Source organism: Zalophus californianus, chromosome 5 (genome assembly GCF_009762305.2).
Source record: "Zalophus californianus isolate mZalCal1 chromosome 5, mZalCal1.pri.v2, whole genome shotgun sequence".
Classification (NCBI taxonomy): Eukaryota; Metazoa; Chordata; class Mammalia; order Carnivora; family Otariidae; genus Zalophus; species Zalophus californianus.
This window is the reverse complement of record NC_045599.1, coordinates 122492003-122564091: the sequence shown is the minus strand read 5'-3', so window position 1 is coordinate 122564091 and position 72089 is coordinate 122492003. Positions and strand designations below refer to the sequence as shown.

The following is a 72089-nucleotide window of genomic DNA, read 5'->3' as shown; positions in this document are numbered from 1 at the left end:
TCTCCTCAACCATATTCCCCTTTCCAAGGCTGTATAAAATCTAAATCATGATATGCATGTGTATGTGTGAAGCTAGCCTTGGTTGTCCAATCAATGTCCAATCTCTAGCATCTCAGATATAAGGCTACTCATTTGCTAACACAGTCTGGGACCATTACGTGGCCTTGATATTAAATTAAATATTAAAATCTTCATCCGAGACATTAAAGACTTTATTCATAGAGAGAAACTTGATATTCCACCACATCTGGCCACGGTCTGAAAGAGAAAAATCAGACTCAAAAGTTACCACACAAAGAACAAAAGACTTATCTCCAAAGGATGCCCTACAACCATCTTCAACACTGTCATCAGTAAAGATTCAACCATTGCCTGACATCTGAACATCTTTTAAGAATCACCTATATATATAGGGTAAGGGGATGGGTTAGCCTGGTGATGGGTATTAAAGAGGGCACGTTCTGCATGGGGCACTGGGTGTTATACGCAAACAATGAATCATGGAACACTACATCAAAAACTAATGATGTCATGTATTGGTGATTCACATAACATAATAAAAAAAAAAAAAAGAATCGCCTATATAGTCCTGGTCCCTAGGCTTTGTACCTGGTTACTTTCACTTTTACCTCATCATCACTATATCCAGTCCCTTAGAGTCCCTCAATACCAAGTTTGTTTTACCTGATTTTCCTTCAGCTGCTCTGTTAAGCTATCAGATTTCATTCACTGAGTTATTCTATTCATTCTGTCTGGTTAAACCTGGTGATGTATTCATTCTTTTTTCTGAGAATAAAACTAACTTCTTCCTCACAGCCTTGTGTTATGCCTCAGAAACTGAAGGACCTTGGCAACCCAACAATTTTTATGTGTACACACACAGCAAAAATCAGTATGAGTTAATGTAATTCCTCACCTCATAAGTGGGGAATAACCTCAAAGCATTGGTCATGGTGATGATTTACAGAAGTTAGAGATTTTTGTTTTGTTTTGTTTGAATTGCTTTGGCTTGTTTTTTTATCACAGTCTTTAAGATCTTTAACTTCTGCTGTTTGTCAACTATATAATTAATTTTAGTTTGCGTCAAGCTCTTAAGTTAATGTTAGAAAATCATTTCCATAAATGTAATTCATTATTTATCTAATAAATTAGACACTACATAATGAAGATTGCTCATCTCAATAACTGTATTCCACAAAAGGAAATTTTCTACTCAGATGCAATATTTTATCATCCCAATATTCCTGGAAGATAATTTAATATCTTTTTCAAGCCAAAGGACAAAAGACATTATAATGCCTGAGTTCAAGCAGATGAGCTGGTTGTTTTTGTAGTGGATTGTGCCCCCAGTGCAGTTAACAGTTTTAGTCATGGTGCACATTCACACACTGAATGCATTTCCACATCTCAACCTTGGTTTGGTTAGTACATGTGTGCTTGTGTTGTACAAGTTTCTCTTTTCCCCTCAGGAAGGCAAATTGAACTATGATTATTATCTGGTGGCAACTGCGATGAAGGCATAGGAGAATTAATCTGAGAATAATTACGTTAGGGAATTTATATTTAAATAGAGAAATAAATTCTCATTTCCTTTTTCTTCTAGAGCAATCTGGTAATTGTTCCATCTGCTTAAAATAGCCACCTATCCCAATATTATCAGTACAGAGGAGAAATTACTAATTTTACATTATAAATTGTACGCAATTCGAAGTAGCTATGCCTATAAGAAGTTATTTTAATTCTTTTATTGTCTCAATCCAAGCACTTAGAGAGCGCTACCCTTAAACCTCAGCCTGCTCTATCAGTTTCTGAATTACAAAGACTAGCTTATATCAATTAGTCGAGCAAATGACACCAAGCAAATTTATCTTAAATATGTTGAAAAAAATGTATTCACTAAGATTATTTTAAGAATAATTATTTTACTTTTAAAAAGGTAGAATTAAGATTTAACTGACATTCAGCTAGCATCCTATATAACAGCCTCTCCTAACTTCCCATTTAATACTTAGGATAAAATGGGGAAAATGCAGTCATGGTCAACTACGTATACAAGAAAGTGATATAGCCAGCAAAATATTCAATAAGTAGAGATGAACCATCCATATACTCCTTCTGTTGATAATCCCCAATTCTAGAAAGGTGTATCTTCACATATGGATAAGTAAAGTAATTTTGTTATCTAATCGTTTTTTGCTATAATATAGAAATACAATTGATACTTGTACATTGAACTTGTATTTTGAAACGTTGCTAAATTCACTTACCAGATCTATTAGTTTTTTGTGGATTGTTTGAGATTTTCTACATATATGATTATGTATGCTGTGAAGACAGTTTTACTACTTCTTTTCCAATTAATATCTTATTTTTCTTATGCAATTTCACTGACTAGGTCCTGCACAATAGTGTCAAATGGAAGTGATGAGAGTACATCTTTGCCTTGCTCTCCACTTTAGAGACAAAGCATTCAATATTTCAAAAATAGATGTCTTTATTAAATTAAAGAAATTCCCTTCTATTCCTAATTTGGAAAGCTTTTATTATGAATGAACATTGAATATCATGAGAAAATTTTTCTGTATCTATTGACATAATCACATGGGTTTGTTTTTTTAGTCTGTTACTATGGTAAATGACATTGATTGACTTCTTTTCAATATTAAATGAAACTTAACATTCCTGAAATAAACTTTAATTGGTCAAATGTTAAATCAATCTTGCGTTCCCAAGATAAACCTCACTAAGTAATGATATATTATGCTTTTCATATATTGTTGAACTTGACTTATTATTTATTTAATGATTTTTGTGTTTGTGTTCATGAGGGACATTGATCTGTAGTTTTCTTTTCTTGTAATGTCTTTGTCTGGTTTTTGTATTGGAATAATCTGGTCTTATGAAATAAATTGTGAAGGATCCCTCCTCCCACATATTTTGAAAGAGTTTATGTAGGATTAATTGTTTCTTCTTTAAGTATTTGGTAGATTTTACTAATAAAGCTACACAGACCTAGAGTAGGTTCTGTTGTGGTTTTTCAATTTATGAATTCAATTTTTGAAAAAGACATAGGTCTATTCATATATATATGAATATATATCAATATATAAAGTGAATATTATATATGTGAATATATATAATTTATGTATATGTGAATATATATTATGTATGTATATGTATGTATATATACGTATATTACCTATGTATGAATACATATGTGAATATATATAAACTATGCTAGGTTTGGCCACTTGAGTCAATAAATTTCTCCATTTCATCCAAGTGGTCAAATTTATTGGCATAAAGTTTATATTCATTTTCTATTACTACAAAACAAATTACCCAAAATTAGCATCTTAAAACAACACAGTTATTATCTCACAGATTCTGTGGGCAGGAGACCAAGTAAGCATTAATTGTATTGTCTGCTCCAGGTCTCACAAGGCTGAAATCGGTATTCACAGAGCAGCATTCCTTTTTGGATTTTGTGGTCACATGACTGTTGGCAGGGTTTAGTTCCTGAGTTCCTCATTTTCTTGCTGTCAGCCAGCATTCTCTCAGCTCTTGGAGGCCACGTGTTGTTCCTTGCCATGTGGCTCTCTCACAGGCCTTTTGAAACATGGCAGTTTACTTCTTCCAGGCCAGCAGGAGATTGTCTTCCTCTAGTTTGATGGCCAGAGTCTTAAATAATGTAATCATGGGAGTGATTCTCCCATCATATTCATAGGTCCCAGCCACCTATGAGGAGAGAGGTGCAGGTACCTCAGGGGATGGGAATCTTGGTGCCATCTTAGAATTTAACCTATCACAAAGTTGTTCCTAAATTCTCTTATTACCCTTTTAATTTCTGTATGCTCTGTAAATATGTCTCTTCTTTCATTTCTGATATTGGTAATTTGTGCTTTTCTTTTCCTTTTTTTTTTTTTTTTGGTCTTGATTGTTCTAGTTAGAAATTTATCAGTTGTTTAATCTCTTGGCTGCATCAATGTCAATGATGTTTGTTTATTGATTTGGACTCATGTTTATTATTTCCTTCTTTTAATGTATTTTGGGTTTCATTTGCCCTTCTCTTTCTAGCTCCTTAAGACTGGCTTTGGTAATTTGTTTTAGATCTTTTCTTTTTTCTAAGTATTTAAAACTATTGTTTACCTCTAATTACTGCTTTAGTCACACTCTATACATTTTGATTAGCATGCTTTCATTTGAAGGTCAAAATATTTACTAATTTCTCTTGTGATTTCTTCTTTTACCCACAGGTTATTTCCTTTCCAAATATTTGAGCATTTTCAAAATATCATTCCACTATTCGTTTTTAATTTAATTCAATTTTGATCAAAGAACGTACCTTGTAGTCTTACAGAGTATTTTAAAATGTAGTAATTTTATACTGATTTGAAGGAGCACATGTACCCCTTTATAGCAGCATTATCTCCATATATAAGGAATACTATTTAGCCATCAAAAAGAATGAAATCTTGCCATTTGCAACAAGGTGGATGGAACTAGAGTGTATTATGCTAAGTGAAACAAGTCAGTCAGAGAAAGACAAATACCATATGATTTCACTCATATGTGGAATTTAGGAAACAAAACAGATGAACATAGGGAAAAGGGGAAAAAAGAGAGGGCGGCAGGCCATAAGAGACTCTTAACTATAGAGAACAAACTGTGGGCAGGGCATGGGCTAAATGGGTGATGGAAGGCACTTGTGATAAGCACTGGGTGTTATATGTAAGTGATGAATCATTAAATTCTACTTCTGAAACCAATATTACACTATATGGTAACTAACTAGAATTTAAATAAAAACTTAAAATACATATATATGTTAAAAAACTAATACTGTTTTGCTGAGAAATATCTAACCATGAAAAGTTGGGGATGCTTAAAGGAAAGATAATATGAAAAATTATTCTTATTGTTATATTTTTATTGTCTATTACACAATCCAAGTTCCTAGTAGTCTTGAGTATGGCAAGCCTGGAAAGCAGACTGCAGCCAATATAAACTCCATTAAAACATTGTGTTAACCAGAACCTAGTCCTGAGCACATAGCACCACTACCTGAAAAGATACTGGAGGGCAATGACAAATTCAGCTTATGTTGATTAACTATCTTGAGAAATATAATTTTTTCTAAACTTTGAATTATTCTGAAATTAGGTTTTATAATAATTGTATATGTATATGGATAGTATATTTGTGGGTACAGAAGAATTAAAGGTAGCTTTGCTGTTTTGCAAGTCAAATTTTTATGACAGTGTCACAAAGCAGAAACACTTTTTCCCCCTTTCCAACATTGGCTACATTTTTCCATTAAACTAAAAAACTAAATTTGATTTAAAAAAATGAAAAATAAATAAATAAAATGTAGTAATTTTAATCCTTTAAAATTACTTTAGACTCATTGTTTTCTAGCCCAGAATGTGGCCTAACATGATTGTTCCATGTGCACTTGAAAAGCATGAGGATTCTGCTGTTGTTGGGTAGGATGTTCTAAAAATGTCAGTTAGGACAAGTTGGTAGATAATTTTTGTTCAAGTCTTCTATATACTTTCTTAGTTTCTGATTACTTGATCTATTAATTACCAAGAGAGGAGTATTGAAATTGCAACACCTACAACTATTTATTTGGATTTATCTTTTTCTCCTTTTAGTGCTATCAGTTTTTGTTTCATGTTTTAAAGCTCTGTTAGATACATACACCTTTAGAATCATGATATCTTCCAATGAATTGACTCTTTATCATTATGGATCATCCCTCTTTATGTCTTATACTATTCCTTGTCCTGATGTTTTCAATTGCTTGGTATTAACACTACCATTCTAGGTTTCCTATAATTCATATTTGCAAAGTATTTCCTTTTTCATCATTTTGTCTTTGTACTTATCTGTGCCTTCATATTTATATTTCTTATAGACTATATATAGGTGGATCATGCTTTTCTCACCAACCTGACATTCTCTATTCATTGGATTATTTGGAACACTAAACGTTTGATGTAATTTGTTATCAGTACATTTGAGTTTGAATCTATCATCTTACTATTTGTTTTCTATTTTCCCATACTTTCCTTTTTTCCTGCCTTCTTGTAAATTTAGTTTTTGTTTTCTTTTCTTAGCTGTTTATTATGGATAACTCTTTGTTTTATACTTTTAGTGGATGTTGTAAGACGTTCCTGTCCAAGAGATATATAATGCAAGTCATGTATATAATTTAAATTATCTAGAAACCATAGAGAATTTGGAAAAGAGACAGGTAAAGTTAACACTAGCAATGTATTTTTAATTCAATACATCCAAAATATTATGTACCAACATGTAATTCATATTATCAATAATAAGATAAATTAGCATCAGATTTGTCCTGTTGTGATGCATGAAAAAGATGACATCATTCCTGTGATTTTCCACCAAAAATGAATAATTTGAATGTAATCACAGGAAGTATTCAAATAAAAGTTAGGGGCTAGTCCACAAAATAACAGGTCTGTACTCCTCAAAAATTCCATTGTCATAAAAGACAAAGAAAGGGTAAGAGGCTGTTCCAAGTCAGAAAAGACTAAGGAGACATTACATCTAGACACAGTGTGTGATCCTTGATTGGATCTGGGATCAGAAAAAATAAAATTTATCAGGAAAAATAAAATAAAAAGAACATGATAGGGATAACTGGTGAAATTTGATAATACACTGAAGATTAGATAATAGTATTGTATGAAAATTAAATTTAGTGAACTTTATTATTTTACTCTTTTTATGTAAGAAAATATCCTCATTTTTAAGAGATAAACACAGGACTATTTGGTAGATGTTCCTGATGTCTGTGGTTTATTCTTAAGTAATTCAACAACAGCAATAATAACTGATGTTAAATAGTAAGAGGCATTATTTTATATACAGAAAAAAATGATAAAACAAATGTGGCCACTGACCTCTACCTCTGAAACTAGTAATACATTATATGTCAACTAACTGAATTTAAATTAAAAAAAATTTTTTTAAATCCCTGAAAAAAAAATGTGGCAAAATAACAATATTAACAAATGGTGGCTATTTAAGAGTACTTCATAATATTTTTTTTTAAGATTTTTTTATTGGGGTGCCTGGGTGGCTCAGTCAGTTAAGCATCTGCCTTTGGCTCAGATCTTGTTCTCAGGGTCTTGGGATGGAGCCCCACATCAGGATCCTCACTCCGCAGGGAGTCTGTTTGTCCTTTTGCCCCTCCCCCCACCTGTACTCTCTCGCTCTCTTTCTTTTTCTCAAATTAATAAATAAAATCTTTTACAGAGAGAGAGAGAGTGCAGGGGGGTGGAGAAGCAGAGGGAGAGGAACAAGCAGACTCCACGATGAGCACAGAGCCCAATGTGGGGCTCAATCCCATGACCCTGAGATCATGACCTGAATCAGAATCAAGAGTTGGACACTTAACCACCTGAGCCACCCAGGTGCCCCTACTTCATACTATTCTTGAAAATTCCCTGTAAGTCTATGGGATGCCTGGGTGGCTCAGTCAGTTAAGCGTCTGCCTTCAGCTGGGTCATGAGCCCGGGGTGCTGGGATTGAGTCCCACATAGGGCTCCTTGCTCAGCGGGGAGCCTGCTTCTCCCTCTGCCTGCTGCTCCCCCTGTTTGTGTGCTCTCTTTCTGACAAATAAATTTAAAAAATTCCCTGTAAGTTTTTTCCAAATAAAAATTTTAAAATAGTAAATTTAGTAAGTTTACTGGCTACATGATCAATCAAGATACCCCAAATGCATTTCATTTCTACATATTAGCCACAACCATATATAATATTAAGTTTAAGACATGATGCCATTAGCAATAGCATTAAAATGTCAAATACATGGGAACGTATTTAAATAAAAATATACAAAATCTCTACATGGAAAATTATGAAACTACATAATACTAAAGAGAAAAATGAAAGAAAACCAAAATAAATAAGGGATATATAATTTCATGGGTTACAAAACTCAATTCTGGAAAAAAAAATGACAATTCTTCCTAAATTAATCAATACTTTCAACGCAATCCTAATAAATATCACAGCTATTTTTTGTTTGGTTGGGGTTTTTTTTAAATCCATGAGCTGATTCAACAAGTCATATGTTAGAGTAAAGGCTGAGAATGGCCATGGCATTTTGGAAGAACAATGCTGAAAGTCTTATTGAGCAGATATCAAGACCTGTGATAAGCTAGAATGAGTAAGTAATAAGTAACATAGTAAATATGACACTATTGTTTGGGTCCAAGTTAGAACAAAGTAACCAATGGAAGAGAAGAGTTCTAAAACAATTCTAAACTGAAAACAAATGTAAATGTATATTTATGAAAAATTAATAAAAATTTTTTTAAAAATGTAACAGTGTATTGAAGTGAGACCATTACAATAGTCTTATAAATAAATGTTGCTGTTATCAGTTGGGTAGGCACATGGCGAAAAATAAACTGTTTCCACTAACTCACATCATAGAGTTGCATGTAGATTACAGGTTTAAATGTGAACACTAAAACAAAACACTTGGCAGAGAAAAAGGTAGAACATTTTCATAACCTTGAGTCAGTAAAGATATGTTGAAATGCAAAAATCATAAAGATCCAGTAATTTCACTTCCAGGATGTTCTTCACAGTATTACATATAATTGCAAAAGAAATGGAATAATCTGAAATGTACTATATATAAGGGTATAATGAAACAAATTATGATAAGGTTTTGATAGAATATTAGACAACTATTAATAAGTCTTATAGAGAAACCACTGATATTTTATAATATCATAAATATTAAGCCAAAAGCAGAATACATAATAATAAAAATACTTATGTATTCATGTACTAATATTCACACATGAATTCATTCTTGTAATTATACAAAATACCAGATGGAAATGGATTAAGATATTAGCAATTTATTTCTTATAAAAGTGATATATTATTATTTTCTTTATCTTTTCCTGGGTTATCTACATTTCCTACAATGAGAATATTAATTTTGTAATGTGCAAAATAACTGTATTTTATATGATCAATGCTTCATCTGAAAAATACAGTTTTCAGATTTATCTTTAGGCTACACATGAGCTGATCTGCTTCCTTCTGACTTTAAGTAATCATAAGGATATGAAATCAGTACCTTGTAGATTTAGATAAGAGCTGAGCAAAATCAGAATGACTAGCCCTATCTAAGAGCATAAAAACGAAAAGATTTAGCAAGCCTTGTTTGTGGTACTATGGGATGAATCTCTAGGCAGATAATTATTTCTTTACACTTCATCTTCCAGAGCTACCTTAGGTCCTAGATAGCATTCCAGGATGGCTGTATGTTGGTCAATAGTAATTCGCAAGATGTGATTTGAAGCTTGCCAAGATATAACTGAACAAAATATCTACCCTATTCTTGTCTAAAATGTAACAGTTGGTCATTTGTTTCTGTAGGTTCCTCAAAGTCAAGGACCATTTTTAATAACCTCTGAATTCTCAACACTAGCACATATTTTGGTGAAATAAATGGATGAATGAAATACTAGCAAACCCTTAGTACTCATTGATTCTCTAAAATACAAATGCTTTTCTAAGGAATAACACTTTATTCCCTAATAACTAAGGATAAAAATGTATCAGATTAACTTCTTCTTCAGTGAAAGACCATGAAAATGGTGTTGGGAAAATTGGACAGGCACATGCAGAAGAATGAAACTGGACCATTTCCTTACACCACACACAAAAATAGACTCAAAATGGTTGAAAGACCTAAATGTGAGACAGGAGTCCATCCAAATCCTAAAGGAGAACACAGGCAGCAACCTCCTCAACCTCAGCCGCAGCAACTTCCTAGAAACATCGCCAAAGGCAAGGGAAACAAGGGCAAAAATGAACTATTGGGACTTCATCAAGATAAAAAGCTCTTGCACAGCAAAAGAAACAGTCCACAAAACCAAAAGACAACCGACAGAATGGGAAAAGATATTTGCAAATGACATGTCAGATAAAGGGCTAGTATCCAAAATCTATAAAGAAGTTATCAAACTCAACACCCAAAGAACAAGTAATCCAATCAAGAAATGGGCAGAAGACATGAACAGACATTTTTCCAAAGAAGACATGAACAGACATTTTTCCAAAGAAGACATCCAAATGGCCAACAGACACATGAAAAAGTGCTCAACATCGCTCGGCATCAGGGAAATCCAAATCAAAACCTCAATGAGATACCACCTCACACCAGTCAGAATGGCTAAAGTTAACAAGTCAGGAAATGACAGATGTTGGTGGGGATGCGGAGAAAGGAGAACCCTCCTACACCGTTGGTGGGAATGCAAGCTGGTGCAGCCACTCTGGAAAACAGTACGGAGGTTCCTCAAAAAGTTGAAAATAGAGCTACTATACGATCCAGCAATTGCACTACTGGGTATTTACCCCAAAGATACAAAGGTAGGGATCCGAAGGGGTACGTGCACCCCGATGTTTATAGCAGCAATGTCCACAATAGCCAAACTGTGGAAAGAGCCAGGATGTCCATCGACAGATGAACAGATAAAGAAGATGTATCATATGACCTCACTGATATGAGGAATTCTTAATCTCAGGAAACAAACTGAGGGTTGCTGGAGTGGGGGTGGGGTGGGAGGGATGGGGTGACTGGGTGATAGACATTCGGGAGGGTATGTGCTATGGTGAGCGCTGTGAATTGTGCAAGACTGTTGAATCACAGATCTGTACCTCTGAAACCAATAATGCAATATATGTTAAGAAAAAAAAGAAGAAGAAGAAGATAGCAGGAGGGGAAGAATGAAGGGGGGGTTAATCGGAGGGGGAGACAGACCATGAGAGACGATGGACTCTGAAAAACAAACTGAGGGTTCTAGAGGGGAGGGGTGTGGGGGGATGGGTTAGCCTGGTGACGGGTATTAAAGAGGGCATGTTCTGCGTGGAGCACTGGGTGTTATGCACAAACAATGAATCATGGAACACTACATCAAAAACTAATGATGTAATGTATGGTGATTAACATAACAATAAAAAATTTAAAGAAAAGGGATGCCTGGGTGGCTCAGTCGGTTAAGCGTCTGCCTTCGGCTCGGGTCATGATCCCAGGGTCCTGGGATCGAGTCCCACATCGGGCTCCTTGCTCAGCAGGGAGCCTGCTTCTCCTTCTGCTGCTTTTCCTGCTTGTGCTCTCTCTCGCTATGTCAAATAAATAAATACAATAAAATAAAAAATTTAAATAAAAAAAAAAGTCCATGAAAATGTCCACTATGATTACTCCAGATTCAAACCTGGTATCTACTCCAGAATCTTGATACATATTCCTCAGAAAGCCCCAGAAAGGATAAAAGGGCTTCTAGATTTAGGGAGTAGGAGGGAGGGCCAGGTCTATAAGACTATGGGATTTGATACTGACTTTATTTCAGCTAGAAATACGGGCAGTGTGCAGAAAACTAGAGAAAATCTACCACCTTAATAGGAATGGTCTTCTCACTCCAGATCCTCCATCATGACTGCCAAATGTTTCATGTGCTCCAAAGTCTGGGAGGTCACATTTTTACATCTGTGGTTAAGTTTTCATAACACCAAAACTAATTAACAAAACCACTGCACTGCTCATCCAATGAAAGCAAAGCATCAGTCAGCTATGGCTGACTATAATTTGGTAGTTCTCTATATTCACTTATTCACCCATATGCTTAAATAATTAACTGAGTACCTGCTATTAGCTAAATCCTTCAAAGGATCTAAATGTGTATAAGACATGATCTCTGCTTTTCAGTGTCTCCATGGTCCTCCCATAAAGAAGATCATTTCTTCTTCTCGCCCCCCTTTTCTCCTCCTCTTCTTCTTCTTCCTTCTTCTTCTTGTACTTGATATTAAATATTTATTGACTGCCCATGATTCAACTGTACTGTTCAAACATTTTATGTGTATGAACTTAGAGAGGAGCAATTGCCACCTCAAAATATGCCTCTTATATTGTTTATTTTAAGCCGGTTATTTATAAGAAACTGCAAACACAGGAAAAGTTCTAAAAACCTAGTCCAAGTCATCCTTTTGTAAGAAACATTTAGATTTATAATGGAAATCTCCATTTGTAAGGGTGTCTCCCTCTCAATACCAGAGAGAGGAAGATGACTCTAAATCTCTAGAACTGTTTCAATGGCAAGGGCACGGACTTAACTGTGCATAACAATCTTACCCTTATTTACTCTGCTTTGCCAGGCAACCTCCCTCCCATAACTGACTCACTATTACCCAACATCTTTTTTTGCTTTAGCTGAAGATGATATTTAAGGTGATGGCTTTGGCCATTTTGGTGAGCTGTTCAATTTTCTTGAGTCTCTCCCATGTATACAGAATATATACATGTTACTAAGCTTTTGTTTGATTTTCTCCTGTTAATCTGTCTCATGTGAATTTGATGCTTAAACAGCTAGAAGAACCTTAAAGGGTAGAATAATATTTTTCTTCCCCAGCAAACTCGTATGTTCTTCACTATCCCCCATCTTATAGATGGGAAAACTGAGTCACACAGAGATTGAAGGACTTGACAAAAATTAACAGCCCAATAGTACAGTCTTTGAACCCAAGAAAGAGATCCTCAGAGCTTGAGCTTCTTATTATATATCTGTATACTACACTAAATACACACAAACACATATACATACAAATATATAAATGAATATGAATATTCATTCTATTTATCTAAAATTAAGGGCCTTCCAAATTTATTAATGTGCTCTTGATAACCTCACTATATTATAAAAACAATAAGATAAAAATTACAGGACACTGAGAGACAGAAACTAGTCAAAGGGCTTCACATCCCATTTACTCCTTATAACTATCCTATTATTCACATTCTTTTCAGCCCACAGCCTGAAGGTGATGTCGCTTTTTAGAAGGGTCCAGGCCCCCACCCCTACCCCACCACATGACATTGCTCACATCCATGACTATGGATCAAAGATAATGATGAAGAGTGGGGCGTGGTAAAGATGGTACCTGGGCGATTACAAAAAACATGGAAGACCTAACCCATCTTCCACCCCAGGAAGGGAGAAGAGAGTTCTTACCTACTTACAGAAACTTCCCTCCAAAAGTGTCTACAGATGAAATCTGAGTACAATCTCCCAAGGCTAATCTCAGAAGAAACTGCACAGGGAAATTCCCATTCCTTGCCCAGAGAAATCCCATTAGACTTTGAACAAATGGAACAACTCCTCTCTCATTAAAGAAGCATGAATTCAAGGGAAGTATTTGCATACATTATTCACAGCATCCCTCTCTGTGGCTGCCTTACTTTACATAGAACAATGACTGCAATTTGCCTTTATCCAAGGTTTTTTCTGAGTTTTCCCAAGCACTTCCTATAACATCAAACTGTATGGGGGGAAACTGGGATAATGAAAGCTAAGCATTAAAGAGTCCAGAGGCAAGGAAATAGCACATCTTGATTCAGTAAGTCAGAAAAGTCTCCCAGCTTGAGAAGCATTTACGTTACGAAGAGTGAGAAACTGGAGGTAAGGGACTAGGCAGGCTGGGCGATGGTTCCCACCAACTCCTCCCAGCTAGGGGGGAGCTGTGATGATGTGGTCTTAGATAGAAGTGGTAGAGATTAAAAGAAAGCATAAGATCCACATATACTGGTAACACACAGTCAAATGACTAGACAACTGATAGGCTACAGAGGCTCAGAGAGAGATGAAAATATAAAGATTCTGCCCAAGTGTCTGGCCTAAGTAGGTAGAAGAACTGATGATGCCTAAAGGAAACTGTGAAATCCACCCTCCTTTTTTGGGAGGGAAAAAAGTGTCAGGCTTGTTAACTTCAGTCACTGATCCTGATGTAGGAAAGAACGTTAGGGTTCGAAGCCGATGGCCAAGAAAGAACTCTTGAGATGTCTTTGGTGCAAAAAGTGGTTTTATTAAAGCACAGGGGCAGGACCCGTGGGCAGAAAGGGCTGCACCGGGGTCGTGAGGAGTGGCCCATTATATGCTTTCAAGTTGGGAGGGGGTTAGGGACAGCCTAAGTCTCTAAGGAATTTTGGAAGCAAGGTTTCCAGAACCTTGAGGAGGCTAGCTGTTGTTGGGAAAAGGTCATTTATTACCATTTAATAAAACCTTAGTCATGAGACCCTTCAGATGTATATCAGTGGGCCATATGCTTGGGGATGATTGCCAACATGTATCTTGGGGATTTAGAGATAAAGGAAATTTCCAAAGGAATTTTTATATGTTAAAGTAGACTTACAGGATCCTGATGGCAGGGAGGGGGTCAGGCTAGGATTGTCTTATGCCCTTAGCAAAGTGTCAACATTGAGGCAGTTGAATCCCTAGAGGACTGTCACTCTGCCTGTTTCAAGGACTTACCAATGGGCTATAGGTACTAAGGAAATATAATAATTTTTCTTCTGCCTTTGTTTCCCACGTCAGTCATAGATGCTTATGGGGTTATCCAGTAGGCATCCAGATAAAATAAATGAAATGATTAAAGCCAGTAACAGTGGTGCTCAGTTTTTCGTAATGCATTATTCTTTTCCAAGTGCTTACTTGATTTGATTCTCACAATGACCCCATTAGGCAACCAGGAAAACTATACTTAATCGCAATTCACGAATTTCAAAAATCGAGGCACGGTGATCAGAAATTTTACAATGCACATGGCAGAACTGGCAACCTGAAGATTCCTGGTACATTTAGTACATTTATGCCATAAGCTACCATGTCACAGAGCCTGAATATATCATCAGTTGAGTTACCACTGAGATAAAGTGTAAGGAGTCTAGACCACTTTAAACAGAAAACCAGTAACTTGGTTCTCAGCATATTTCATATAGTTTATTTAACTGAAAAGTAAAATGTTGACAATTTTCTCTTCGAATGGTCTAATCTTTATTAGCACATTTGTAATCAATGTGTTTATCCAAATCCCTAGTATACCACTGTATTAACCATGCCTTTTATTTTCTGACGCTGACATCTTGAGGCCTTGTTGACTCCGGAGGAACTGGCCTTCCCGTGGCTAGCTAATTCCCAGAGATAACAAACTACTTGCCTGGAGCATGCCTTCCATATGCAAATCAACCAATCCAGAGCCCACATACTCAACCACTTTCTCAATCAGGCTCTCACACTCTGGGCCACTATCCACCTTCCCAATAGCCCCAGGGCCAAACACTGGACAACTAGGGACAGCCTTTATGCCCTAGAGTCCAGTGAAATTATTCAAAACGACCTAACCTAAACTGGTTTACCCTGTCTCACCTGTTCCTCCTTTTGGAAAACATAATAGAAGCTCTTGCTAGGACTCCCTGTCCCCACCCCCACCCCCACCCCCCACTTCTCAACCCACCCTGTCGCTTCCCTCTGTAGCCACCGTGGAATGGCATGGCCCCCTTCTCTTTGGATCTGTGAGTATGACAATCTATCCAATGGCTATCCTCTCATGACCTGCTAACCTTGCCATACCGAAATAATAATATAACCTATATTTTAAAACAGTCAGAAATGAGCCCAAATAATTAAATAAACTGGAGATGAACAGATTCCCACATGAATGGTAACATGAACAGTGCCATCATTAAAAACACAAAAAAATAAAAACAAGAAAAGCAAAAACACCAAAACTGACATGATGACAGTGATAAAAACTACATAAAATAAATTACATACATCTTATATAACTTTTATGCAGAAAACATTATTTCAACATTGTTTTATTCATCTAAATGTACTTAATACAATTTTTGGTTTTTAAAATGTTTCCTAATTTTAAATATTTTTATTTTTTTTTACGATTTTATTTGTTCATTTGAGACAGATACAGAGAAAGAGAGCATGAGCAGGCAGAGGCAGAGGGAGAGGGAGAAGCAGGCTCCCCGCTGTGCTGGGAGCCCGATGTGGGGCTCCATCCCAGGACCTGGAGATCACACCCTGAGCCAAAAGCGGACGCTTAACCATCTGAGGCACCCAGGCGCCCCTTAAATATTTTTATCTTTAAATCATTTTGTTTGTACCTTGATGTAGATATATGCACAGTATCACAAAAGATAATTTCACTAATAATAACCAGTGTTCACATTTTAACATTTCTGCATGTTATCTCTTTAGTCATGTAGTTTTTATGTAATAAAATTATATTGCACATACTAATGTATACTGAGATTTTTCATATAATTATGTATTTCAATATGGACAACCTGCAGCCCACTGGCAAATCGGGCCTGTTGTCTATGTCTGTAAATAAAGTTTAATTGGAACACACCATGCTCACTCACTTATGCATTGTCCATGGTTATTTCCCTGCTACAGTGGCAGAGTTCAGTAGTTGCAAGACACCATCATATGGTCTGCAAAGCCTTAAATATTTACTATCTGGCCCTTTATTTAAAAAAGTCTGGGGCGCCTGGTTGGCTCAGTCAGTTAAGCCTCTGACTTTGGTTCAGGTCATTCTCTCAGGGTCCTGGGAGCCAGGCTCCCTGCTCAGCAGGAGTCTGCCTTTCCCTTTTACTCTCCCTCTGCCCCTTTCTCCACTCACCCTGTTGCTCCCTCTCTCTCTCTCTCTGGCCTCTCAAATAAATAAATAATAAAAAAAATTTGACAACCCTCATGTATTATGTACATTTTTCATCTTGTTAATATTATAATATCATATTATTTTAGACCCTCGTGTATCTATCACAAGTGTATATAATAATTTCATCTATCAAATGCTAGTTTTTGGATCATAATCTACATTTTAATCTACAAGCATCTACATTTTGAAAACCATAACTTCCTGATGATGACAAATGCAAAGTAAGTGTTCTATTTGCTTATTAAATAAAATTCACTAAATATAAAAGAAAAAGGAAGACTAAAAGAAAGAGGAGGACTAAAACTTTACCTTCTTTCTCTGCCTCTTGGTCATTTTCTCCTTAATCTTTTATTTATACCACTAATATTTAGGAGAAAAGGTGAATTCAGGGCAGGGATGAGTCTGTCACACCATGTTTCTGGTTTATATTATCAGACATACTTCTTTCATTCATCACAAGATGTGCTTCAAACTGACCCAGAAAGCATTGCTAAAGAGGACAGCTGAGCTTAGACGGGTCATAAATAATTATAAACAAATGAATTGTTTACTTAGCCTGTAATGTTTGGGGAAGTCAGTTATGCTCCAAATTTCAAAGCCCTGCAACGACCCAACCAGTTTGCCACCAGATTCCTTTCCCTACGCAAATAGCAGGTTCTTACTGCATCACACTCCTATCTCACAGCTAAAGCTTTCCCACTCCTCATACATTATGCATCACTAATTTGAAAGAGAGCACAGCAGTAATGAACTTATCAATAAATCACCTTAATGTCAGATCCAATTGTGTGGTAGTGCCCTGGAGCAATATATCCAGGGCTTAGTAAATGGTCTGGCTGTGCCATTACCTCAGAGCGTGTGGAGGAAACCATTTTACATACGCACATTTACATAATGCATTTCCTAGTATGTAAAGAGAAGCGTTAGTCTTGTAGGTTATTTAATGTCACTTAAATACTCTCATGACCTGAAAGAAAGACAGGTTCGTTTGTGCAGTAATGTCGAGAGTGTGTGGGCTTCCAAGGTCAGTTTGGAAATACTGTGGGTAACAGTGAATTTTAAAGTCCCCTCAACATTATCTAAGAGCCCCAGCAGTCATCAGAGGCTTGCCTCTGACTCCTCATAACCTCACCTTATGTACTATGCCTACTTTTTACCTGCACTTTCCTAGATTTACACTACTTTTATTTTAAATATTTTTGCTGGTTGAAAAAATAACTCAAACATCACAGAAGTGAATAAAGGAAATTATTAGTTCTTGCCATGGATCCTCCCTGCCACCACCCACCTCTGCCAGAACGCCTGTCCTCAGGGAAGCCGCTCAACAGATTGCTGTAAAAACAACACAAACTTCGGAGTATACACACACATAACATATATTTTTAAATATTTCAATAAAAATGATATCATCCTGTTGGATTTCTTAAAATAGTTACTTAACCATGTATCATAGGTGGTACTTCTGGAGCCACCTCATTTTCTTGAATAGCACTATAATATTCCTTTGTATGGCTATAATGTAATCTATTTAACCAACCCCTCATAAAGAATATTTTTATTGTTTCCAATTCTTAATTCTATATATATGCTGCAATGCAGATCTTTGTACATATATGTCAGCACAGTATTGGCAGTCATTTATACAGTGTTTACTATTTTCCTGGCACCGTTAAAAACGTACTTCAATCTTAACGAGTGTTTGAATTCGGTATTATTGTTAGCTTCTGTTTAGAAAAATAAAAAGGACTCACAGAAAAAGCAATTTTCTCACATAGATATTAAGTAACAGAACCAGAATTCAAACCCAGGCTTTCGGGCTCTCAAACCAAACTCTTAACCACCGTGCTGCACTGTCTCTAAGTGCCTTTACTTTTGGTGAAGGTCCACAGTTTAAAAATTCATCTCTGCTTTATTCTGGGTATGCTTTGACCCTCAATTACTAGCCCATTTTCAGATTAAATTCTCCTCCTTGATACCAAGTTTGGGTGGACAAATCATTCTCTTCTTGGATTCCAATTCTTTATTCCCAGGCCAGACTTCATTCTCCCACTCCAGAATTCCAACCCTGCTTTTGAGATTTAGGCCCACCCATAGCCTTGGCTTGAAAACAAAAGAAAAATTTAACGTAGTCATCAATATAATGAGCTGTGAACAGTTGGTGTCAGTAATGATTAAGTACTTAGGGAAAACCATGAATATTTAGGACACTAGTGAACATCTTTGTCACGGAGTCATTGACCTGAACTTAATATGTAGGTTTGTGACCTTGGAACTCAATTTCTTCACCCATAAAATGAAGAGATTTACCTAAATTACCACTGAGATCTCTTTCAGTACTAGAATTCAGTAATAAGTTTCTAGATTTCCTGATTTAATTATTCAGGTGGCAGTTATCCAGTTTGTAGGTTTCTCCTGAACCTATGAGTCAGAATCCACCTAATCATCTCAGTCATAATAAATATAAAAATAAGTAATGCAAACAGGGCCTCAATTCTAACTTTACTGATCTGACTGCACTGATGGACCACCGTAAATAGACCAGCGTCTTCTCCTTCTTCTTATAAGGATGTTACTCAAGAACACTCACATGAAAGGAGCCAGAAGAAAAAAAGAATCCCTGATAATTTTAGGATTATTCATAATGAGCTTTGGGGAAAGATGCTTTTGGTGTATAATTTGAAATTGTTCCCTGAATTTGTGCAGGAGAGTTTAGGCCCTTTGGGCCAGCACCACACACTGAGGTGGGAGCCAGCCAGGCCTTCAGACTACAGACTGAAAATAAGGGAGCTGTGAAAGTCAATGACTGAGAACTCAAAGGAGCAGTCCACATGAAATGGCATTCCAAGAGGAACAGGGTTTAGTGCTCAAGGGCAGAAACCAGAGACTGAGCAAGTGGGTTTGGGTGCTGGCAGGGGATGGAACGCCATGACAAAGACATTTTATAAGGGGAGTTTTTTAGTCTTGCCTAGGGTTCATGATGATGTAGTGAGAAATCTGGACAAAAACTGTTTTTTTAAAGTGAAATTTTCAGTACTACATGGCACATGCATTCTAGGGGGGAAAAATAAAGGTTGAAAAGGACTCTATTTAGAAGCCATTTTTCTTATTCAAATCCCAACTCATATTAATTGTGTGATCTTGGAAAAATCACTTAACTTCTATAAGCCTCATCTCAAAGTTATGAAAGAAAGAGATTGGTTTCTGCCTTGTAGATCTTTCTATAGGCATTAGCTGAATTAACATATTTGTCAAGAATTTGTCAACTAAACATATGAAGCAAAAATAGGAATGAGTACTCTGGTTGTCACTGGATTTCAGTTTCTCAAAGTAGAACTCCATCTTCATGAATGCTTAGTACTGGGTTGCTTTCTACCATCCTTGTTCTTTTGCCTTTGCTCACCCTATACAAGTGACATGCTACAGCTGGTCCGTAAGTGGCTATTGGAGAAAACAATGCAGTGAATTCTCTTTGTTCCTTGGTATTCTCAACCAGCTGTTCTTCTCAGAGATTTCAGGATCTGATCCCAGCTCTTGTAGTTTTCATAACCCATTCATTGAATTCCAAGAATATGATTCTTGTCTTTAAATCCTCCTTGATATTTTCATTTTCTTGGAATTTCTTTTCCAACCTTTGTCACAAATAATTATAGAGCAAGGGGAAGGGGGATTCCTTTAAGTTGTGAAGTAATAAATCCAACAGTTAGTGATCTAGATTTGTTTTTCAATAATTCTGCAACCATTGCATGTTACTGGCCTACAAATCAACAGCATTCACAGAGACTGATTAGAAAAAACTGGGGCTTTAGAAACCAAGATATAAACAATACATTTTTTGAGTTAAGGAGGACATTTATAACAATAATATACACATCAAAGCTAATTCTATCATATCTATTCTAAGACACTTTAACAAGACAAGTGGTCCCCAATTGCCTTTCCTGGGACCAGCACCAGGCCAGTTGCATCCAAATCATCCTGGGATCTTTGAAAAAAATGACTAAATCTTCAGCCCTGCTGCTCAACTACTGAATCATAACCTCTGGACATGGAAATCAGGAATCTAAGTAGTGTTTAAAGTTTCTCAGGTCATTCTGCTATCAAGCCAGGTTTGGGTAGCACCTTTGGGTACCGGATTTGATGATGTACAGGTAGCTTTGGGTCTGATTCCCTAATTCTAGGTATCTCTTCATATTAAGTAGCTGTAAAGGATTAATTTTTTCACAGAGTAGGTTCATCAACAGAGTAGGTTCACAATGTGTAGTACATGGTACTTAGTTAGTGCAGCATTCAGTGCATGAAGATTGAATTCTACTGAATTCTATCCAAACATTATTTAAGACCAAAACTCAGATTAATCACAGGTAAGGCTGAGTACATCTCCCCTTGTTGTTACTTAACAACTGAGCTACTGCAGCTACTCAAACTTATCTGCTGTTCTTTTCCATTGAAATAAATGGTAGTAAAAAAGGAAAATATGAGGATCCATGGAAAATCATGTACAACCTTGGATGTCAGAGAGCATAAAACTTTCAGACAATGTGAAAAGGGAAATGGTTTGGGAGTAAACTGACTCAAAAATACACTGGAGAAAAGTAAATTTTTTAATCCATATAAAATTAAAATCAAGTCCACTATTTGAGCCACAATGACTGTCATTAAAATAAGTTGAGTTACACAATATCACTTAAGGAATGGTACTTTGGAGACAAATTTGCTTTAAATGCCCCATTTCTCTTTCCGGTCCTCTTGACCATAAAAAAAGTTATTCAGGCAAATAATTTCTAGTTTCAGGTAACCCAATCTCTTTTCCTTAATACTTGAACAACTCAATTAGGTTTCATAAGTTACTAAAGGAAGAACAGAATCCAAAGCACTCATAGCTCAGAATATGAAATATACATTGGTTTTACTTTTAAAACACTAATTTTGTTAAATTTTTCTTCTTCTTCCCATTTTCTGTGTTAGGCTTTGTAAAGTACTAATTTTATTCACCACGTAACATAAAATGTGGAACATGGTTGGTTTTTTTAATCAACCAACAGTTTAAGGGTTTGAATAAGCAGAGCTCCAAGAAAAAATTATTTTAGTCAAAATGAAACAATTCTACTCTAGAACCTCAATTTCCAAGCACCAAGGTATGAAAGCAGGAACAGTCCCCAGTAATCAACTAACACTGAATGATTCTACCCCAAGATATATAATAATCAATAGTGTCTCCTTATGAGCATCATTTTTAATCATCTAGGGGGAAATCTTATTCTAAAACTATTACTATCTTATTTTCTTATTTCTTGGATCCACTTCAAGGTTTGTGACCCTATATTCTATAGCCTCAGGTTAAGGACCCCTGGTCTTCTGGAGCAATCTGAAATATTTGTGATCATAGCCTGCAGTAAGATACACCTTTGACATCACACACACACACACACACACACACACACACACACACACACACACACACACACACACAGAGGAAAAAATGGTTTAAAGCTATCCTTCTTATACGTAATGCAGTCTGTTTTTTGTTCTAATCCATTTCATTTTTTAAAATTCTGGATGGAACCCTCTAAATTTATTTCACAATTTACCAGTGGAATATATAAAGTTCGAAAACACTGTTCTAGTGGAGACGGTAGGGCTTAGTTTCATGTTATTCATTAAAAAACAAAAGTTTATTTTTCCATATATCAATTTTTTTAACAAAACTCTTTTAGAAGTTTCCTCTTTGTAGTGTAATTATGGATTTTCACGTCTCCTGTTGCACTGAACCATAATGATGTATTCATTGATTATTTCATTTTCATTATTCTTTTGACTGAATGGCCTGGTAAAGATTGAGTCAAAGCCTATAATACAAAGTCCTTACCTCAAGCTATCAGACACATGCAGAGTACACACATTAGCCAGGTTGTTAGCTACTAAATGTGATTTGGCTCAGTAGGGTGTGCATTAGTCACACATTTCCCATAGTCGCCTACCACATGGAATACAATCTCCAGCTATGCCAGGATGCTCCCCACTGTAAGAACTAAATCTTAACAGAGGGCATTTGCATTCCCACACAACCCCTTAATTCAAAAACAAAAACCAAAGTCTTATTATCTGTTCCCAACTGGGCTCTGGGCTTGTTTGTCAGAGTGGGACTGTGTATGTACTAAGCTTTCCAAGTTCTAACTGATGGGTATTTTAAGAATAGAGATGCTACAGAGGCAGAAGGTGAATTGAGTCTTTCAGTGCCCACAATCTTTCAATCCTATTCTCAGCTCTTTCTCCCCTGCTTAATGGTGGTCCCCCTCCTCCTACATACAGCTCTCTTCTACACCATTTCTCCTTTGCCTCCCTCTAGCTATCAAAATGCAAATACTCTACCAAGATATACAAATGTGAAATTTTAGAAATAAGAGAGCAGATAGGGACATTTAAGTCAGAAGGTAGGCTCTGAGTTTTTGGATGGATTTGTATCACATATTTTTAAAAAAACTCTCTGTCCCATTACATATATCAAAAACCAAAGTTACTTATCAATGAAAGTGAATAAATCTCACTGGGTTGGATATATAACGGTTTTTCACAATTGAAATCAGAGCCGGGCTGGGCAAGTTAAGAGATAGCAATGTGATTACATCATTATTGCATACATCTACTTCTCTTGCCTCCAAATGACAGGTTTTATAAGAACAATTGCATTTTAAATATACTAATGTGGAAGAACATTTTAGACAAGTGAAAATTTAAATTTTCATTAACTTCAGCTTAAAAATAAAGGGATTTGCATTGTTTTGCCTTGTTCCTTCTAGGGAAGTTATGTAAAAGAAAAATTGCTAGGTGATCCAAATTTCTTTTAATTAGGCTTTTGTATGTGGGCATTAAAAAATCATTTATTTAACATATATTCATAAAGTACCTACTAAGTTCCAGGGATTTTTTTATTTAACACTGAGGAAACACCAAGGAATATAACATAATAAAATTAAAAAAAAAAACACTATTTTACATGGAGAATACAGTAAATGAATAGATATGTATTTCAACATATATACTTGAAATTAAATATTCAGTAAGTGGTACAGAAAAAATTGTGTTAAAAATGGGAAAATATATATTTGTCAACATACATGATTATACGAATGAGATTAAGCTGTCTTGCTTCTAAAACAATTTGTATTGTCTTTTTTACTATCACTAATGTATGTTCATTGTAGAAAAAAGCAGAAATGTGTCAAGACTAACAATGATAATATCATGGTTAAACTTTATTGAGAATTGTACCATATGCTTTTTTTTAAAGATTTTATTTATTTATTTGACAGAGAGCAACACAGTGAGAGAGGGAACACAAGCAGGGGGAGAGGGAGAGGGAGAAGCAGGCTTCTGGCGGAGCAGGGAGCCCGACACGGGGCTCGATCCCACGACCCTGGGATCATAACCCAAGCCAAAGGCAGACGCTCAACAACTGAACCACCCAGGCGCCTCTGTATCATATGCTTTTAACGTAGTATCTCATTTAATCTTCATAAATATTCAATTAAATAGGTATAATTATTATCCCCATTTTGTACTTAAGACAACTGGATTGTGAATGGATTAACTTTCCCACAATCTACATATACTGAGTGGCAGCTTTTGGAATACAAAGAAAGTATGCCTGTCATCTGTCTCCAAAGCTCATGCCATTAACCATTATACTCTTTGTTGCAGTTCAGAGAACTGCCCCCCAAAAATGTTTATACCTTAACCCATAGATCCTGTGATATGATATGTTAAATGGAAGAAGGGCCTTTGAAGATGAAATTAAGGTTGCTAATCAGTGGAATTTTAGAAAATCATGTATTATCCATGTGGATTCAATGTAATCCCTCAAGGCTTTAAAAGCAGAGAAATTTCTCCAGCCAGATTCAGTTAAAGGGGTATCATAAAATACAAAGGCAGGAGAGATGTCCAGTCTGCCTTTGTTGCTGACTTTGAAGATCAAGGGGGCCATGAGCCAGAAAAATGCCAACAGTCTCTAGAAGCTGGAACAACTACTGGCAACAGCCAGCAAGAAAATGGAGCTTCAGCCCTATGACCAACCACATGGATCTGAATTCTTTTAAGAATCAGAAAGAGCCTGGATGTGCATTTTCCTCCAGAGCTTTCAGGTTAGAGCCCTAGCTGGCCAATAGCTTGATTTGGACCTCATGGGACCCAGAGCAGAGAAATCAGCTGGGCCTACTGCACTTCTGACCTACGGAACTGTGAGATGATAAACTTGTATTGTTACATAGGAAAGTTGTTAAGAGATTAAATTCTAACAATTCCTATCACAAGGAGAAATGTTTTTTCCTTTGTTCTTTTCTTCTTTCTTTTCTTTTTATTGTATCTACATGAGAAGATGGATGTTAGCTCAACCAACTGTAGTAATCATTTCACAATAGCTGTAAATCAAACCACCATGCATACATACAACAGTGATGTATGTCAATTATTTCTCAATAAACTCGGGGAGGGGGGATTCTGTGTTGTTTTAAGCTGCAAAATGTGTGGTAATTCAGTATACCAGCAATAGATAACAAATATACTATTCTACCTCCCCGTAAACAAATAAAAACATCTCTAATCCTACCACCCACAGATAATCACTGTAAACATGTGAGTAGGTATCATTTTATCCTTCTTTGTATGTATGTAGATATAATGGTATGAATTTAAGATTATGCTGAATGTACTATTTTTAACATCTTGTATTTCAAACCCAACATTTCATTTTGACTATCTTATATTTTTAAACATTCTTCTAAAAGAATTGTGATGGTTAATACTATTCCACTGAATAGTTCTACCACAGTTTATTGCCCTACATTTGAATATTTAGGTTGCCCTGAATATTTTACTAATAGTCACATAAACCAGATAATTGATGGGACCTCTTATCTTTTGAGATTTAGACTGATTGTCTTGAAGATACTATTTCCATAACTTGAAGAGACAAAATTTCATGAAACGAGGGACTTGTAGTTTTAAGGTAGCATCTATTTTCCTATGCTATCTCTAGGTTATGTAGCTTTTCCTCAGATAAAAGATTACCTTTTCCAGTTCCCCAGAATGAGTATTCTGACCCTAAATCATAAATGACTGATATAAACTTTATTGCTATTTTTTAATATAAACTTACATAGAAATGGCTTCAATTTCCTTCTAAATTTTTCATCGGTTAACATGATCTACATTTCTTATGCTGAAGTCAGAATTACAAATTAATTTTTTTCATGTTTCATAGCACTGTGATAAATATTCTTATACAAACATCTTGATACATATTACTATTTCCTTAGGATAAAGGCCTTGATGTGGAATTACTGAATTCAAAAACACGCACATGTTTAAAGATTTTATTCTTCACAGCATCCCAGTTTCTTTGTACAAATGTATTGTTCAGACACAAAACCAATGCTAAAAGGTTTACTGGAAAGATCTTTGCATCAAAAGTCAAGAAAATTATTTTTGATGCTCAGATCTTCAAACAGCTAGGTTTCTCTGGTTTTCTGGCTTCATCTTTTCCTCAAGTGCAAAATGGAAGTCTTAGTTATAGAGGATCCCATTATGTAATGCTTTGAAAAGAAGGTGGAGGATTTTATGTTCTAAGCAGTATGTTATAATAATGAGCTAGGATTAAATATATTTCTTAAAACAGTTGGCAGCCTCATCTATTCAGGGAGAATTTACAAATATGCCTCTACTGAAACCTCTTATCTTATTAAAGCATATTTCCTTCTCAAATGTTTACCATGCAGGAAAAAGAAGGGTTGGACCTATTAGCAAATTTTGTGCATTGCTCATTTCCCTAATTATTAATGAATATTGTTCTTCCACATCACAAATTCATTTCTGAACTCATAATTAAATGACTAATAAATATAAGGTTTTGTATCCAGTAAAGGAAATAACCAAATAATTTCCTATATTTGAGGGCATTTAGGTTTATTAAAAGCAAATGACCTCACTCTTCCTGATGCTGACATCTGGGTGCCCTGGAGAGGCGTGGTGGGAGAAAGCTGGCCATTCTTTGCTTAGTATTTTAAGTATGACACACCAAAATTTACTTTTTTGTAAAAGAAACCTTGAGAACAAAAGCCAGTTATTATTAACTGGAAGGGGAAGTTGCTAATTTGTTAAACACAAAGAAATACAATGACTTGATACCTAATATGTGGAGAAATTCTCTTAATATAAGCTGAACTTTAGCCCTTTCTCTGCTCCATTAAACAGTTATCATAACTGGCTATTTCCTCCATTTCCAAAAACTTGGGAATTTCTTTGTTTCTTAGTAGATTATCCTCACTGGAATGCTTTCACAGATGAAGTATTTTTTTCTTACAGTTTTCTTGTGAAAAAAAAAAAAGATCCTACATATGCTAGATGTTTTCAGGTGACCAAAATTCTAGGTGTCACACATCATAGTGATTCTGTAATTGTTAATGGGTGAATTCTCATTACAACAGCACACGTGGTTTGATTCTGTAATAAAAGCAAAGCTTTAAAGAGAATGAATACACCTTTTTAATGTGTGCAGATTTTGAGTTTATGGATCCCGAATAGGAGGAGCATGTTCTATAATAGCAATTCTCTAGTTTGGGTTGATCAGAATCTCCTGGGGGAACTTAATAAAAATATAAAGGTCCAGTCTCTTCACCTCCAATGAGGCTGGGACTCCAGCTCTCTGGTTGATTCTGTTACACACCAAAGTTGGAGGACCACTGTTCTAGAACCTTGTTTATAAGTTGTTGTTGTTGTTGTTGTTGTTGAATGTTGCATGAAAATTCCTGAAGACCTCCTAAAATGGAGATTCTGAGCTGCGTTTTCAGTTCCACCTTAACTGGAGTGGGGTGTAAGAATGTGTACCTCCAGCAAGTACTCAGGTAATGCTTATGCTCTCGTCCAGAGACCATATTTTTAGCTATAAGGCAGAGTCTAGGGCATGGTTTACACCTCTTTACATATAACATCTGCCTCAAGCCAATGTTAATAAAAATTTTCCACTTCGAGCAGTGCTTGCCCAGGAGATATGAAAACTGACTGTTGTGTTTTATCACAGCTGGCTCTAAACAACTGAAGTTTCCCTGAACCATGAGTGACCTGGATGCCAGATCTTTCCTAGACCTAAATGAAGACACTTTTCCTGAACTACAAAAAATAAGACTATTTTAACTAAGCGTACACAGACCTACAGACACATCCTGCCCTCTCAAGGTGCCAGTTTTCTATGTTCAGTGTATTAAGAACTCCTCCTCTCTAGCATACAAATCCCGATTTTTCTCCTTCAGCAAATGACTCAGTGAATCAAATTTCTTCACTGACGTATGTTCTCTTGCCGGCAAGTTAATGGTTTAGACTTCCTTTATTGGTGGTGGTAATTTTGTTCTGGAGGTCTTTGCTTTATTTTTTAACACTAGTTTTAAGACACTTTTTCCATAAAATCCCTGTTAAATGTATTATGCCTTTCTCAAATCATGCCTGCCTAGGAAACTGTCCTTTCCCCTCAAAAAAACTTTGCTGTAGTTTTACCACGTAGTGAAAGTTCCCATCCCTGCCCAGCTTGGGCAGTGTGACTATACTCGACCCTGTGCCCCCAGCACCAGCCCTCATTCTTTACCTCTGGTATACACCTACCCCATGACTGGCCCCTCTGTGGGTCTACATCTGGGCTTCTTCACTGCAAAATGAGCACCTTGAAATAAGGGCCATATTTTAATGTTGTTGGAGGTGTTTTAAGATTTATTTATTTATTTTAGTGTGCAAGCAAGCGGGGGGGGGGAGGTGCAAAAGGACAGAGAGAATCTTGAAGCAGACTCCCTGCTGAGCACAGAGCCTGCAGGGGGCTCCATCCCAGGATCCTGAGTTCATGACCTGAGCCCAAATCAAGAGTTGGCCACTTAACCAACGGAGCCACCCAGGCACCCCATATTTTGTTATTTTTGTCATTGTTTTTACATTTGTTTCTCTGTTGAACTGAAATGGGTGGTGGTAAAGAGTTGTTATCCTCTTGCTACTCGGCACATCAGAATTCACGAAGCACTCTTATATGCATTATATAATATGATGGTTGTGACAGATAGGAAAGATCTTACGTTGCCAATAAGAAGACTAAAACTTAGAGAAGATAAATGATAACCTCAGGGTCACATGTAATTAAGTGTCAGAAAAAAGACCTAACCTACACATTTTTCCTGTAGAAACACATTAATCCATCTTCAACTACAGTAATACACAGAAATTTTCTTACCAATTTTTCCTTTTAATTTCTTATCAAGATAGGGTAAAACAAAATCATGGGAGAATAAGATGAAGGCCAGATACAATTTGATGAGGCATAATGTTTCCAAAAAAACACCATGCACAGGGCAAGCAGAGCTAGGTAGAACAGAAACAGGTATATGGAAGAAATCCCAATATGCGTGGAAAGATTAAAATAGAGCAGGTGAAGAGAGATATTAAACACTGCTAAGGAGTCAAGGGGAGTTTCAGCCTGAGTTCCTAGCAACAGTTTGTTTAGGTCTTCAGTATACTTCCTATTCTTGGAAGTCCATCTTGCAGCTGTAGAATTTGTTTGCTCACTGATTTTTATTTGTTTGTGTGTTTTAAAGCAGGTAAAGCTAACTTCCATTTGCAACATTGTGGTAGACTACATTTTTTTTTAAGATTTTATTTGTCAGAGAGAGAGCACAAGCAGGGGGAGCAGCAGAGGGAGAGAGAAAGAAGCAGGCTCCCTGCTGAGCAAGGAGCCCAACACAGGACTCGATTCCAGGACCCTGGGATCATGACCTGAGTTGAAGGTAGATGCTTAACTGAACGAGACACCCAGGCATCCTTAGACTATATATTCTTAAAGCCATCCAACTATAGAGTACTTAAAAAGGATAGGTACAATGTAACAAACCAAGCTCACAGGAAACTAACAGACTACCCTGAGAGAAAGAAAGAAGAAAGAAAGAAAGAAAGAAAGAAAGAAAGAAAGAAAGAAAGAAAGAAAGAAAGAAAGAAAGAAAGAAAGAAAGAAAGAAGGAAAGAAAGAAAAATGAAGGAAGGAAGGAAGGAAGGAAGAAAAAGAAAAAGAAAGAAAAAGAAAAGAAAGAAAGAAAGAAAGAAAGAAAGAAAGAAAGAAAGAAAGAAAGAAAGAAAGAAAGAAAAGAAAGGAAGTAAGTGAAGAAGGGAGGGAGGGAGAGGGAGAGAGAAAGGGAGAGGAGGTAAGAAAAAGAAGAAAAAGAAAAAGAAAAAAAATGCTAGAATTGCAGTGGTGAGCAAGCTCAGGAGAGATGGATTTACCTAGGGGCATTTGTCAGTAGCAGAAACTTAGTGCTTTGTTTTATAGAATGATTCAGGGAAAAAGAGAGGGAAAAAAAGGCCTTGAGCCCTTTGGTAAGCCAAAGGAAATATTACCTGCTTCTGAAAATAGAGAGGTAGCAAAGAAACCTAACAGTATCTGCCTCAGCTCCAGGTGAGAGAAGACATCTCCCCTGAGGATCAACTGGATCCTTGTGGACTGGCAGTTGAATGCATATTACCTACTCAGTCAGTGTGTGACCAAAAGACTCCAAACCAAGAAACAAACTTCATATAGTTCTGAGTTTAATATCCTGGGCATCTGGCAAAAGCAAAAGCAAACAGAACATGCCATCAAACCAAAGTTGCCAAATTATACAAAAAAAAAAAAAAAGTCCCTAAGAGCAGGAACTAGCAGAAACAAAAACAGCACAATTAGATTTGTAAGCCCTTTAGTACTTAAAATTATTAGAATCAAAACACAAAATAAGTATGTTTTAAATGTTTTGGGAAGCAAAAAAAGAAAATAAAACTTGAGCAAAAAAAATCAAGCAAGAAACAAAACAGCAGATGAACTAAATAGATCAAATTTACAGGAAGAGAAAATTGATGTGGGAAATTGATTACAGAATGGACTCAATTCTTCATCCCTCCCTATAATCATACCTTCTGCAGTGTGACTTTGCAGATCTTCCCATCAAATGGTGAAGTCTATTTTCCCAGTCTTCCAATCTGAGACTGGTGTTTTGATTGGCTTTGGTCAAAAGGATGCAGCAGAGGTAAAGGTGTGCAGGGCTGACTCATCCATTAGGCAGGGGAATCACAATGCTCAGGACCCACAAAACCTGTAGGGGCCACAAGAACGTTTTGATATTATTTTTTTTTAAGTGGGATAAAGATGAATATAACAAATCTGTAGTAATGAATCCAGGCTGGATTATACTCATATTTATGCCAAGGCAGTTGTAAAACATAATTTTTAATACTTTTTTATGGAGTAAGTTCTCCAAAGGCAAAAATGCCTAGGGTTCTCAATGTTAGCCTAGGCCTGGGTAGGCTTTGTGTGCTTCTACTTGTTCTATTGTAACCCTGTCACCACCATGAGAATATTGATAGGCTAACCTGTTAGAGGAGGAGAGATGACCTGAAAGAAAGCTGAGTCATCCCAGCTGAGCCCCAGGAACTTTAGCAGAAACCAGCTCAAATCAGCAAAGCCACAGAGTCAACACAGAGCTGCCTATAGATACAAAAGTGAGCCCAATGGAGACAGAAAGATCAATCTGCTGACCTGGTTCATGAACAATACTACATGCTAATTGTTATAAACCACTGAGTTTGGGGCTGGTTTGTTATGCAGCAGTAACAAACTGCTACACTTAGTGAACTGAAGGAAAATTCCTAGAATGAAACCAAGAGAGACAAAGTGAAATGATGAACCCAAAAGCATGGAAGGAAAGAATGAAAGGTTTAAAATACATCCAGTGGAGGGCGCCTGGGTGGCTCAGTTGGTTAAGCGACTGCCTTTGGCTCAGGTCATGATCCTGGAGTCTCGGGATCGAGTCCCACATCAGGCTCCCTGCTCGGCGGGGAGTCTGCTTCTCCCTCTGACCCTCCCCACTCTCATGCTCTCTCTCTCTCTCATTCTCTCTAATAAATAAAATCTTTAAAAAAAAATAAATAAAATAAAATAAAATAAAATAAAATACATCCAGTGGAGTTCCATATGACAACAGGAGAGAAACTATATTTGAAATGGTGATGACTAAATTTTTCAGACTTGATGAAGAACTTGGATGGTAAGTTCAAGAAGGACAAGCAGCAGAATAAAAGGAACATATTTAGATACATTAAAGTGAAATTGTACCATGAGAGACTATGGACTCTGAGAAACAAACCGAGGGTTCTAGAGGGGAGGGGGCTGAGGGGATGGGTTAGCCTGGTGATGGGAATTAAAGAGGGCATGTATTGAATGGAGCACTGGGTGTTATATGCAAAAAATGAATTATAGAACACTACACAAAAACTAATGATGTGATGTATGGTGATTTATATAATAAAATAAAATTTTAAAACAGTGAAACAGTAAAACTTCAAAAATAAAATATATTTAAGGAAACTAGAAAGGGAAAAAGTTTACTAAAAACTGGCAATGCTACAAAGGTATGACATCATATGAAGCTTTCTGTAGTCACTGTGTGGGTGCAAATTCAATATACTCCACTAATCTTCCCTGATCATCTAACCCTGGGAAGGTTTTCTCTCTCTTATGGTTTTCAACACACTCTGTGAGAGCCCTGCATATAGCATGTGTCACATCATTTTTAGTATCATCATTATTTGCACACAAGCCCAAACTTTTTGTTTAATATGGGAAAGTACTTCTTTTAATTCAAAAGCATCTTTGAAAATAATAGCAATATTATGCTATTTGCTTTTATGATAGTCCTATCAAAATATTGTTATGACTTTTCATATTTTTCAACAATATTGACCTAGGCAAAAACCTTAAAAGATTTAATTGGTCCAGTGTTTTACCAACACTCACCAATATATGTTCATATAATATTTAAAACATATTACTATTCTAGTTAATTGCTATTACATCAATAGAGAATACAAATAAAGTAAGTAGTAGAACACATCTAGAAGGGAGTGCATGCTAAGGATGCTTTTAAAAAATTTCATTATTTAAGGGGGCGCCTGGGTGGCTCAGTTCGTTCAGTGACCGACTTTCGATTTCAGCTCAGGTCATGATCTCAGGGTCGTGAGATAGAGGCCGGAGTCGGGCTCCACACTCGGTGTGGAGTCTGCTTGTCCCTCTCCCTCTGCTACTCCTCTCTCTCTCTCAAATAAGTAAATAAAATCTTTTAAAAATTTTCATTATCTAAGATTTACTGTGTGTTTTATACAGACACAAACTTCCTATCTTCCCAATGTGTTTATTTTGCAATTTTGGATAGAGAAATACTCACTTCCTACATTCTTACGGACATGGAAATGCTATTCACAGGTATGCCATATAGTACCTCATGATTACCTTTCTTCTCTTGCATATTTCCCCTGCTCTGGAGATTTTAATAGACTTTATTTTTATAGCAGTTTTAAGTTCATATCAAAATTGAACAGGATAACTGTCTTTCCTTTATTGAAATGCTTCATATGTTTTTATAATTTGGACCCAAGGTCTCCCTAATGTGTTTAAATACCCTCTCCATACATTTAAGCACATTAATTATTCTACCAATTTTACAATTTTGAAGAAACCTCTCCTGAACTCATGACTTTTTTCTTGACTGATTGCTTTCTATGGTAACTAAATGATCCTCTAGGTCAAAGATTGTATTTTTTGTATGTCTCTGAAGCCCTGACTGCCATCATGGTGACTTGCATATTGTGAGCCTTCAGTAAATTACTAAATAAATGATGACCCTACCACAAGAGGAAAGCAGATGGGAAAGAGGCTATGTAACTGAGCTACTCACTCAAATATTCCAATCACTGATCACAGAGAGAGCTTTTATTATCCTCAGTCTGTAGGACTATGGCTGCTTCAACAGGGGGTCCCAGATCTGGGACTTTGTCTCAGCTATCAATTCAGTCCAACAACTGGCAACTCCATTCATTAACTGACTTGTCATTTGGTCATTTGCCTATGACATACTTGTTTGAATTGACAACTAGAAATCATTCAATATCGTTCTTATCTATCAGTCTGTCCTTTTACATAAATAATGAAAAAACAAAGCACATAAGTACAAATGTATTATCATTGTTTGTTGTACACATTTCAATGTCCCTGAAAGTAATTGATGCAGATGATTTGATCTCCCAAAATCAAGAGAGAGAATCTCATTTCTTTCAACTTGATTGGAAACTATCCCATAGCTCAAATGTCCTAATATCTGAGAAATGCTATTATATAATTATTTTATGGATTTTATGGTTTTTTTAATCTCACTATGGAAAATACTGCATTTATATTAGAAGTAACACAATCGATGAAGCAGTGTGCTGATACAGTCCTAAAGGTGGAAACCCAGCTCAGAAATCTATTCATAAAAGCTTAGCAAAGGCCCTTCTCTGTCTCTGCTTTCCCTTATTAAAAATAATGATAATAATACCTACTCTTACTTCGAGGACTGCTTTGACTATACGATGAGACAAAGAGTATAACAGCATTTTATACATCTTAAAGCACATTGAAAATATAAAATATCCTTTCATTCTACATTTTAGATATAACCTTAGGTTAAAGATTCACAACATAATAAGAAAATAATAAAAGTCCATAGAGAGCAAAATACTGTAAGGTGGCAGTGAACAACCATGGCTAATGAGCATGGGATCTGGAGACAATCTACCCTAGGGTCAAATCCTAGCTCTACCACATCCTGGCTGAGTGACTATAGATAAATTATATATCCTCTCTTTTCTCAGTATTCTTATCTGTATAATGGGAATAATAATAGTAGTATCCACCCCATAGGGATGTAAAGTTAAATAAGTGTGTAAAGCATATAGCTCAGTGTCTAATATATGGTAATCATACAGTACAGATTAGATATTTTCCATCATAATTATCATTGCTCAACACTAACAGTAATTGGCATTAGAGTTCAATTTACCTTAATTCTTTTGCCAAAATCTACTATTCTGAGGGTCTATTTTATAGTTATAGGGAAACATACAGTTATTCCATTAAAATCATTGATGATACATTATAAAATCATGTAATTTTCAGCTAAAAAAACTTTAGGAGATTTAATCTAACATATTTTGCAGATAAGGAAATTGAGGCAGTGTGAGTGCATGCACTTGATTAAGATCATACCACTTGTTAGTGGCAGAGTTTACAGTAGAATCCAGGGCCCCTGACATCTAAGTACCATAGCGTGCTGCCTTCTGGATACCTCCAATTATCTCCAAAAATGTGTAAGATCTACGTTATAAAAATTACTAGTACATATCCTGCCTTATCAGTAGGTGGACTTTTTCTGCACTTGCTTATTAGAATGTAAAAGAATGTTCAAACTACTATGTATTATACGTACGTATGTATATGTGTTATATATGCACATATGGTAAGATCAAAAACATACATTTTATTACAATTACCTGTTGCCACTTACTGAAGGTAGAGATGCCTTGAGAAATTTAAACAATAACTCATTATGTATTTTCAGTTAGCTGATATAATATCTTTTCATTTTAAAATCTGAAATACTAGCTAAATCCACTTAAGACTCATTTCAGTTTTGAATTCTGATAATCCCCACCTGAAATGTGACTACAAAAATAAGTAGCTTTGCACTTACCCTACAATCTACCCTACTGTTTTCTTCAAGGTTGGATTTTTAGTATCATTCCTATACAGAAATAATAAAATTAAATAGAACAAAAACCAAAACAGAGATAGTTGGAAAACAGTAACATGTGAATAGCCTCAATAGCTTGTTTCTATCTGGCCAAAAGAATCCATATAATAACCTCTAAACATTTCTGCTCAAATAATGAGTTTCCCTGTGAGACAGGAAGATGGCAGGATATCCATCCCTAGAATATTATGAGCCAGGACAGCTGCCCCACCACAGTCCTCTGGAGACCTCCTGCCTGCCCCTACTGCTGGGTGGGTGAGAAGAGACTGAAGAAAGCAAACAGTGAGGAGAGCATTTAATCAGCTCATGCTGCCTCATGGAAATTCCTTGATGTTTATTTTAATCCAATGTTGTTTGGATAACATGTGATGGAGACTTGGAGGAGGAAAAACCAAAATGATGTGTACTGAGTTCCACATCTCTCCCCTGGCATTTTTGAATCTTTGAAATCCCATAGGAAAGTGCTGAAAAGTAGACAGTTCCTTGTTGAGAAATGAAAGAAATACCATCATTTTTCTAATTGTAGTCTCATAAATTAAGTATAATCTTGAACTGTAACTAAACTTTCAGTTAATCTAGGTCAGGAAATAGGCTCCTTGCTATCTTCTTTCCTGATCTGCCTATGGGGACCTCAGTAAAGCAGAACCAAAACTTATCCTAGTGCTTTTCCTACTCAGCATGGGCTACCTCCTGAATTCAGAAATTTGTGCTCTCTCCTGAGCCCCAGTGCACTGTGTCCCTCATGTCAACTTATTATTCTTTTGTCATAAATTTCCCTTGAGTTCAGCTAACAGGTAATGTAGTAGGTCTGTTAGTGGTTGTGCTTCTATATTTAAGAAGGTATATTTCTTTATTTTCAATATATGGTTGTTTTTTCTATAGAAATTGCTTAACTTAGTCTGTTTCTCAAAGGATAATTTCATACCTGTTGAAAGAAAATCAAGAGTATAAAGACTACATGTTACTTATTTACTATACTTTGTATTACAGAAAATTTTCCACATAAGCAAAAGTAAGAAGAATACTATAACTCATTTCCATGTGTCCATCAGGCAGCTTCAGCAATCATGAACTCAGGGCACATCTTGTGTCATCTACATCTCTTACCCACTCCCCCTTCCCCTTATTATTTTGAAGCAAAACATTATTATGTAAGTATTTCAAATATTTCATTTTCTATATTTGTAAGAGTCACCTTTTTAAACATACAAAATCACAATGTCATTATAGACTTAAAATAATCAAGAGTAACTCCCTGTTTCCATCAAACATCCAGTCAGAGAGAACCTCTGCTTGTGGATGCAATAGAGTAGGCTGTGACAGAACAGTGCAGTTCTCCAAGGCTAAACAATGGATGAGATATATCGCTGATGCTTGAAGTCATCCAGAAGCCTGGGGGCAGGCATGACTTGAAAGGCCAAGACCCAAGGGGGAAGGAAGCTCAATGTTCTTCATGCTGCCATTTCTCTTGCAGCGTATGCCAGTTCTTCAGCTCCAAAAGTGAGAGACTGAGAAACAAGGTAGAGGGCCCCTGTAAAGAGGCAGAGAAGCAGAGACAGACATCTCACAGCACTGGAAGGAGAAAAGCTGGAGGTTAGACCTGGGGAAAAAAAATGACCAGGACTTGAGAAATTAAGAACCATAAGTAAAGGGATCACAAGAAAATGAGCCCAACACACTTTGCTGATTCCTTCTTGAGGTGGTTGCCATATCTCTAGATGTGCAAGGCAAGAAGCCAAGAACCCAAGGAAAACACTGCTGAAAAGCTGAGCAGAGCTTTCAGCATTCTTACAATGCAAGGGAGACAAAGAAAGAAAAAAAAGAAAGATAGAGAAAGAAAGAAGGAAAGAAAGAAAGGAAGGAAGGAAGGAAGGAAGGAAGGAAGGAAGGAGAGAGAAAGAAAGAAAGAAAGAAAGAAAGAAAGAAAGAAAGAAAGAAAGAAAGAAAGAAAGAAAGAAAGAAAGAAAGAAAGAAAGAAAGAAAGAAAGAAAGAAAGAAGAAAAAAGAAAAGAAAAGAAAAGAAAAGAAAAGAAAAGAAAAGAAAAGAAAAGGAGAAAGAAGGGAAGGGTAGGAAAGGGAAGGGAAGGGAAGGGAAGAAAAAAGAAACCCAGGGCCTTACCAGGTCATGACAACTCCCCAGGCTCTCAGTCTGAACCCCAGAGGGCTACAACCTAGCATGAGGTAAACCAGAAGCAAACTGATCGATATGAGGTTATTCATCCATATTTAGCCAGAGGATAAAGTATCTCCTCGCTAAAGAAAATGCAGCAACAACTTTCATACACAATGTTGGACAGTCAATCAGAATTACCAGGTATGCCCAGAAACATGCCCAAAACTAAAAATAAAAGAAAAAAGCTCACAGGTATTTCAAATACTGGAACTACCAGAAACAGTCTTTAAAAATAACTATGATTAATATGTTCACAAAAATATACAACAAAAGAGAAAATTTAATGGAAACCTAGAATCTGTTTCCTTAGAAAAAGGATCATGTATTCTAGAACTATATTAACTAAAATTAACATCCAGTTGTATTCAGATTTCTTTGTCTTATAACTGTTTTGTGGGTCTTTTTAAAATAATTTGTTTTAAATGGGATTCACATAAAGTCCATATAGTTTCCTTGGTTGATATATCCCTTAAGTATCTTACAGGTTTAAAACTATAGATTTCCTTTTAATCTTTTTTTCTTTTCCTTACAGATTTTCTTAATAAAGCCAGGTTCTTAGTCCTTCAGTTTTCTTCAGTCCAGATTTTGCCATTTGTTTTCCCATGGTATATTATGTTCTTTCCTCTGTCCTCTGTATTGCTATGTATTGGTAGTTAGTCTGGATGTTTCGTGAAAATCAGGTTCAATTTCTTTGGCAAAGCTATTTCATATTTCATGGGTGGTGATATGTACTTCCACCAGGAAGTGTATAATGATGAATTATCTTTCACTTTATGATGTTAGCAGCCATAAGTGGCCACTGCCTAGATCCAGTATTTCATTAGGGGCTGCAAAATGGTGATATTCTAATTTTGTCATTTATTCACCACTTATTAACTAGAATATTGCTATAAAGAAAGGATTCCCATCATCCATATAAGGCTACTTTGAGATACAGTTCATAGAGAAAAGACAGATAAATAAATGATTCTTTTCCTTTATTTACAAGTTTCCAAAATACTAAGTTGGTTCGCTAGCATCCTTCAAAATTTATAAGTATCATTATGAATTAATGGATTTAAAAGCATTTGATGTGTCTAGTCCATTTTATTTATAACCCATTATGATGCTCCAATTAATGGAAGCCTATTTAATTGGCTCCTGAGCCCTTTTGAAATAATCTTTGTTGTCATTGATAGCTTCCCAGGCCACAGCTTTTTAGCCTGAAACATTTTCAAGGAAATAGAAGCATTATTAGAACATATACATATGTTCATATATGTATGCATATATGTTTGTATATATATACATACATATATGTGTGTGTGTGTGTGTGTGTGTATATATATATATATATAGGAAACATCATCCAGGTGAGTCACAGTTCTCAACTGAGAACAAATGAAGAAAAACCTTAAATTAAAGAGTACCTTAAATCCCTCTACTTATGTACCAGGAGAAGCAAAAATTTCCATCAATTGCTTGCCATTTCCTGTAACTGCCATATATTTTGTAACACAGTATATGTAACTACAATAGAACAAGAGGAAAAGATGACAATGTTATTTCTTCTTTGAGAACTAAGAAAGAGGAAACTGTCTTAAGATACAATGAAGTAACTGTATTTAAGTCCCTAGCATCATACAGGTTAGGACTAGTCTATGTAAAAAATAATTTGTGTGAGTATAGAGAGGTAGGGAGACTGGAGGGAAAACAGGATTTTCTGAAGGAGATTATATCATTGTCTTTTAAAAAAAATTATTTCTTGGGTACCTACAACAGTATGGAGACAAACCCTCTTGAAAAGGAGATAAACAGGATGAATTTTAGGCATGTGGTTCTTTCCAAACTTCTAATTTCATAGGATCAGTTCACCAAAAATAAAATTGTCATAGTAACTTATTGTTTGTCATGTTAAGACTGGATAATTGGCATCCTATTGTTTGTACAGGACAAAATATTACAGGAAGAACACCATGTGACTGGGGTACCTCTGGGTTCTCGTGGGAACGTGAAGGTTCTTAGCAAGAAGGGGAAAATATTCAAACAACATAACCACAAGCTCACTAATGGCTATTCTTTGCTTAAAAGTGGAAATTGAGGGAATTTTACATTTTCATTTATTTTTTCAAGTATTTGGAAATAAATCTTTTCAGAAGTAAAAGAGAAAAACTGGAATGTTTATTACAATTCTTGTCATCATTTCCGCCATGATATGAGGCTGAAGTATTTAGAGAATGGGTAGTTAAAACTCTGTACTTTGTAATCTGTTCTGATTTAGTTTTGTATGTTCATCTTACCCAACTGGGCCTTTCTCAATTATCTGTGGTTGTGAAGAATAATAACAGGATCATTTATTGAGTATTGTATTAGTTTCCTCTTGCTGTCCTAATAGAGTACTACAAATTCCATGGCTTAATGCAACACAAATTTATTATCTTTTAGTTCTGGAGGTCAGAAGTCCACAGTGGGTCACACTAGGCTCGCCTAGTAAACCTAATTCCTGGATTTTAGCTCCGTGAGCCTCCTTCTGAAGGCTCTGAGGGAGAATCCATTTTCTTGCCTTTTCCAGCTTCTAGATGCTGCCTGACTTCTTCAAGTCACAGCCCCACAGCACTGTAACCTCTGCTCCTCTGGTCACATCTCTTTCTCTGGCTCTAACCCCCCATGCCTCCCTCTTTCACTTATAAGGACCCTTATGGTTACACTGGGCCCACATGGATAATTTAGGATAATACCCCTATCTGAAGATGCTTAATTGAATCACATCTCCAAAGCCCCTTGTGCCATATAAGGTAATATGTTTATAGGTTCCTGAGATCAGGACATAGACATCTTTGGGTACCATTATCCTGCCTGTCACAAGTACTTTATATATGCTGGGCACTTCTAAACTCTTCCCGTGTATAAATTAAGCTAGTCTGCACAACAGCAGATTAGGTAGTAAGGTAGTTACTATTATTATTCCCATTTTAAAGATGAGAAAAGTTGAAGTACAGAGGTTGCATTTCTAGGAAATGGTGGAGCTGATATACAACCTTACTTAGGCCCAAAGACCCAATCTTTAACCTTTAAACCATACTACCTTTGAAAATAAAAATAGTGTGGAAATCGAAATACATGAATATGCCCAAATACCATTTTAATGAAAAATGTTCAACACTCCAAGTGCATCTTTTACAAGGCCTGCAGCTAGATAGTTGTTATTTTAATTCTCAATTAATCAGCAATATTATTGAATCCCATAATCATGACAAATATTGAGAATTTGCAAAATCCCTGCCTTCCAAAAATTTACTTGGAAAAGCAAAATGAAAACATTTAGAACCGATTAGAAAACCTATAAAAGTATGTACTCAAATACTGGATGGAATGAAACATTCCTTCAAGTATTTTTTAGTAGAATCCAAGATACAAACCTCACTGTTAGTGTTTTAATTGTAGTGCTCCAAAGGACAACAATAGGAGAGTCAGCCAGGGACATGGGCAATCTATAGAGTGAATATCCACATCTAGATAACTGTTATGTGTATTCATTCTTAACTTTCATTACAATGGAAGTAATTTCATAGCCAAATCAATTTCATTTAGAATGGTTACATGGACAACTTGGTCATTTTTTTCCCCATGGGTGGGTAATGAGAGTGTTCCAAGTATGCCTTGATTTTTTCAACTGCTTCCAGATATTATTTTCAGATAAATTCCTTTCCATAACAATAAAATCATTTTATCATCATTCATCAGAAAGTGTTCATGGGGACAAAGAATATTGTGTCATCACATAAAAGACCAGATATTCAAGTTATTAGCAACATCTGAGTTTTATAGTCTACAAATCAATAATAAAGGAACACATGGTATATTAAGCAAGATTATGGTATTTTGAAGTATGGGGGAAGGCAAAGGGAGAGAAATGGAGGAGGGATTGTGAAGAGGAGGAAGGATAACTCAACTGATCTTACAAGAACTTGGAAATGAGATAATTTGCTCCAAAGTTCTCAGAAATGAATTATGTTACGTTTATCTTAAAAGCAGATAATAGAACCTGTTCATCTATATACTCTGAAGTAATTATACATTTCCTACTAACACTTTTAATATTCAGTGTGAACACTGTGGGTATTAAACATAATATTGCATCTCGGGGTCTTCTTTCTTCTTTTGAGAAGGGATTTCTTTAATTATTTCAGTCAGCTACCTTTTTTTTTCTTTTTGTTTAGTTAGATACCTCTTGTTACTCTGCTTAAACCCATGAAGACTATTTTCTTGAATTTTTATCGAGAAACAAACTTCTTTTGAATTTTCATAATTTTCTCTATTATATTCTTCATGGGACTTCTTCTTTTCCCTATACTATACATATTTTTTTCTGTTTACTTATCCTTATATACAGATCTATCTAGATGTGATAGATTAAAAATGGCCACAAGATCTTCGACATTTTTCCCATCGAGAGGTTGGGTCTGTTTTCCTTCCCCTTGAATCTGGGCTAGACAATGGTTGCACAGACAGAGTGACGCTGTATCATTTCTAAGCACAGGCTTTAGGAGGATTGCCAGCATTCTTCTTTGTCTCTTGTAGTCCTGAGCCACCATGTAAGAAATTAGACACTACTGAGATTGACATGCTGTGAGGATGCCCAAGCTAGCCATTTGGAGAAACCATGACGAAAAAGAGAAATACTCTGTCAGTTCATAGATGTTCCAGGCCCCAGCCATTCAATTATGTCACCTGAGCCCAGCCTTCCAGGCGTCCCTTCTTAGGTGCCAGACATGAGAGTTAAGCTGCCTTGGGGCACCTGGGTGACTCAATCGTTAAGCATCTGCCTTCGGCTTAGGTCACGATCCCAGGGTCCTGGGATGGAGCTCCGCATCGGGCTCCCTGCTCCGCAGGAAGCCTGCTTGTCCCTCTCCCACTCCCCCTGCTTGTGTTCCCTCTCCCTCTGTCAAATAAATAAATAAAATCTTAAAAAAAAAAGAGTTAAGCTGCCTTGACTCCAAATCAAACCAATTACCAGCTAAATAGCATTGATCGACTCCTATCTATTGCCGCATGAAGAGTTATTTAAACAATTACTGCCTGAATTCCTGGCACACAACATCATGATATAATAAATATGGTTGTTGTCATAAACCACTAATATTTGGGGTAATACACCATAGATGAACTAGATCAAACAACAGATGACTAGACACCAAGTTTTACACTTCTCAACATATAGGATTCATAAGGAGATCTTTAACTTGTCTTTAATGTCTGCTTAATCTCTGGTGGCTAACAGAAATTATCTGGTATGGTGTGCTAATCACAGTAGGCTAACTACTGTAATAAATCCCCAAATCTCATGGACCTAACACAATAAAGGTTATTTTTTCCCTCACAGTATAGTCTAGTAAAGTTCTGAGAAGAACACACAGCCTAAAGGCATGTCAGTCTCATTCACATAGTGGCTCTCCCACTTCCTAGGGTCTTTGAATCCTTCACCGAATCTTCTATATTTGGCTAGCAAACAAGGGAACAGAGAAAGAACAGAAATAGGACCGAAGGTTTTGTGGTTAGGGCTGCAGATGGCTTACATGACTTTTGCCCACTTTCCACTGAAAGTAGAAGTTGAGAATTTAGTTGGAGTCCAGAACGTAGTCATATGCTGAACCTAACTCTAGGAGGTTAAAAAAAAACAACAGTCTAGCTCTGTGCTTAAGATGAAAAGGAAACAGGGTATATGAGCATATGAGAGTCTCTCCACATATGTCCACATTAGTATGGAATGACATTTTTTGATCTGTCAATATTGCCACTATCCAAGCAAGCCAGACACAGAATAGGGTAATACAATTTTGTGTGTGCACATATAGAAAATACCACACCCCACATTTCTTGCTTCCCAGGTACTTTCTGTCTCCTTGACTACAAATCCCAGGAATGGTGATCATTACATCTGTCCCTCTCCATCATGCTACCTACTCAGATATGAGATCTCCAAATAGGCATAAACAGAGAAGAGCCCATGTGGTCAGGATGGGAGGGGAGAATACCACAGGACTCTGGTCAGCTCAGAAGTCAGCTGCCTGAGTTTCTGTCAAGGGTCAAAGGCTGGACTTTAGCTAAGGCCACTTCATGTTATATTTCAGCTCTCTCTATTTATTTTTTTCTGATTTGGTTATTCTGTCAAACCAATCAAAACTATAGTCCCCAAATTCCTGAGCTGGGCTTATAGTTTTTAATATTTCCATCACCTTTGGTATGAGTGTGCATGTGCACGTGTGTGTGTGTCTCTATACATCTCGCATTGGAAGTTGAGAGAATTATGTAGAACCAGGCTGCCATAATAGTAACTAAAAGTCTCCCTGTCCTCTTTGAATTTTAGTGTTGTCATTATTGTTGCTTTTTGTTGTTTTGTTTTTCAGTTTTCTGAATGTCACTTCCAGTTTAGGCTTTATGTTCACTGTAAATAATTACATCATGGAATCTAAGACTTGTTTCTTCAAGCTGTCACTCTGTTCAATAAAAACAAAATCAAAGACAGGTTTTAGAGCAGGGAAACATCTCGGACATCACTATTTGAAGCAGGTTCCATTTACCACTGAGCTCTCCTGAAGCCTCACTGTTCTCAATCCGTCCCTTTGGGCAGCCACTCTCAATCAGTGCTGGCATGTGATATGAAGTCTGTATGCCATCACTGGGTTAGAATGATCTCACTCTGCTTGAACAGTTCATTCAGTTAACAAGCATTTATTAAGCATCTACTATGTGACAGGCACTGTGATTGATTTGCTGGAAATAAATCATTAAAAAGGACATGTCCTATATCATCAAGAAACACACAGCCTATTGGCGGAGAGAAAAAAAATTACACACAGAATAAAGAAGGTGAAGAGTAGCTAAATCCAGGATGCCATGGGAGCACCTGGACCAAGCATCTATCATAGTGCTCAGCGTCAGGAACGGCCTCTTGGAGGACCCAGAGACCTGAAGGATAAATGGGCAGAGGCATCCAGGTATTCCTCCAGGTATTCCTTAAGCGCTTCCCAACATTTACCCCATTGCTCTGCTTAACCACTTCTCTGGGAAATTCTCCCTCCCAAGGACTGCTGTGCCTAATTCTTCAGGTATTACATGGAAGTTGGGATGCCAGAAATGTTATTATCTCATGGTGAATCATTTCTCTTTGATGGTGGTGTTGAAATTGCAAAGGGATGACATAAACTGGCTGTGGTTCTTACTTGGGAAAATCTCCAGAGAGCCTCTTTCCTCTTCTTTCTTTTTATAGAATTCTGCCTTCTATTGTCTTCCTCAGGAGAGGCACTTCTGAAGCAAAGTTCTCTAACACCCGTAAGCATTTCTCAGCTCCTTTATTTTGATCTCATATAAGACTCCTGCACCCACCAAAAGCTGCTTTCATTTGTGACTCCCAAACAAAGAGATTTTGAGCCTTCAAATCAGAAAGCCAATTTTTTATCTCATCTCTAAGATTGGTTTTGTGATCATATGGGGAGAGAGCTGCTTTCAGGTTAAACATTTTTTCCAACAGTTCTTTCATGGAAATCACTATGAAGAAAGTATGGAAGAGTCAACAACATGGGAAGATGTGAAATAATGGACACTGCAAGGAGTCATTGCCCTTGAACTTCTTCTGTGTCCCAGCCTAGCTTTTGATTCCTTAATTCAATATTGCTACTTTTGAGTTACCCAAACAATCTGTTGCTAAAATGGATCATACCAGACCCTGGTAAAATTTTGGTACATCAGCCTCTATTAATATTCTAACTTGGATGTCTCCCAGTTTTGTTTTGTTTTTGTGTTATAATTAGCTACAACTAACAAAGAACTGGTCTTATGAAAATAGAACTCAGGTCAGATATTGTCAGTTAGGAAGTGTTTAAAAGAATTTGAACAAAAAAGCACCATCTGAGCAGGACATTTCTAGATGGACATTCTGGTTATACTCTCTTTTTAATATTAAATATGCAATAGAGAAACAAGTTGGAATCATAAATATATAATAATTGAATTATTCAGGGTTTAGAAGCAAAACAAAACAAAAACCAAAACCAAAAACCAAAAACCTACACATGAGCATGTTTCCTAATTGATTTAAGTATCTCCTCTCCACCTAGGCACCCCCCTCCCCTTCACTGTCAGGATACACATTAGGATATGTTTCTGCTTATGGCTCAAAAGAAAAGGTGTTTAGATGAAGTAACATTTTTGAAAGTTGACCTTTAGTAAGCTATCCGTTGGCAGCACTTTACTAAATCTTGCTTTTCATTTATAGCCTCTTTTGATGCTTATGCTTAGCTATTTTCATAAAGTATCATAATGTTATTTTTTAAGTGTAACCACATGGACACACATGCTGCCTTTAACCTTCATTTGATCATCTTTGGGAAAACTGGTTGGTGAGTCTAGGATAATATAGCCAAGTTTTTAGTATAAAACTGGTGAAGGTTCTTAATTACAAGTTGGAGAGTTAAAAAATAATAAAATAATAAAAATATAAATAGCAATCCTATAAGCCAGAGCTATAAAATAATTGCAAACATTTCAAAATATACATTGAGATAGTATAACCTCAATTGTCTGTACATAAACTGTTGGATTCTTCAACTCTTAACAGTATTTTTAGTCTTCCATTTTTTTACAGTGGGGTGGGAATGAAAAAGTGAGAAAACCATACTGTCCTAAAAGATTCATAAACAAAGCAGTTTCCTGCATAAATCTGGGGATGAGAACACATGCAGTCCAGCCTCCCAAGTTTCTGCATTACAGTGCTATGTGTTAAATCCGCAGACTTCACAGGCAGGAGAGTGATTTCATGCATTTTGGGAGGACTTTGGGTAACACTTTTGAAGCAAAAAGGGGTTTTCCACATAAGCCACAGCTGACCACAAAATAGAAATTAATGACTTGCCCCACTTCCTAAACATCCTGGATGAGGCTTTAATATACACAGCTAGTGGAACATTTTACCATATTGGAGTTGGAGCATCCAATCCCATTTGGACCACTGACTTAGAAACAACCTCAGTCTGCCATTTCTCCTGTTGCATGAAGTCTTCTGATTATCAACTATATAGTTGGGTGACTCATATCTCATTCACTCAATGTGGTTTTAAGCAGCTGAGGAAACACAGTGCCAGCACATGCCCAGTAATTCACTTGCATGGTTATTTCCCTGAAATCTTTGCAAGGAGTGCCCCTCAATCAGGCATAAACACACATTATTCATCTACTGCACATCTTTTTCACTAAATAGGAGGACTATCACCCCTATGCTTTCGTTTATATCTAAGCCACTATTTGAGTAATTTTGACTTCTCTGGTTTTTATACTTTGAGATCCTAAATGCATTTTATATCTTATTTTGAAAATTACATTTTATTAAATATTTAACTAGAGATTCAATTTACTGCTTCCTTTTCTCTCCCAAGAGTCCCTGTGTGAGGCTCACAGTTAAGTCACAGGTGCACTTTGGAAAGCTTAACTCTACTTCTGAGTCATGCTGCTGACAACTAAAACCTCCCTCCCATCCCAAGAAGCACACTGCTCTCCAGTTTCTCCTCTCTCTCTAAGGAGAGATGGATAGGATGAGTAAACTCCACTTAATGTATTTCCAAGTATATGGACTTTTAGTGTTACCTGTTTCCAAGAACATTTATAACAATACTTAGATTCTACAACTCACTCCAATATATATAATCTAGTGTGTGTGTGTGTGTGTGTGTGTGTGTGTGTGTATTCGCTTCTATTTTAGTCTAACAGAAAGAACCCATACTCAGGTTAGGAGATCTGGATTTAAAGTTATGAATCTGTGTGATCTTAGGTTTCGGAACCATGTAGACCTTTTGCTGTTGAGTCACCTGACTTCTGAGACGAGAGGCAGCAAGGATAGGTTGTGAACATGAACCCCAAAGAACCCCATGGAGAGAGGAAAGTTCTAAGAGCAACATCAAGACAAAAAGTCCTGCAAGACCAAGAACTGATGTAGATGAGATCTTGATTATTAATTTCACCAAGATGATTTATAATATCAGGGGATCTGAGTATCTTATACATCTGTCAGTTTCTCTTCATTCCTATCATTAGTTTCCTAATTCAAGCTATCAACATGGCTTTCCCAGATTACTGCCATGTCCCCTAAATGGTGTCCCTAACAACTAGGCTTGATCCCTCTTATCCACTACCCACTTTATACAGTGAGACATTCCCCTGCTTAAAATGCTTAAATAGGGGCGCCTGGGTGGCTCAGTCATTAAGCGGCTGCCTTCAGTTCAGGTCATGATCCCAGCGTCCTGGGATGGAGTCCCACATGGGGCTCCCTGCTCCACAGGAAGCCTGCTTCTCCCTCTCCCACTCCCCCTGCTTCTGTTCCTGCTCTCGCTGTCTCTGTCAAATAAATAAATAAAATCTTTTTAAAAAAATGATTAAACGACTCCTCATTGCCCTCAAGATAAAAACATGGAATTACAAAGGCTTTCTTGCTTTGCTCCTGCTTGCTTTCCTAGCCTTACCTCGACCCACCACTTCCTGCCTTGCAATCTAATCTCCAGTCAGACTGCGTTACACAAACACTCCTACTTACAAGGTCTTTGCATAAACTGTGCTTTCTACCAGGGATACACATCTCACTCCCCACACCTCCACTCTTACCTAGATCAGTCTTATTCATTTTCGGATTAGATGATACTCCTTAGATGTCACCACCCTATACCTCAAAACTTCGTTAAGTGGCCCTCCAGCATAGCAACTACCAAGATAGTAACAGGTACTGTATTGACTCACAGTGCAGCTTTTCACTGAGTTTTGAACTACTCGGTAAACTCTGAAGTCCACAGGAAGGAGACCAGGATAATGAGGTATGTGCTGAAACCACAGGTTCAGACTCCAAAGCTGCAATAGGAACATGTTCTTCTTCCCTTTAGGAGAGTGGGGAGATAAACTCATACACTTATTTAGCCATATTTAATGGAAAGTTAAAGTACCAAAGCTTTAAATGTCTTTTAAATGTTCACATCCCACTCTGTGGTAGAAACAATCTTAACAATTCTAGGCCAGTTCATTCAAGTCTGGGAGTCCCATCCCTTCCCTGGAGTTGCATACAAGTTACAGGGAGAAGGGCTGATTTCACACTTAGAAGATGGGAGCAGGGATGGAAATATGATCCTTAGTCATTACAACCTCCCCAAACTAGCATTGGCTCTTTGGTCACTGGTCTATACGATCAGTAGCATCCTCCTCACCACACCCCTGGGCCTTTCCAGGTCTGATTCTATCTTGGCTACACTGGAACTCTCTCAGTCATATTGAAAACACTTGGTTGTTCCCTTGAGCCAACAGGACATAAATTCTATGAAGTTCCTTCAGGTTTGTACGCCTAGACATTCTGTAAAACTCTGTTTACTCAAGTGTTTCCATGACATGCTGAGTATGTAAACTTCTGCAAGTCTTACCATCTCTCTGACTCCACTTAGGAAGCAGAATATAGCTTTCTGGCAAATCATCCTGAATCTAGTGAGATTTTGTTTTGTGTGTTTCCTATCTGTTTGGCTCAATGGATCCAGTGCAAGGCAGAACGGGAAGGCAAGCACGGGGTCTGCTTTCAGTACCCCAACAGTATCTAGCCTACTCTCTATTTTTAATTTCCATCTCTCTTTTGTCTTACATTATAAACTCAGGTTTTCTGTTTTGTTTTTAAGCCATATTTAAAACCTTTTATGTTCTCTGCATTCTGCTGTGTAATATATTTCCTGAGGCATGACTGTGGAAATCCAATATCCTGGTTATGCACAAAAATCATAAGATACAAGGAACTATGGGGAAGAAATATCAACTAACATCTCAAAATGCTATTCTACCTCATAAATCACTAGTCAAGTGCCCTAAACTTCTAAAAGCAGCGTTTTCTAGTCAGTGTTGCTAGGGTTCAATAGGACAACTACTTGAAATGTCTTGCTTTTTCCATGCTTTTCCCTCTCAAATTAAGAGTTCTATTTCATCCTTGCATTTTGGGGAAAGACTGCCCCGATGCAAATTAGCAGTGAGACGTAATGACTACAGCAAATAGCAAGAAAGAATGCATTTGGTCCTGAAGTTCTCTTGTATGCACCTAGACTCTTCAAGAGTCAGTCATTTGGCCTGTGAAGGACAGAAGCCCAGGCCAGCTCCCACAACAAAAGGGAGAGAACAGAGAAAGAGATTTCTGCACCAACTAATTCATGAAGCAGGAAGTGAAAGAAACAGAGGAGCATGGTCTCTCACATTTTAAGGCACAGTAATCTTGTTCACCAAAAAACGGAAAGAAGTAATGAATAATTAATGAGTGAACAAAAAAAATGTAAAAGGAAGAAAGATGTAAAAGAGAAGGAAAATGAGGAAAAAAATGGAAATTTGGGTTTGTAAGATATAGTACACATTTGTACACATAAGTACACATTTGCCTGGAAATTTTGTTGGCTTTGATCAAGATTTGGAAATTGTTAAACATATTTCATTCTAAGCATGTTTGCATCAAACAAAATAATATGTTTGAAAATATGCCATAGGCTATAAAATGCCATAAAAGGAGAGTTATTGCTATTTCCACTAGTGTTACCATATGTTAATTCTGTTGATTTCAAAAAGATAGGACTCCATCTCAAGCATGAGTATTTGTGGAGTGTCTGATGTGCCTGATTTGCCACAGAGTTTAGTACACTTTCAAAACACAGAAGAACATGGGAAGGAAGCCAATATGAGTAGTTGCTTTATCAAGCAAGAGTTTCCACCAGATGCACAAACAAGAATCCAGTCACCCAAAGGAGCAGAAATTGCATAGCTGAAATTTTCAAACCAGTCAATGATGCTTAACATTTACAAGTGGCCATGCATGAAGGAATTAATTCACTCATACACTTTCCTGTTAGACCTAAAGCAACAGACATATACATACAGATTAAGGCTGTTCCCAGCCAGCTCCTTGGGGAAATAAATGTGGGGGGGGGGGTTTCATTCTTTTTTATTTATCTTTCACTCTTTCCTTCTTAGTCTCATTCTAAAAAGGAATATGAAATTGATAGCCAGGTACACAAAATAGAACAGAGCTAAACAGATGAATAAATCAGCACAAGATCAAAATGGTGGTAGGAAAATGAGAACACCAGGGAGAGGAAGCAAGCTTCACTGATAGGTGATAATTTGGCTCCGAGCATTTTAGTGGCCCACTGAGTTAGCATGATTGTTACAAGATTCACAATGTCCATGAGACAAAAACCAATCCAATTTTCAGCAGAAACATTTCAAATAGAAGCATTGTTGGGCCATTTGTCTTCATCACTCTACATACTGTAGAACCACTGCAAAAGAAACTTCCAAGTTCCCCTGCCATGTATTAGAGACAAATTCCAGCCTAATCTGAATCTTGTGGGCAGAATCTCTTTGCTGATGTGCCATTAAATGCAGACACATTAGCAGAGAATTCTCATCTTGTTAAGGAATATGTCTGTTACACTACTAATTTGAAGCACTTGCTTCTTTAATAGAGGGTGGTTCTTTTTTGTTTTTACTTTATTTCATTGACTATTTTCTGTCTCACAGTTTGTACCCCTGTGATGAGTCTATTTTCATGTTGTGCCCCTGCTTTTGTAGGTGTTAACTGATGAAGTTTATTCTTGTTCAGTTTATTATCTTCTATCCTTACCCTCTTTTATTACCTAAATGTCAGCCCTTTCTTCATCTCATCTTCGTCCTAGCTGCTCTCAATATCCTTCTAAGGGCCTGAGGGCTGGGCTAGGATGAAACCCTCCCAAGTCAATGAAGAGGCAGGAGGCCGGTATCAACTAGATTCAGCAGAGCAACCTGCTCACTTTAGAAAATTGGTCTTAAACTGCATGGTGGATATGTTCTTTCTATGGGGATCCATCATGCTTTTTTCTCTATCCACAAAATCCTTTAGGTAGATAGAACCTTGTAAACACCATGAACTCCCCACTTTCCTCAAATATTGGTACCTTAAAAGGGATTCCACCTATCACCCTTAACCAGCATTCTTGCTTTGCTCCTGCATCTACTCTTTAAAAACCTCAAGAGATCTGCATCTCAAACTCTGTATTTGTTTTCTATTGTTGCCATAACAAATTACCACAAATTTAGCATCTTAGAAAAACACCCATTTATCTCTCAGTTCTATAGGTTAGAAGTCCCCAAAGTCCTCACCAGACTCAATCAAGGTGTCACCAGGGCTTTGTCCCTTACTGGGGACTCTGGGGAAGAATCTGCTTCCAAGCTCATGGAGGCTGGGAGAATCCAGCTCTTTTCTGAAGTAGGACTGAGCCCTATTTCTTTGCTGGCTGTTAGCTGGGGGCCATCCTCAACTTCTGGAGGCCTCTCTCCAGGCCTTGCATGTGGGCCCCTGCATCTCAGAACCAGCAACAGCACATCAAATCCATCTCATGCTTAGAATTTTTGATTTCCTTTTCCATCACATCTCTTTCCTGCCTCTGCAGGAGAAAACTGTATGCTTTTAAGAATCTATGTTATTAGACTGGACTCACCTAAATAATCCAAGATGATCCCCCTATTTTCAGGTCTCTGAAAGTATGTCAAGTCCCTGTGACATATTCACAGGCTCCAGCGATTGGAACACGGACGTTTGGTGAACCTTTACTCAGCCCACCACACGCAACTTCTAATGCTCAGTTTGAAGGCTCCATATAATTCCTATTTGGAGTTTCTCAAACTGCCTGGACTCCTGAGGGACTTATGTGAATTCCTGACATTCTGCCAATTAAACCCCAATCTACATATTAAAACCATTAGCCAGTCTCCAAACTGCTCACAATTTACTTTGTTTCCCTGTGTTCCTGTAAGAACCTCTACAGCCCAGTAGCGCATTAGTGTCACTACTACGCAAGGTATGTTAACGATGCTCCCCACTCCCCTCCTGCCCCAACCACCAAGCCAGCTCTCTTGACACTTGCTTTTAATGAAGAAACAAACTGAGGGTTGCTGGAGAGGAGGGAGGTGGAGGGATGGGGTAATTGGGTGATGGACATTAAGGAGAGCATGTGATGTAATGAGCACTGGGTATTATACAAGACTGATGACTCACAGACCTGTACCTCTGATACCAATAATACATTATGTGTTAATTTTTTTAAAAAAACTTTAGAAAAATGAAGAGGCTAGAAAAAATAACATACATCTTGAATTTGCCTAAGAGGCTATTATTTTCATAAATAGAAGCATCACATTATAGCTCATGATTTTCTACAGGTCATTTTATTACAAATACCAAGCCATATCAGTCTAGCACTCTCTAATATAATAGGAAATGAGCAATAAATCTGGAGTCTAAGGGATCTGAGATTTTTTTTCTTGTTTGTTCAGAAAAGTTACCAAGTATTTCAAGAAATATGTTCCATTAGCAAGGCCAAATGCAATTTGATGAATAGTGAGGCTATCTAAATGGCCCAGATCTATGTAACTGCAAAACAGTTTATCAAGGGGTGCCTGGGTGGCTTCGTCAGTTAAGTGTCTGCCTTCAGCTCAGGTCATGATCCCAGGGTCCTGGGATCGAGCCCCATGTTGAACTCCCTGCTCATTGGGGAGTCTGCTTCTCCCTCTGCCCTTCCCCTGCTGGTCTCTCTCTCTCTCTCTCACTCTATCTCTCCCAAATAAAATAAATAAAATCTTTAAAAAAATATCCTCAAATTGTATGAGATACTTATCAAGTATAAATCATGTGATTTTTAGATAATTATCTGTGTGCATTTCACAGTGTGTGCCTGTTTGTATCCATCTGTAGGTGAAGTGAAAGAAGATAAGGCAAGTGACTACTCAGATGATGTCCCTACAGTAATTTCCACCTTGTCCTTTACATGTCCTGGAGTTTGGCTGCACTGACGGATTAGCTACCAATAAATGGAATACAGCAAACCTGATGGGAATTGCCATGATTGGGTTACAAGAGGTGTGCAGCTTCTATCCTAGGGGCTTTCTCTTTGTGTGTCTTGGATGGCTCACTCTGGAGGAACGCAGCTGCCATTTCATGAAACCTGTCCATGAAGAGGTCTATGTGAGTGACTCTGGAAAAAGATTTTCCCTTGATTGAACTTGAAAATGACTCTAGGCTTGGCCAACTGCTAACTGCAACCTCCAGAGAAAACTGGAAGCAACCAGCTATGCCATGTTCAGATTCCTGACCCATAGAAACTGTGAGATAATAAATGTTTTTTATTTTAAGCACTAGGTTTTGGGGTAATTTTTTACACAGCAATCAGTAACCTAATATAACAGACGTATACTCACAACTCCATTCAATCCTCAAAACTAACACTTTATTATGGAGAGTTCCTAACAGTCTTTGTACCCAAAGCACTCCATTTAAAATAGATTAAGTAAAAGAAAAAAAATAATGATTATCTTTTCTTAATATAAAAAGATAAGACACATTTGGAATGGATGAGTTTATCTCCATTCTAAAGTAGTACTCACTTGATCTACTCATAACTGACATCGTTTTCTTTCATCAGCTATAGGATCTGCTTAAGAAGTTTCTTAGAATCTGCTACAGACACAGAAACAAGGGTGATTTAGAGGACTGAGATATTAGCTGTAAGTCCACTGCAAACAAGCTGTGTATCTTTGCCTATGTTGTTTAATGTGCCTCCAGTCAGGAAGCCTAGTCAGTTGTACTTCTTGTAATGGCACTATAAATTACTGATGTCTTCTCAACTAGGAGATATCAAAACTTCCTCGGTGTTCAAAGGGCTGTCCCATCAAATACCACTGCTACCAATGAGGAATAAAAAATCTAAAGTCATAATGTAAAATCATGACACATGGTTACAATGTTTTTACCAGTTTCCTTAGAGTTTCATTAGTCAGGAGTGTATCAAGAGTCTCAGATAGATGGACTGAAAGCAAACACAAAAATTCACAGAAATAGAGATTTGAATACATACGAAATATGAAAAATATTAAAAGCTCATTTGTAATCAAAGAAATTACAACTATCCAATAAGAAATAATTCTGGGGGGTTCCCTATCAAGTTGGCAATGATAAAGAATAAAACACAACACGGCTGAAGCGGCAGTGACACGAGCACACCACTAGGTTTCCGGGAGCAAAGAACTCCTGCAGAGCTATTAGGCAATGTGTACCCACTAATAAAATGTTCAACACTTTGATTCCTGAAATCTTTCCTAATCATGTAATTTGAGATGTACTCAAACATATATGTAAAAAAAAAAAAGATATCATGGGAATGTAATTAATAATAAAGAAAACATAGTGGAAGGAAGGAGCCATTTGAATGTCTCTTCAGGGAATGATGTATGAAAAATGAATAAACCGTACCATGAAGCATTATGCAGACATTTAAAGTGACGTTTTTAAAGACTATGTAATAGAGGTGGCGCCTGGGTGGCTCAGTCAGTTAAGCGTCTGCCTTTGGCTCAGGTCATGATCCCAGGGTTCTGGGATCGAGCCCTGTATCAGGCTCCCTGCTCAGCAGAAAGCCTGCTTCTCCCTCTCCCTCTGCTTCTCCCCCTGTACTCTCTCTCTCAAATAAATAAAATCTTTAAAAAAAAATAGACTATGTAATAGAGATAATAGTAGCATATTTTTAAAGATTATTATTTTAAAGACTGTATAAAAATCATAGCATGAAAAGAGTTTATGCCATACTAATGTTAAGTAAAAATGATAGCATGAAAAATATTAAATATGATCCTAATTTTGTACATATAAAAGAGTTGAAAGTTATTATCTCTACTGAGGGGATTCCAGGAATTTAATTTTTTTTTATTTATAGCATGTTATCTAGATAACCTGAAAAACAACGTTTCCAATAAAGGAATGCACATTTGTTCTCTCCTTTTGTGCCATCTCATCAAGTTTTACAAAAGGAGAGCTCTTGCATTTTCAGGGAGCTGTCATTTAGTTTGAGTTTTACACCTTATTTTATTTCTCTGAAATTAACATCAAGGCCAAAACTTAACAGATCAGATCTGTTAAGCCATAAAACTGGCACACCACTTACTTGGATAAAATTTTTCACTATGCTCTTTTTTTTTTAAAGCTTCAGGATTTCTGCAAATTAAAATGCATAAAATAATGGGGAAAATAAAATGAAAATAAGTCGGAATAAATTCTTTAATTTTCAGGGGAAAAACATGGGGTATGATTAAAAGAATTTGCTAAAAGACAATTTATGACTTGCCTTTTATGTAGCATTTCTGTGAATAACAGCTTTGGAAGAGGAAAGAAAGATGTGTGGGTCATTTGCTGTTTGAAATGTACATGAATTTTATGCATTTGTAGATTGTTGGAATAATGCTGGTCCAGAAGCCTTTTTGCTACCCCCATGGTTTTTATCTCAGTGATAACTCTCGACCTTGCCCAAGAAAAACTTCTTATATTTTGAAATTCAAATTTCAAGTTCAATAGAAGTGAACAGATTCTTGAGCTACTGAACATAAAAGGTAGATAGAAGAAGTAGACTACACGATTGTGTCATCATCCTGGAAAAGCTAGAATCACTTTGTCAGCTTTGGCTAATACCCTTCCCTGTTCAAAAGGAAAAGGAACACTAATGGAGACAGAACAGAGTGAGCTTGTGCCAGAGTTTCTGAAACATGGCGTGCAGGCTGCTGACAGTAAGTGGAAACATAGTCATATACTGGTGTGGGAGTCCCTAAGAATTTTTAAAGGAAAGATTATTGTAATTGCTGGAAAGCAACAACAATCACAACAAAAAGCAAGAGTGATTATCTCAAAAAAAGAGGGTAAACAGGAAAGAGAAAGAAAAATATGTCTTTCAAAATAAAAGCAAGAAAATGTTTTATGAAAGAATAAAAGGGTCACCAAGGTGAGTTTTTGCTGTTTTCCTTTCTGGTCAAGTCTTCTCATGAATGAATGGGGTCATGATGAATTTACATTTGATTGACTTTTTCTCTGATTTCCAAAGACAAGAAAGAGCCTGATAAAGCTTAGAATGCTATCAACCCAGATGGAGGGCATGCCCAATGATGGAAATTTTCCTTTTAAAAAAATGAAATGGACTTGGAGGGAAACAATGAACATCCTAAACACTGAAAAAGGAAATAATTCAGGATATATTTCTGAGATTCACAAATGATATATTGTTGACAAGTCGTTCTGAGCGTAGATAACATACACACAGTTTTTTAAAAAGATTTTATTTATTCATTTGACTGAAAGAGAGAGCCAGAGAGCACAAGTTTTGGTGGGGGAAGGGGGGGACAGCAGAGGGAGCTGGAGAGGCAGGCTTCCCACTGAACAGGGAGCCCAGGGCAGGGCTCCATCCCAGGACCCCGGGTTCGTGAAATGAGCCTGAGGCAGACGCTCAAGCCACTGGACCAGCCACGCAGGTGCTCCCCCTACACACAATTTAATTGTTAACCAGAGATTAAACCACCTAACTTGCTCAACTCAGAGAAAAGGACTTGAATATGGGTAGTTTATCTGCAAGGTGATCTGAGAAAGTAAAAAGTACGACTAAAGAAACAGGAAGAATGAGACAGAGGGGAAAAAAAAACAACAAAATATTTAGATATGTTGTCAACGCTACTGCTACACACAATGGTAGCCCTCTGTGTTTTTGTTTGTTTGTTTTGCTTTGCTTTTCTGGGTTTTGGTTTAGGTTTTTTTGGGGTGTTTTGGTTTGGTTTTTTGTCTGTTTGTTTTGGCTTTGTTTTAGAAAACCTTCCTTCAGACTTAGAGAAGTGAACACAGTATTTCTCATAAATGTCCATCCAAAGGATTGGCACTACGGCATTTATTTAGACACTGACTTTTGTGATTTTTTTAAAGGATAGCTCCAAGGGACATTAATACACTCACACACGCTGAGTGTGTGCTCCACAGCTTCAGAAAAGGCCCTGGGGCAGAAAAGTGGAGCAGACCCATGAGGTTAGATTGTCATCATGCATAGTTGGTCCATCACAGATGCAGAGGTAGCAAAGTCACCAGAGCACGAGCTGCCTAGTGTTCATTCTGCCCTCTACATCCTCACTCCTACCCTCTGCTGTGTGCACCTTACATATAGGTGAGTCAATAGTACACACCATTTAATACAGGGCCAACTCAATAGGTGACAAGCCAAAGAGGAGTTTGAGCTGGGGAGGCAACAAACTGTTCTTTAAGAATGTATGTTCAATCACAAAGATCCCAAAAAATGACACGAGTTTTACTTAGAGCTAGGAAATAAAAGAAACTTACACTGATATTTCCAAAACGTATCTAAATTGGGGGAAGACAAATGAGTCAGTTAGTGTAGAAGTTTATAGTGGAAATTCTTGAAGGCAGAGATTGTCTCATTCATCTTTGTAACCCTCAGTATCTAACACCCTGCTTTATAACACCCTATGTTCAAAATGCTAATAATTATACAAAGAATGATTTGAACACCTATGTCTTGAAAGTGACTTATGATTCCTTCCGTGTAGTTCATTCCTCCATCCAAGCACTTACCACATTACATTTTAAATACCTCTTTGTCTGCTTAATAAATATTAATGAATTCATGTTCGAGATTTGTTCTCGGAGATTTCTTTATTTGATAAGGTGTTACTTCCCCCCCAAATATTCTTTTCATATAATGTCCAAATCACTTTACAAATTTGTCATCTGACTAGTATGTTTAATATAAAGCACAACATTTCAGACTATATGATATTAAATTAGTTTCAGTCAGGGTCAAATGGATATCAAGATGTTACAAAATTCTGTATGTTTCAGTATGACAATCATTAGCAAAATATGAACATTTACATTTTAAATTAATTAAGATTCAATATAATTTAAAATTCTGTTCCACAGTCACACATTTCAAGTGTTCAACAGCCACATGTGACTAGTGGCTACCCTACTAGACACCACAGATTATGGAACATTTCTTCTATCATGGCAAAAACTTGTACTGGACAGTACTATCATAGAATTTGGTGCACACACACACACACACTCACAAATTGAGCTTCTACAGGCTGGACCGTGTAATTCTGAGGTAGATCTGGGTATTGGTCCCCTACACACCCCAAACAAATCTCTTTTGTCCACGTGTTGGCCAGGGAGCCTGAACAGCCCAGCCCTGCTTGTCAGCCTCCCTGAGAATCTGACTTAGAAAGCAGAGAATGGAGCAAAGGTGAGGTGTGCAGCCCTGGGTATTCACAAAAGGTAATTTCTCCTCTTCACCCCTGTCTGAAGAATAGTATCACCTCTGATAAATTTCCTTTAGTGCTTTCAGAAAACTGAGAGCTAAATCCCTAGGACAATCCTCCTTATTTATATTCAGACAGATAAAGGGAAGCTCGTCAATAGATATTAGCTATAAAGAACTTATTAAGCAATGTTATTAGCTCTGAACAGACTCTTTGATAAATTTTTCTCTGTGATTCTGAGGTTTTCTAGTGGTGTACATTCCAGCAGTAAATGGCATGCTAAACTGTGTGAAATTTGGAATTTCATCTACCAATCTTACATTTTTAAAAACAACAGTTTAACAATGTTCCTAGATTTCTTTGAGTACATATTATGTTTAGGTTGAGCTTTGTGTTAAGATATTTAAACTCAAGTGACCTCTAACTTAAACTTTGGAGTCCTAAATCAACTGTTTCAAGACAGGAAATGCCAGGCCAAGTACACATTTTCCTCCCGGTGTTCAAATTCTGCAAAACCACATGGTGTTAATGCTAAGGGCCAAGACATGTTTCCTTTAGTAAAGTGGCAATGATGATCAAGTCAGTATTATTTCTAAGTGGCATGAAGACAGTGCCTATCCCTTGCTGAAGACAAAAGTTATTATTTTTTTTTTAGATAGAATAGCCAAAAACTATAAAATATCCAGAACACTGGGCGCCTGTGTGGCTTAGCCGGTTAAGTGTCCAACTCTTGATTTTGGCTCAGGTCATGATCTCAGGGCTGTGACATCAGCCCCGTGTCAGGCTCTGCCCTGGGTGTGGAGCCTACTTAAGATTCTCTCTCCCTCTCCTTGTGCACCCCCAGCCCCCAAAAATCCAGAACATTTCTGGTAAATCCTAGAGGCATGCTGTGGTGAGTAAAGCCCCATATGTAAATATAAATGAATCATCCTGTGGTTCGTTCTCACGTGTTCCCAACTTGTGTTTATTTGTCTTTAACCAACATTTAGATGCTATTATCAAGATAAAGGCAACATTTAATTTGAGAATGGGAATTTTATTAAGTTGAATAATTCTTTTGTTGGAAGTTATAACACTCTATTTCCTTGCATTTTGTTTTGTTTTGTTTCATTTCTGGTGTGAGTGAGTGAAGGAGTGTGTGTGTGTGTGTATGGGTGGGTGTGTACATGCGCACATACATATGTGCTCTTTATTTAGGGCTATCATATTGTTTCTTTCCATTCCTCCAATTCTCTTCCCCTCTGGTCTTCCCCTCTGGGACATCACTTAAAATTCACATCCTTTTGGACATTTCTTTTGATTTACCAACTTGAACTTTGATCAAATCCTTAATTCCCTTTGCTGAAGCAATTTCTGTGAACGAGTAAGAGACCACTCATTGAGTTTGGTACATGCATCTGTTTCTGTATTCCATACAAACATATCTACACAAAACTTATCAGGGCAAAATCAGATAATGATCACATAATATTTAAAAGGTCATATGTATGGGGCAGCATGACACCCTGTAATGCCTCATGACCAGAGGATATGTCAGATTCCTGTAACGAAATACTGTAAATCTCAATTTCTCTCTGTCACTGTTGTGATAAAAGGTGATCTCTTTTCAAGCTCTATCCTAGGGACCAAGTTTAGCATTCAGATCGGTGATAGCTGCAGACGAATGATATCCCCATTCAGTTAATGGCCCTATGAGTTGTTCTAATGTGTCTCAATTTTCAGATACATTCTTTTCACCTTCACGCTACCTGAAATCTTCTGCTTTAACTGCTGTAAAGTTTTTTTCTACCAGGAAAAATAAAACTGTGAAACTCTTTTCTTTCCAATAAGTTTTGATAACGGTGAGTGTTCTTTTCAGCTTTTGACTGCGAGTATGAAAAATTCTAGATCCTAAACTTAAATCTCTCATTAACTTTTTCTGTCCTACAGGAGATTACTTAATACTTCTGGGCCCAGATTTCTGATCTTTGAAGTGAGGGTAATGGTTTAAATTCCTTCCAGCTCTACATTGCATTATTTTCTACTTATATTTAATCTGTGTAGTTAAACAGCATCTTCATCTGCTCTGCAGTAACAACTCCCAACCTAAATTATATAAACATTGCAGCGCTGGCATCTGGCAGCCTATGGAAGTCCAGTATAAGGGTAATGATGGATCTTAGACACTAAGAAACCACCTGGTGTCAGGATTGAGCTCTTATTTTACTGACTCACCATGGTCTGCTTAGACTCACTGTGTTTCATGTAAGATGGTAGCCAATGGGTCAAATAAAAACTGTTGGACTAAGGATGCCTGGGTGGCTCAGTCAGTTAAGCATCTGCCTTCGGTTCAGGTCATGATCCCAGGGTCCTGGGATAGAGCCCTGCATCAGGCTCCCTGTTCAGTGGGGAGTCTGCTTCTCCCTCTTCCTCTGCCCCTCCTCCCCTGCTCCTGCTCTCTCTCTCTCTCTCTCTCTCAAATAAATAAATAAATAAATAAATAAATAAATAAATAAATAAAATCTTTAGAAAAAACTGTTGGAACAACTGAGTGATGTTTCAGTCTTCAGTCAGGAAGTTGCCTTATGACCTATTAAATCAATGTTACCTCTGGAAACAGACCAGCTTTCTCATGGAGTGATTCAAAATCTTAATTTGGTCTTGTATCAATTCAGTTGGGTAAACTGCTGAACATATAGAGTAGTTTGGACTTTTTTTTTTTTTTTAATTCATTCTACCTTTTCTTTTCACAGTGGTTAGAGTATACTTCTCTGACCTGGTGATGTCAGCCTTGGCTATAAGACCTGCTTTGGCCAATGGAATGTTAGGAGGCATGACATAAGCAGAGCCCTCACATATATTTGCATGACTTGACTTGACTTCTGAACCCCAGGAACCAGTAATGGAGAGTGAATGTCCTAGACAGCCATTGCTTGCAGCCTGGGCTCCAGAAGAAAACATATGAGGAACAGAACTGAAACTAAGCCACAGCCTGGCATAAACCCATCCAATCTGCATCCTTCAGCAGTGTCACCTTGCTGCATAAAGTCAAACAAAACAAAACAAAACACTATTGCTGTAAGTCACTGTTCTATTTTGTTGTTGTTGTTTTAGTTTTAATGAGCCTACCTCCTTTATTGCAGTAACCTCCGTAGAAAGCAGCAACTGCAATACTCAACATTAAAACAGCCACTTTTTTTTAACTGGTCCATTATGAAACATTATTGTGGCAATACCTGATCAGCAATGTGGTTTTGAAGCAAAGGATATGCCTCTAACTTTCAGGGCAGGAATTACCCACCTTGGCCTTTAGTACAGCTACTAAGAACATAACCCAGACAGAGACCAGGAACAAAATGAGGGGAGAAAGTCAAACTGAAAACTACTCAAGTGACAGTGAGATACAGTGGCAGTCCAAAGACCAGACAGGGGTCCCAGCCCAGTATTAACACCATTAACCTTATAATCTCAGCAAATCAATACATTTTTCGGAAACTCATTCCTTAGTTTTTTTCATGTATAAAGTGAGGTTAAACTTTGCCACCTACCTCACAACTTTTACAAAAATAAACGTACCATAGGCGTAAATCTAAAATCATTTAACTTCTAGAAGGAAACATATGAGGAAATCTTTATAACTTGGTTTAGGCAATTTTTTTTAAATAATAAAATCTATTAAAAATAACAAATAAAAACTTTTGCTCTACAAAAGATAACGTTAAGGGAATAAAAAAAACACACACTAGGAGAAAGTATTTGCAAATCACATTTCTGACAAAGTTCTTAAATACAGAATACATAAAGAATTCTCAAACTCAATGATAAGAAAACAAACAACCTGATATAAAAGTAAGCAAAAGAGGGGTGTTTGGGTGGCTCAGTATGTTAAGCATCCAACTCTTGGTTTTAACTCAAGTCATGATCTCATGGGTCCTGAGACTGAACCCAAGTCAGGACGCTCAGCGGGGAGTAGGCTTGAAGATTATTTCCCTCTGCCCCTCCTGTCTCTCTCTCTCTCTCTCAAATAAATAAATAAATCTTAAAAAAGTAGGTAAAAGATATAAACATATATAGAGATGGCCAATAAGCACATGAAAGTTGCTCAGCATCATTAGTCACTAGAAAAATACAAGTTAAAGCCACAAAAGGGTACCATAACTATTAGAATGGCTAAAATTAAAAAAAAAAAACCTTGATAACAAATACTGATGGGGATAAGGAGTAACTGGAACTTACACATTATTGTTAGGAATGAAAAAAATGATTCAACCACCTGGGAAAACAGTTTGGCGGCTGGTTATAAAGTTAAACATAGACTTAGCATATGACTCAGCCAACCTATTCCCTAAAAACTTATGTTCACACAAAAATCTATACACAAATATTTATAGCTATTTTATTAAATCATCAAAAACTAGAAACACCCTAGATATTGCTCGACTAGATGTCCTTCATGGTACATTTATAAAATGAAACACTATTCAGTAACAAAAAAAACAAACTATTGATTTATCAACAAATGGAAGAATTCCAAATATGTCTTGCAAAGCAGAAGAAACCAGTCACAATATACTGCATATTCTGTTATTTCAGTTATGAGATGTTCTGAAAAAGGCAAATCTATAGGGACAGAGAACAGAGAAATCGTTGACAGGTGTTAGAGGCTGGGAGAAGGTTTAACCTCAAAGAAGCAGCATGATGGAATTTGGGAGTGGTGGAATTGTTCTGTATCACACTCATGATGGTGGATACATGACTCTACGTAATTGTCAAATCCCCAGAAGTATATACCATGAAGAGAATTTTATTGTATATAAATCAACAATTAAAAGATAATTAAAAAGTTAAATGAATTTTTAAAGTAACATTAGGCTAAATGAACTTTAAGGTCTATTCCACACCTAAATATTAATGACATATATTTTCTTCAACTTTTTTATCTTCTGTAACCTGATACACTTGTTATGAGTGAAAAAGTGTCATTTCAACCTATTTTGTTTTCTTTGCATGGTCACAATAAAATATCTTCTGGAATACTCCAGAATACTATTACAGGTTTTATTATATTTTCTTTTCCTGAAGAGCAGGCCATTGTACATTTGCAGGTCTATAGTTTGTTTGGGATAGTGTTTGCCTTGGGCACATGTAGATTTCAGTTACCCTACAGCTATGAATCAGTATGTGACACAGAACTTGTGTAGCCAGCGGGCAATCTGTCTTAAGAGCCGATGTACCTTGTCAAGAAGGGTTGCCTTTTTTAATTTAAGATAAAACTGGTAAAGTCTATTTCTTGCAGAAAGCATGGGCCTTTAGATGTGACACAAGAGCAAAAGCAAACATTTTCCCTTAGTCTGGATCCTGATCTACATGCCTATGTAGTCAGCCTCCAAGATGTCTCCAAGAATTCCTGCCTTCTGCTATTTGCACCCTTGTTTAATCTCTTCCTACACTGTACCAGGGCCAGTCTCTATAACCAACAGCACTTGAGAGAAGTGATAATATGTCACCCCCAAGATCAGATTATAAAAAAACTGCAGCTCTTTTTTCAATGAACATTTATTGAACATGATAGTAGTCATTGAACTGCATGTCAAAATACAGAGATTAGATTAAAATACAGAGGGTCATCCTCAGACCCTCAGGGAACTCACCGTCTAGTGGGGCAAAGAGGTAAGGAAGAAGACAACTCCCACTACAGCATGCTGAGTGCTATAGAAAGACTGTGAGGTTAAGGGAAACTCCCTGGCAGAAATAGATCCCAACTGGCTCCTAAAACACTTAAAGGATATTAGACAGAAGGATAGAGGTCATAGATGAAGACAGCGGGAACACAGTGTTCTGGAAAATAGCGAGTAGTTCAGTGTATCTGTAGAATTAGGGTAAGGAGAGAAGTTGGAAATAGAAGAAGCTAAAGAAGACGGTAGGGACAAATCACCGAAGTCCTCTTATGCCAAGTAGTTTGAATTTACTTTTTTTTTCTGAAGCTGATAGAGAAGCATCTAAGATATATATATTTTTAAGTAGAATTACATAATTTACTTTTTTAAACATTTTAAATAGAAAAAATAATGATCAGATATTTGTATAGATTGCAAAACAATCACCACAATAAGTCTAATTAATATATATCACCATAAATAGTTACAGAATTTTTTTCTTGTGATGAGTACTTTTAAGATCTACTGTCTTAGCAACTTTCAAGTATGCAGTACAGTATTATTAACTATAGTTACCATACTATACATTATACTCCCATGACCTATTTATTTTATAGCTGGAAGTTTGTAGCAGTTGACTACCTTCACCCATTTTGCCCACCCACACCCCTCACCTCTGGTAACTACCAATCTGTTCTCTGTATCTATGAACTTGGTTTTGGTTTTTTAGATGCCACATATAAGATTATACAGTATTTGTCTTTCTCTGACTTATTTCCCTCAGCAAAATGCCCTCTAGGTCCATTCATGTTGTCACAAATGGCAAGATTTCATTCTTCCATTGAGATGAAAAGATGCCATGTCTTCAGAGCAAAGCCTAAGAAGAGCTGAAGATCATTCGCTGCCAGCCACCAAGATCTCTTCATGAGGACACTTGGGGAGAAGTTCTGTCTCAATCCTCAGTACCACTCCTGAGGAACTGATATATTTAATGGTGACTTTAGTGACTCTTAACTTTGGCAGCTGACAAATTCAGGTCCAAATTTAGAGCCTATTTCCATGACATAGAGATGAGTATGCATTTCTAAACACCGCTTAAGCTACACTTCGATTCATCTTACTACCCCCTCTCTTCCTTCCATCCCGCTGTGTCTGTCTTTATTTGTCATCCTTCTATGGAGAACATATTTCTTTAAGCCCCCTAATTCCTTTTGGAAACTTGAAATAGAAATAAATAAATATATTAGCAAACAAACAAACATGAATTCCAAATGTTTTAACATTGACCGCTTAATAACATCCTATTTTACCAAGATGAAATAGTTTGTAAGATCCAGTATGGCAAATCTTACAGACTAGATAAATGTTGTTATTACAGATTTCCTTCACTACTAAGTGACTTCTATCACTTTTCGATGTTTTTATTAAGTATCACATCTTGGTCTTTCCCTTAAGATGGACCGATTTTAGCATAATTTTACAAGAGAAACTAGTTCTTATCTATAGCTCTAGATAAATCAAAAAAGGCATAAGAAATAAATCTATCTTTTCCTCAATCTAATAAGAACTGTAATTTTGCATATTCTGGGCCAGACGGGGATACGTTTTGTATGAAAAAGTTAAAATAAAAGTCAATGGATAAGAAGAAAAGCAATAAACTATACTCAAGGCTCATTTTATCACAATTAAAGTTGAGTCACCCAGATCACCAAAATATTTTAATTTTTATAATACAGAGTACTAGAGAACCTAAACGTTTTGACCAAAAAGTTCTTCTAATTAAAAAAAAAAAAGGAATATAGAAGCTGGAGACTTTCTGAAATTCCAGTCCCCAACTAACTAGAAAAAACTTGCCTAATCTGATCAAAGTCCTCAGTACTAACATAAATAAGTGAATTTAAGTCAATATTTTAATAAAAATTATACCATTAAAGCCAAGATAAAAGCTATTTCAAAAATCATCTTATTTCCATAAAATCTGAGTTTGGTATCTTTTTGGAATTCCGTTTGGAGGGTATACAGGAAAGATTCCTGGCATTCAGAGCAAAGCCTAGAAAGTGAGGCACTTGTGATTTGTCTCTTAGGAAGAATTGGTGATGGCTAGAATCAAGGATCAGCTGATATGCTAGGTTAAGAAAGAATGACGAATACAGTTTTGCTACCGACTTAACAACAACAAAGCACAGTCCAGGTTTCTACAACCATTAAGACAAGGATTAGGAACATTAATCTTTAAGTTATACAAGGTTTGCTCACCTGAAAGTTTTAGGGCATCTTGCAATATGATTCTTTCCAGAGAACTGATTTTTATCATATTTCTATAGAAAAACCAGATGTACAGAGTTTAAGTTTCCTCCAAAGGAAATAAAAATGAGTCAGCACTTGAGACACAAAAAGCATTCAAGTTTCGGCACCCCAAGATCCTAGGACTCACGACTGTACCTGACCTCCTGCACTAGAATAAACCAGCTGGACTAGTGTTTGATCCTGCACCTCCTTTAAGAACACGTGTAGGTTCCCTAGGGTCATTAGCCGACTGATTTCCCAGAACTTTTGGCTGAGCCTGAGACCCAGAAATGGGAACTGGCACGTTTGGAGTTCTAGCCAGTTTTCTTCTCTGTCCACTGCTTTCTATTCTGACACTACAAGGTACTTACTACCCAGCTGATACCAGTGATACCCACCAGCACACCAGTCTATGCTAAGAGTGAATGAAGTTTCCTTGGGGCAACTGTCTGCCCATTTGGAGAGAGTACATTCTTATAATCCAGATGAAGGCATCCTCATGGAAAGACCTCTAGCCTAAAAAACCACGAAACTTCAGCTCCAGTGCTAGCTTTTCCACTAGACGGGGACAAGTTACTTGACCTCTAAGAGTTTCAACTTTTCATTGCAATTCTGAGGAAATTGGAGTAAGTCAGACATTTTGAACTAAGAGTTCATGGACTTGAGGAGGTGGTAGTGAGGGGAAGAGAGCTGCAAACATCTGGAAATGTTGTAGAACTTTTAAGTTGTGGGGGTTTTTTCCTAAGAAGCTTTCATTGGATTTCTATAGAGAGGTTGTGACCTAAAACTGGGCTAAGTACTTTTATCCTATAAACATATATTAAACATGTTCAAAGCATTATACTAGGCAGCGTGGGAAACACAAGATGAGTGAGGCAAGTACTGGAACCGTCAAACTCAAATGTATGGTATGTTAATACCGCAAGAGAACAGACTGTAATAAGTATTTAAAGAAATGAGAGATTATAGCTGCCTAGAGGTGGGGAAGTAGGAATTAGAGAAGACTTCAGATTCATGCATGTTAAGGGAGCAAAGCATTTCAAGGAGAGGGAATATCATAATCCAAATATAGATGCCAGAAAACCTATGGCCTGTGAGGCAGCAGCCTGCAGTTGGACACATTTGGTTAGGAGACCAGCTGTGGGGAGGAAAGGATGAGAGGAATAAAGCAGGAAGCCAAACAACGTAAGGATCTAAAAAATAAAAATAACCTAGGCACAAGAAAACGGGGTCCTAAGACTTATGCTAGGTCTACCGCAGTGGTTGTGTCTCTCGGTCAGTGGCTTTTGATTTTGTGGAAATACATGCTTCGCTTCCACTAACGGGGAACATCTTACTCCTGATGTTCTATATATGCCTTCTTTTCCACTTACAGAATTACTGTGTACCTATGGGTGTAAACTACGTTGTTGTGTTCATTTATATCTAGAGTTGATTCTCATTATTCACAGTAACTATGTTCTCTAAAGTGGCTGCAAACACTGAATGAGAAAATGGTGAACCAGTGCTCCCAAGGCAAATACAGGGTTAGGTTCCAGCAGGCCTCTGATCACATTTCCTTAGCCAATCTTGTTTTTTGTAACTTTCTGTTTAAAGATGCCTTTTGAAATGTGCATTGTTGACTCATTAACATTGAGCTCATGGCCAACAGCATTACAATTCATGCCTGCATGAAACTGATCTGACACACATATTTTCTCCATAAGGCACATCACACCCTTCTTTGCTTAGGGACACTGAGCAGCACTTAAGCACTTCAGTTGGGGGCAGCTTCAAACAGCACAACCACCAACAAAAAGCACAAAATTGCAAAACCAGGACATTAAATAGATTGTGGAAGGATACTTGTTTAGAGCTTGAGTGGAAACAAGAAGATGGAGCATTACCTTGTTGAACCACAGCTAGCAATGCGTGCAGCAGGCTGTTCAAATCTGTTGCCACTTTGCACATTTCGGTGAATGGCGGAAGAAGGGCCACAAAATCTGATTTTGGATTACAAGTAAATGTTAGTGAATAGGTAAATTTGCACATACGGAATCTGTGAAGAAGGTCAACTCTATGTGTACACATATACCCTCCTTGCTTCTTAACAGGACTGCTAAATAGGAAAATTCATGCATTGTAAATGATGATGTTATTTGGCTGTTTTCTAAATATTCTCATTACTGTTGGGACATTGTCATTTTTGTTATCAGCCTTCTAGACTCAGCAATGTTTTGTACCCACACAGGAAACAGGTCCATCTCTCAAGGACAGACTCTCATTAACCAGCTCAAGACGGACAACTAAATTCAGAAAACCAGTGTATTTCTGTATGTACAACACTAGCCAGTATATTTCTGTTTGTACAAAAGCCAGTATATTTCTGTATGTACAAAACTACCCATAATCCTCTAGCCAATACATTCTTTTTCCAGGAGCAATTCCACATGGGAGAACAAATAATACTCTGAAAGTGAGTTTGGGAAGGCTGGAACTCGAGAATTCTAGTTATGTGATTTGACTGTTTACTAGTATCAAACCAAAGGAGCCAGGCCCCTAGTGCAATGAAGAGTTAAGTATTGGGTAAATATAAAGTCACCCAAGTGCTCGCTTGGTTATGATGGCCCAGATTTTTCACTAGAATAAGATAGACAAGTATTTTTATAGCAGTATCTTTGGAAAACAGGCTTGTTTTAAAATGGCACTCACATCTCCAGTTTCATAAGTTAACCTTTTTCTTAAAGAACATCCATAGAAGAAAAAATAAAATCATTTTTTTCTACATGACCCAAGGAAGAAAACTAACCCAATGTTAGTTGCAACTAACATGGAGAAAATGAGGGTGAGTCAGGAAGAGATGAGTGGAAAGAGAATCTGGTGGCAAAGTACTAGATTTGGGTACTAGTGACTGTCCATTCCCTCCAGACTTCTAACTGGTGATAGGCAGGTGGCATCAGGAGTGACTCTCAAGTATTCCCTCGCCCTCTCATCTAGTCCTACCAGTCTTGCCTCGAAAATATAACCCAATGCACATTTCTCTCTACTCCTTACTCTTGACACTCCAGTCATGCTGAATTCCTTTCTTCCTTGAATGATCCAAGCTCTCTTCTTCCCATAATTCTTTCTACTTGAAAGGATGACCCGTTAGCTGCTCAATGGATGACTGATCACTCTTCCTCAGGACCCACCTTAAATGTCTTCTCCTCGATTAGGCCTCTTTTGTCTTATCTGTCTGATCCTAAGTGGCCTTTGCTAGGTCCTGATTTTTCCTTTCCTGCCTATACTTCTACAGGCTGTAGTGGTCTTGCCTCTTTAGATTTTCACATGATCAGTCATCTAGCTCCATCCCCTGACAGGTAAATACCATGAAGACTAGCAACATATTTCTTCTTTCACCACTAAATCCCCCAAATCAGGAAAAGTGTTTGCCTCAAATCAGATATTCACTATTTATTGAATAAATGAATATAAAGTGTTCCTAAGTCACTTATTTTTCTTAATTATCCTATGAAATAACAATAAATGAGTGAAATCATAGTTTATAATTACAATTTCAACCCCTGGTTGATACTCATGGCTTTTCAAATTGCGGTCAGGAAAGTTCAGCACATAATTCTAATTGTGCTGGTAAATATAGGAAGTAAGCTGTTGAATGCCAGCTCTCCAAAGACCGCCAATACAACCTGTTGATAAGACAGTTGAGTTTGTTGTTCATAATCAAGTCTCCAGAGTTTTGGTGGTGCCTTGCGGGATAAGGCAAGATAGGAATTTATTAAGAATTGGAAATTTGGTGTAAGGTGGGCCTTTCAGTGGAGAAGTGGTGAAAAGAACTTGATTAGGATTGGGTAAGAAGTAGACACATTTTCTGGACTGATAAACACAAAGAGGAGGATTTTAACAAGGGATTCAAAATATAGTAAGGTGGACACTAAGGGTCTTTTTTGGAGGATGGAGGATTTAAGTTTCAGTCCTCACTGTCCAAGCAGTATGGGGGTAGATGATTTTGATTCTCAGGGTGAATGAAGTTTGGTTTATAGTTATTCTCTCTGGATCCCAGTTTCCCACAACTAAACCAAACCAAAGGTTTAGGAACTGAATGGATTACCTTTCCTCAACCCTCAAAAATATATATTTTAAAAACAAATTCCAGGAAGTAGTTTGCATATGTAATCTGAGGTCGGATGATTTTAAATGGGCAGGAAATATGGACTCCATTCAAATCACTGCGGCTTCTGAGGCAGCCACTAGCAATAAATTAGTAAAAAGAATTCCATTTATACATATTGATCTTCAGTCCAGCCAGAAAAATAATATATGCAACTTTAAAATGTTTCTTTGCATTTTTAAGTATAACGATAAAACACAAAACTTCTGAAGCAATGTAATAAATGGATAAATAATCCGTTTAATACGAGACTTAGTCTACATGTATCTTTTAGTACCTGATATGGGTCAGATATTTTGTACTGCATAGTCTATGAGTACGGAGTGACTTTTGATCCAATAGCTTAGTGAAGGCAACCAAACAATATGGAATTTTGACTGCTTTTCTCCCCTTAAAAATAACATTATGGAGCAAATATACCAAAACCTCAATCAGATATTTTGAAGTTACTTGTAGTCATAAATTAAGATATTCAAACTTCCGTGTCAAAAAGTCTCACTAAACAGTTTTACAGGCACCCATAAATCCTCTCAAGATTAGAATAATTTAGGCAAACCACATGATGTAGCCATTTCTGAAGGCAAAATCAGTCAAATATTGCAATTTCATATCATGCACTTTAATAGAACCTGAGAGTTCGGTGGGATCTTAAAAATTATATGGTACAATAACTTAATATTAGCCAATTTTTAATATACATAATACACTATCTTTTTCTGTCAATTCACAGGTTAAAAGTTGTTACTGGAGCCCTCTGTTTTGCTGCAGTACTGTACATATTTTTCTTAGAAATTAGCTATTTGTGCATATCAGGATTTGTAACTTTAACACATGGTTATGTGAGAAATGTCACTGGGGAAACAGATCAGCCACTTTTAAGGTGCTCTCATATATCTTGGAATGAATGACCTAAAATAATATTAACCCTTGCAACTGGAAAGTTACAAAGCCAAAATTGGAAGGTTTTATTCAATCTTGAATTTTTCCTTTCCAGAGAGATCTTCTATTTATACATACCTAAATTCTTTAAAAATGTACAGGGATACCTGTCTGCATAATAAAGCTGACAACGTTTTGCTACAGTTTGCAGGTGACAAAAATAAATATTAGAAAAAAATTATCTAGTGCAACCGAACTATTGGAAGCTAAAGCTTATCAGGGATAAACAGCTGGCTAGCCATCTAGTTCGCCTGTGGCCAGACTTAGCTCTGAGAATCAGACCTTCTGACGTTTGTCCCACACTACATTTGCTCACAAATCGTGCCTTGACTTCCTGACAACTTTTTTAAAAGTAAAATATTTTAAAAACAAGTATTGCATTTTGGAAAAGCTAGGTTACTGATTTATTCAACATGTTTAGTTTGGAGATGGTTGGATGATAGCACACTGATTTCTGCTTCAGTTCTTAATTAATAGGGTATTATTTCACAATCAAGTGAGACTGTCATGCTGCTCCAGCTGGG

General features: G+C 37.0%; 1 long non-coding RNA gene across 1 annotated transcript; it reads right to left on the bottom strand.

Moving 5' to 3' along the window:
- Positions 1 to 30588: 30588 nt before the first annotated feature.
- LOC113929214 lies at positions 30589 to 68426 on the bottom strand. Its single transcript, XR_003522130.2, has 3 exons — positions 68366 to 68426; positions 66450 to 66511; positions 30589 to 30713 (listed from the first exon to the last, which is right to left on the bottom strand). It is a non-coding gene; the product is annotated as an uncharacterized LOC113929214 (long non-coding RNA).
- Between the last annotated feature and the right edge of the window lie 3663 nt (positions 68427 to 72089).